This window comes from Cryptomeria japonica, chromosome 3, assembly GCF_030272615.1.
Source record: "Cryptomeria japonica chromosome 3, Sugi_1.0, whole genome shotgun sequence".
Classification (NCBI taxonomy): Eukaryota; Viridiplantae; Streptophyta; class Pinopsida; order Cupressales; family Cupressaceae; genus Cryptomeria; species Cryptomeria japonica.
The window spans coordinates 909,475,410-909,547,498 of NC_081407.1; positions in this window are offsets into that span (position 1 = coordinate 909,475,410).

Consider the following 72,089-nt stretch of genomic DNA (forward strand, 5'->3'; position numbering starts at 1 on the left):
GCAAACAATTGATCTACTCACAGAAATATTTCATGTTCATTTAATCCCTCTCCTGAAGAGAAAAGCCAAAAATATATCTATAAGATTGCCTTACAATCCATGCTCATTTGAACAACCCTAAATTATCCAAATGAAACTAGAAAACTAATGAATGCACACTAGAACACAAAGAAGATTTAGGCTTGAAACTTCGATCTATATATTCATATTCATTCTTGAAAATGTTACATAATTCTAAGTAATCTCTGAGACAACTAGAAAAAACCTAGATATATTTCAACAAATTTTCTTTAAAAATTCTTGTGATCTCCTCTTTTTTTTAGCCCTAGTATCCATTTATAACAATACGGATGCATAAAAGCTTCAGACATTCCTAAGAATAGTCTGTTACAACCGCAATTTCTTTCAAAAAGAATCTACACGTCACTTTCAATCCTGGCAACCTCTTTAGTTTGTTCCTCTACTGCAGCATCTTCTAACTGTTCTGGGACTTCCTCTTCTTGCACTACATACTTTTTGGTCCACTCTTGGAAGACATCATCAGCAGGCCATGAGAAACTAACAATTTTTTTCTTTCAACTTAACTAACCTTTTCCAAGAGTTTCTCACTTTCTTAACATCTGATTCCAAAAAGTTGTAATGTGACTTTATCTTCTCTATTTCTTCAATTGTCTTAACAAACAAGGATGTGTCATTTGTATTAATAATTTTATTCACCCTTAAAGACAAGTTATCTCCTAGCTCATCAAGCCATACTTGTTTGTCCTTCAACTAATTCGGATTAACAAAACCCCCATGAAATAGTTCAAACTTATACTCAGTATATTCCTTCCTGTACAAGTTGGCTTTTCTCTCCACACCAACCCTTCTTTCTATTAGCCTGGTCATTCATTTTGCTAACTCACATGTGGATTTAATAATGGCATCAGATCCTACCTCATCATAGGATGCACACATAAGTTCTAGATCCACTTCTCTAGGCATCCACTTATTCAAAATTGGCTCCAGTGTAGCCTTGTCTTCATTCAATTCACTCAAAATATCCAAAATTCTTTTCATGTTAGTGTGCACAATAGGAGCTCCAACTGTATCAATAAAACTCAAAACTATGGCCTTTACCTTTTCTTCATATTTGTTTGCAAACAGGGCTTGAGCTTGTTTTAACTTTTCCAATTCATGTTGGATGGTCTCAGCTGGTTGAAAACTAGAGGTCATGGGAGAAGGGGGAAATTCAACAATAGGACTGGTGGTGGAAGTCTTGCTGGAGAAGATGCAATCATCAGAGTAGAGGATTCACCTCCTTGGTGTTTTCCTACCAATTGTCTTTTTAGTCTAGCAATAATACTATCCCTATTGGCTACCTCCCTTTTGGCTTCATTATAAGCCTTTAGAATTGTTTTAATTTTAACCTAGAGATTAGCTCTCTCCTTAGCTTCTTTCTCAGCCACTGCCACACTAAATTTTGTAGTTTCAAGAACTGTGCTGACAGCTTCCACCACTCTTGTGTCCTGGACTCTTTTAACAATCATCCCTCCAAGGAAATTGGATTCTGAGGTATCCTTCCTTCTTCTACTCTCATCCCTCTTTAAGGACCACGTGACCAAAGCAACATTATCCTTGCTGAATGTCACTCCTTCCATAGGCTTGGTTTCTTTTCTGACTACTTCAAGTACCAAGGCATCTGCTATATCCCATTCAGGGAGGATTAGAACACCAGCCTTTGACACCATTTCTCTCCCCTTTTCAGGAGTAATGGCTTTGAACTCTGCCATCATTTCTTGTTTCACCTCCTCCTCTACTGAAGTTGCATCTTTGTGAGGCTGCTCACTCTTTCTCTTTTCACACCTTGCCTTGAATTTCTCAATGTTTTTCTTCCAAACAAATTGCATGAAGGCCCCTGTTGTGACAAAATTACTATTAGTGAGGAACTCCTCATTGGCTTGCTTGACAATAGGGTCTAGCTCTTTACCTTTGAACTCATCTACAATTAAGTTCATCACGACACTAGGTGGCTCTTCTGGCATCCCCTCTTGTGTTTCCTCATATGTGTAGGCAATCTCCCTGAGACTTCCTAATTGTAACAATTGTTTGGCCACTGCCTGTTCATCTCCTATATGGATAGGGGATTGGGATGGAGAATACAAAGGTTCACTTGTTTGCACTTCTTTCCCCACCCTTTGCCTCTTAGGGGAGTCTTGGATGTCAATGACATCTTCTATTATTCTCTTCCCTCTTGAAATAGAGGGCTCACCTGTTAATGGCATCAACAAAATATATTTTGGCTTCTTATGCATTACATAATTACCTAGAGGGATGGCCTTAGCAAAGGTAGGCTTACTTAGCACCAACCTAGCCTTGTCAGGATTATCTCTTATTATAGCTTCCCTCTTTGCCTTCAAAGTTTGCATTAGGTCTTCAAAATAAAGAATTAGGAATTTAATCTTTTCCTCAAAGGGATTAAAGCTAAATAGAGGATCATAACTACTATCCAATTGATGAATAAAATCAAGAGCCCTTTTATTTGCCACCCACTTTCTTTCCTCAATTCCTGCTCATTCAAATTGAATTTGTTTCTAATCAGATCCTTAGGGAAATGAAATTGGTGTGGCCTATCTTTACATACTGCTCTCTTCTTGAACATGCCATTGAAAAAATCCTTAGGGTAAGCAAACCTTGATACTGCAGTAGACAACCTATATGGTTGAAAGAAATCATCAAAGTATTTCCAACCACCCTTAGTGATTACAAATTGATGAGCCATGGTGATAGTTGGGAAAATGGTCCCTTTTCCTCTATTTGTTAGCTTTGCCTCTTGCACACCCTCAATTTTCCTTAGGACCTCTACAATTCCTATCGTCAATGGGACTTGATAGGGCAATAAATGTGGAGTGCCTCTAAAACCATAAACTCTGAAAACTGTAGAGACAAGGTATAAGTGTATGTCACCCCAATTTTGCACAATCTTGACATCTTCAAGAAATTCCTTAGGCCTAAGGAATTCTAAAAGAGGTTCGGGGATCCTAGGGTTATCTGAGCATAAGAGAATCCTAATCTTAGATGCAAAGCATCTATCAAACTTTAGGTAGATGGTATCCTCTCTATCCCAAGACAAAATGGTGTTCCATAATTGTACAGGCATCTCTTCACCATCCTTTTCCTTAACTAGATCCATTTCACTAGCAAAGTAATCAACACCTTTAAATAAAAACATATGCATGAGAAGGGAGTACCATCCAAAAGGTTTGTCTACCTTACCATTTTTTATGCCTATCAATCTTGCATGGATCACATCAGTGAGATGAGGTGCATAATCAAATGTTACTGCCAGAGAGGGGTTCAAAATTTGTGCTATCATTAGCATATAGTGAGTTGCCATGGTGGTTTCAACATCTTCCCCAAAAATATGACAAAGTGGCCAATACATCCCTTTAGCCCTCAGAGTAAACAAATTTAGAGACAAGGGTTCCATGGTACTAGGGCCCACAATAGTTAGCCCTCCTATTTTGAAAAAAAATTCCTTTAAAGGGTCACTCCTGAGATGATCTCTCTGCACATTGTAAACCTAGGCCAGTGTATCAAAATTTATGGGCTCTAAATAATTAAACACCTCACTAAGCTTAAACACTTTCCTAAACTCATCATCATTAATCTCAATTAAGGCTCCCCCATTCACATTTCTCACACATTTAGCAATCGGGTCACAATTACTTGCAATTTGGGTCAATAGATCTACATCCATAAAAACCCCAGGGACTATGAGCTTTCCCATGTCTAATTCCCATATATTGTTCATCAGAGAAGAGGAATGTCTTTGACCAAAACCCTCCTTGAAAATTCTCAGCCTAGATATCCCTATCTGTGAATCCCTTAACCAATTGCCTTTGTTATACAGACCATCTCCAGTTCTTAGACGGGGGCTTTGGGTACCAATTCTTTAATTTTGGTTGCGACATTTGTAGATATTGTTAATTTCTCCAAAAAATCATCACATATTGCTATGTCCTGGTAATTCCATTTCCCTATGAAATCCCTTCTTGGTGTCATCCCAAAATTGCAGTTTCTCAATTAAAATTTGGACAAACTTCTGAGAAAACAAGCATGCAGTGATACCAATTCAAGTTATAACAATCAAATAGTATGCAAAAACTTACTAATTCCTTGAAGAAACTCGCTCTGTACACCAGCTCCTCTACAAAACTCTTCAAAATGATGTCGATGTTCAGTTGATGTGAGCTTAATACAGCAACTAAGCATTGAATTGAGACATTAAAACCGCATGCTTCGGCAATAAACTCATAATTGAATTAGCAATTGAATTCTAAAAATGGCTCCAACGGACCATAAAATTTTCTAAGTGTTTCAGCTTTTGCTATTTCGTAGAGGTTAAAATCCTCGCACCTTATCATTGCAAAACAATGATGTCCTTTGGATCTTGAGAAACCTGCATGCCTTTTACCTTACCTGAGTCGAGCTACTTAAAACCGGACCCCACTTTCTTTTTGCTACTTCACGAAGGCTAAACCTCACGTATTTCTGTCATGCGAAATAGTGCCATCTATCAGATCTTCTACTATCCACTCGACCTTTACTCTACACGATAACTACTTGTCTTTTCACCAACCATAGGAAGTCATTACCGCTAATGGTTTTCACTACTTTGTGAAGTTTAAAGGCCCTGCATCTTCAATATATGAAACAACGCCCATCGTTGGATCCCTCTTAAGATGTGTCACCTTTAACATCTTTAATCCTTTGAAGTGGGCCCCCTGCATGGAATTTGCTTGCCTTATTGAGCGCTGATAGATAATTCCTATGTGTCAGTCATTTATTTGTTCAAGAACTTCATTAGGCTCCACATCTGGACTGCCATGTATTCTACTTTACCATAAATTTAACACCATCACTGCTTAACCAAAGAGGGCCCTACACTATCCTTAAGAGCCACATGTCCAGCTAATGAGTCACCCCTTTGCCCTAGCTGGACATCCAACTACATTGCCATATCACTGGCAATGTAATTGCCACCTCATTTCACTGCTTCGTGAAAGGTAAACTTCGGGCTACTTTCAGCTACGAATCCACGCACATCATCGGATCAACTCCAAGTTGATTGGCCTTTAAACTACAAACTTCTTACCTGCCAGACACACCTATCCTTTCGCTATTTTGCGAAGGATAAAACACATGATCTTTTGCCTAGCAAAACAATGCAAGTCATCTGATCTTCGCAAGATGCACCCTTCTTACCTTTTAAGCAATCTTTCTGTCGGGCCCACTACCCTTTCGCCATTTCGAGTAAGGTAAACATCAGACACCTTTGTTGGGCAAAACAACGTCGACCATCAGATCTTCTTGAAGATGAACGGTCTTTAATCAGAGGATTCACTTAACTTTTGGTGCCCGCCAAGCTTTCACTACTTCGCAAAGGATAAACCTCATGCATATTTCCTTCACGAGACTGCGCACACCATTAGATCTGCTGGAAATTACACAGTCTTTATAGAGCCTGACAAGGAAATGAAAACTTAGGAAAAGGGCATAAGAAATAAAACATTTAACCGAGACCTACCTAAGGAAAGACATAAAGGGGGGACCCTTTCACGATGGACCGACCCTTCCACTTAAGTGGAAAAAGTAACTTCGAAAAAGAACACAGGGACTCCAAGACATAGAAAGGGGTTAAACTTCAAAAACCCTAAACCCTTAGACCCACAAACTCAAAGGGAACAAATAGTTCTAAGCACAATTTTGCAGACCTTAGCCAACTATGGAACAAAATCATCCAAGTTCAAAATAGTGATAACACTCCCAAAATAGATCAATACAAATTTTTGTACCAAAAATAGAAACAAAAAATACATCTCTCCCCAAAGTACAATGTCTTTCCATAGATATCTCGCCCCCTTTGACATCAAATGCCAAAGTAGTTAAGAATTAAAACATAACATAATATACACTTAACTACTTCCCCCAAGTATTATCTCTCCTTCATCAAGACCAAAAAAATATTTTTCAGTTAGTCCCTGTCGATTTGATGCCAATCTTCATCATTCAAGTCTCTGTTAGTGGGGAAATTACCCCAAGCTTCTCTCTGAGATATTCAAATGTTTCCTTAGGCAAAGGCTTTGTAAAAATATCTGCAATTTTCTCTTTAGTATTCACATAAACCAATCTCGCTTCATTTATTTCAACATTCTCTTTCAAAAAATTGTACTTAATAGAAACATACTTTGTTTTAGAGTGAAATACTGGATTCTTTGATATATAAATTGTTGTTGAATTATCACAATGAATAATTATCGGTTCTTTGTATTTTATCTTGATATGCTTCAACATTTGCTTGATCCATAATACCTTAGTGCAATTAGTTGTTGCTGCAATATATTCTACTTCTATCGTAGATAATGATGTACAAGTCTACTTCTTGCTAATCCATGAAATTAACCTTCTACCAAGAAAGAATGCACCGCAAGTGGTACTCTTTCTGTCATCTACATCTCCTACCCAATTTGCATCTGTATATGTGTTGACAAATGCACACTCCAATGAGAAATTGTAGGTGATTGAAGGTTTTGTCATTGATGGCAACCTTGCAATCATATGATACCGGCACCGGCAACAACAAACTCTACACCGACACACAGGACACTAACAGTGAAAGGAAGGATACCGACACCCAGGGCAACAAGAATTTTGTTGATAATATAATTTGTAATTATTTGTAAAATTATTGTAAGCCGACATGGCGAGTTGTAATATGACTCATATATGTATGAGATCATTATAGAACATTTAGCAAGAGTATATAGGTGAAATTATGCAGACCTAATATGCGAATTATAGGTTAAGGGTTTATGTATGAAGCAGAGCTAAAACCGGTACTGGATCTGGCATAGCAGATGCTAATTTGAGGTAGTACAAGACATTGGATTTGCATAATCCATTTTTTGTAAGTTAGTGTGACTTCCTTTGTAATTGAGCAGTGAGCTCTAGGCACTTGGCCTTCCTGCATGTGCAGGCCCCTCTTGTAAAAGTAATATTCCCTTATTGGCTAGTATGTGAATCTTGTGGGTCACAAATCCCACCGAAGTTTTTCCCACACTGGGTTTCCTTGTTAAATTACTGTGTTATGGTGTTCTTTTCATGTGGCTATTGTTATTCCTGTTTACTGCATTAGTTTTGGTTTACCAACACTTAGTATTGATATGCTTTACATGTTTTAAATCAAGTAAATTCTATAACCGGTTAGATACTAATTCACCCCCCCTCTCAGTATCTTTGGGAATCCAAACAATTGGTATCTTAGTATCTATTTTCAGAAGCCTAACAGCTTGAGGAAGATCTTGACACTAGTAGAGATGGAAAACTTGAAGAAACAATTGGAAACAACTCTTTTAGACTATGATGCAAAAAGGTTGAAAAATATCAAACTTGAAGATGATCTAAAAGCTGCTCAGGATATTATTTAAGTGCTTCAATAAAATCTTACCATTGCAAGAAATAAGAGAAGAGAACTTTGTGAAAAGATGAAAAATGAGAATGATGAAAAGGAAACTCTTAATGATATGGTAAACAAACTAAGACAAGAAAACAATACAACAAAGAATGAGATGCAGGATATGACTATGAGATTTTGTAAATAAATTGATAGGAAGAAAAATGAAGAAGACTTGACTAGAAGACTGAATGATGCTGTAAATGAAAACACAAGACTTAGTCATGAAAATGATATGTTAAAGACAGATCTGATGCATACACAAAATGACCCAAATGAACTCATGAGAGAGAAAGGAATCTTGGAAAGAGAACTGGCTACTGCAAATCAACACAAGGAGAAATTCAAGAAAAGCTCAGAAGAACTTGGTGACATGCTAAAGAATCAAAAACCTAATGGTGACACTAATGGCCTTGGCTTTGAAGTTGGTGAAAGCTCTGGTACTGCAAACACACATGATCATAGCAAACCAGTAAGGCAACCAAATGCTTACAAATTTAATGGAAAATGCTTTAACTGTAACAAGTATGGTCATAGAGCAAATCAGTGTAGATCTAGAAATTATCAAAGTACTAATACACCCACTGGTCAATGTTCTAAATGCAACAAAGTTGGTCATAATTCAGAAAATTGCAGAATGAATGTAAGATGTTATGTTTGTGGAAGATTTGGACATTTATCTAATCAATGCAGAACACATACCGACATAGGATATGGAAAAGATATTTAGAAAAAACAATGTGACTTGTTATACCTATAACAAGATTGGACATATTGCTAAATTTTGTAGAAGCAAGTCATCACCAGCAAATAACAAAGGTCCTAGTTTGAAAGGTAAAGAAAAAGTTGAAGAGGTAAAGCAAGAATTCTCAAAATAATGGATATACTCCTCCACCAACAGAACAAAGTAACACTCCACTGGTAGGAGACTCCTTATCTAACTAAAGAAAAATCCTTTTGGGGGTTTAACAACTAAGTGAAAAAACATGCTATTATTCCCTCGGTTGATGGTGAGAAGTTGAAATTACTTCTATACCGCCAGATGAGTTAAGTAATGACTTAACCGGCAAGCATTAAATGTGGTAGATGATGAAAATAGCATTATAAAGAAAGTATTTTGGCTCCATTTTTCATTCACCGAGCATTCAAATCTTCGAGAGTGCAAAAATTCCTGACCGAAGGCATTCCAAGCGAAGAAGCGAAGCAATCTATCAAATCATTCATCCTTAAGGTAGATCAAGGTATTTATAACCATGGCATCTTCATCCACTCCTGAATTTATTGCAAACCCTACTGTTGTTGAATTTTTTAAGCGACCTAGACCCGTTTTTCAGCTAGTTCCCGAAATTGCTAAGAAAGATGACAGCATAGGTGCATTCTCTCAAATCCCTAAAGGAGTAGCATATGCTGAAGACTCTAGAATGCACATACATTATCACATTGATGAACTAGGTGATGATGAAATTAAAAATATGTATAGGACTATAATCTGTGATGAATCTGGAAATGTCAAACCTGAACACAAGATAGTAGAAACCATAGGTTTCACAAAAATTCTTAGTATCCCATATTTCCCCAAGGATGTCATAAGGATTGTGTTAAGCAGGGTACATGGTGAATTTTTCTAGGTAGACTCTATTCACAAGATCACAAAAGAAGCAGTAAAAGGAGTAACAGGGTTACCCTCCACTAGCAATAGACCTGACAAAACTAAGAAGGTCTCAAATGACTTAGTGACAAACCTAACCGGTGCAACATTTGATAAGAGATCACTTAGGGTAAATGATGTAAAGGATGTAAATATCATATTTATCAGTATGATCTTAGGTTACAAGGCTACACATGCAAATAGGTTAAACTCAGTTTCTAGCCTGTGTATTAAAAGTGCCTATGATATGGTAAATGATAATGCAAGGACAAACATATGTGAATGGCTTAAAGATGAGATAATAGACAATCTAGGAAAGATCAAAAGGGAAAAGAAAGGGACATTTAGATTTGGAAACCTACTTGTTTGTCTGATGCTATACATAACCAAACAAGTACCTGATATTGGTGCCAAAGATTTTGGATTCGATATACCGGTAGGAAAACAACTATCAGAATTACTGAACAATATGGGAGAGAATAGGGAGAAAGCCATAAATGAGCATTTTCAAGCACTAAAGGCTTGAATGAAAACAAGAGTAAGGTTATCACAAGCTATTATGAACAAGTACCAAAAGGAAATCTATTTTATGATAAAGAAAGATGAAATTTGGATGGAGGCAGTTATTCCTAGAATCATCTGGGTAACTGAAATGGGGTATGAAACTAATGACAACATAATAGAAACTTATGAAAAAGCCCTCCTAGAAGCTCGTAAGGAACCTGAAGAAAAAGTATTTGGTAGTGTTGAAACTATAGAAAGCCAAATTCAATCAAGGAAAAAGGTTAAAAAGATTGAGGCAACTGTTAGAAAAGGAACCCAGCAAGGAAAAGCTATTAAAGAAGATGTGCTAAAATGAACTGGTATTATTGAAAGTGAGTTAGAAGCACTTCAACTAAAAACTCACCTTTCACTAGTTGGAACTTCTTCAGAAAGTGACATACCTGCTATATTTAAGAGAGTTGAAAGGAAAAGAAAACCTTCACTAGCACCTTCTCCTACACCAAAGAGGACAAGACATAAGCAACAGGCAGTGAGGCCCCCAACAAAGAAATTAACTCCAAAGAAAAAGAAGATGACTCCTAAGAAGAAGACACAACAAACTATTGCTCCCATTGATAGAATTCTCAGTGAAATTACAAATGATGGAAAGTTGAAGAACATCAACAAATTATATGACACACTATCCACTAATGACAAAGAGAGAGTAGAGAACAATGTAATCTTACACCTAGATATTTTCAAGAAATTTTTGATGCAAGTTGTTGATGAAATACCAGCAGATCTATATAATAGACTAGAAGCTAGAAGAGTAGCTATTACTGAGCTAGATAAGAAAATAAAGATTGAAAAACTACTTGCAGTGCACCCTGTTAACTCACCTGAGGAGATAGATCAATTTATCTTTGAGGCTAACCGATCAGTATTCTCAACTACTCACCGACGTGTAGCACTAATGGCAGGAAGAGTGAATGAGGTAACAAAGGAAACAATAGATGCATGGGACATATTTTTGGTAGAAAAAGAGAAATAGGGAGAGTATCAAAAACCTAAAACCTTCAAGGTATATCAAAGGGACAGGGACAAAGGAAAAGGTAAGGTAGGTGGACGTCCCGGTATAAAGGTAATAGACAACTTACCCCCACTGCCTCTAGATACTCCACCGGTAGACACTACTGACAATCAACCAGCAACTGAGAGTATGGACACACCATATGAGGATACAAATCCTAATTCTAAGGTGTTATACACAATGAACATCGACACTCAAGAAGTCAATATTGTGGTGGATAAGGAATCAACTGAGCAATCAGATGTGGCAATAGAGCCACAGGTAGGAAATATTGCAGTAGAAAACATTGGAATTGGGGAACTAAAACAAACTGAAGGATCAAGTGAACCCTTAGACACTGGAAAGGCAAAGACCATAGATGTGCATACTGATGCATCCATTGAGTCACCGACAACAGACGACATAGAGGAAAAACCGACAGTGGACAAAATAGAGAAATAGGTAGAGCAATAGGATCCTTCACAGGTACAAAAAGAGGCAGTGCCACTGGCCCAAAATGGAAAGCCTAAAATTTTGTTTGTAGAAATGCGAACTCAAACAGATCCTCCAAAGAGAGAGGAAAGGAAAGCTATAACTACAACTGGTGGATTACAGATTGTAAAAACTATTGGACAAACATCTGGTATAGCCATGATAGAGTTCAGACCTACTAATGTAACTAAGGTCTTATAAGATTCAATAAAGAAAATAATAGAGTGCAATGCACAAGCCTATAAGGCTATAAATAACACTTTACCAATTTTGAAGATGATAGCTCCAAAGTGTAACATAGAGAGCATAGATTCTTTGAGAAAATTAGACACATTGTCTAAGTATATGACTGGTAACTTAATAACACTGGACAAAATAAATGAGGATACATTTAAGGAGAGATTGATAAAGGAAAAAGAAAAATTCTTTGAGGATATAGTAAGAAAAGTAAGGAAGAGATGGACACTCTTTTACCAGAACTTGGTGAAATCATTTTTGACTTCAAGAAATTATACAGAGACACTTGCAAAATGGATGTATTAACAAAGGATCTTGACAAAGAAATTAGAAAAGCACAGGGTAAGATTAATAATACTGCTGATAATCTGATTGGAACATCAGACTCATTTTTGGAACTAGAGAAGAAAATTGTAGAGCAGGAAGAGAAAATAAGGAAAGTGGAAAATGAAAAACAAAAAATAAAAGAAAAAGCAAAGGACCTAAAATGCAGACTTGGTCCAAGACTAGAGTATCTTATTTCTTTGAGAAAAGAAATATCTAAGGCACTGGTTCTTGGACTAAAGATACCAGAAGAGCAAATGCACATACTCACTGGTACATTGCAGAGAACCCAAGAGGCTATAAAAGACAGTAAAACATTCAGCAATGACTTAAATTTAATTTTGATAGATATTTTTCAGATTGCAACCCACCAGTTACAAAAATCTAGGTAGGACTCCACTGACAGCGAATGACAACCTTTGTCATTGATGTAAAAGGGGGAGTAGAGGCAATGAGAAAAATGATCAGAAGAGGACACCATCAGCTTAGAGAGAGCTCATATTTTTTTTGGTAACACAATTTTGATAAAACAATTTTTGGCAAACCTTTTTGGATATCAGTTTTGGACACTTGTTGATTTTTCTCATGAGTGTTTCCATCAATGCCAAAGGGGGAGATTGTTGGCAAATGCACACTCCAATGAGAAATTGTAGGTGATTGAAGGTTTTGTCATTGATGGAAACCTTGCAATCATATGATACCAGCACCGGCAACGACAAACTCTACACTAGCACATAGGACACCGATAGTGAAAGGAAGGATACCGGCACCCAGGCCGACAAGAATTTTGTTGATAATATATTTTGTAATTAGTTGTAAAATCATTGTAAGCTGACATGGCAAGTTGTAATATGACTTATATATGTATGAGATCATTGTAGAACATTTAGCAAGAGTATATAGATGAAATTATGCAGACCTAATATGCGAATTATAGGTTAAGGGTTTATGTATGAAGCAGAGCTAAAACCGATACTAGATCTGGCATAGCAAATGCTAATTTGAGGCAGTACAAGACATTCAATTTGCATAATCCATTTTTTGTAAGTCAGTGTGACTTCCTTTGTAATTGAGTAGTGAGTTCTAGGCACTTGGCCTTCCTGCATGTGCAGACTCCTCTTGTAAAATTAATATTCCCTTATTGGCTAGTAAGTGAATATTGTGGGTCACAAATCCTACTGAGGTTTTTCCCACATCGGGTTTCCTCATTAAATTAATGTGTTATGGTGTGATTTTCATGTGGTTGTTGTTATTCCTGTTTATTGCATTATTTATGGCTTATCGGTACTCAGTATTGATATGCTTTACATGTTCTAAATCAAGTAAATTCTATAACCAGTTAGATACTGATTCAACCCCCCCTCTTAGTATCTTTGGGAATCCTAACAATATGCACATAACTCAAAGTTGTCATTCTTAGGATATCATAAACCAAGATTTGATGTGCCTTGTAGGTACTGAAAAATCCTTTTTACTACACTTTCATGATTTTATTTAGGATTGCTTTGAAATCTAGAAACAATACACACTGCATTCATTATATCAGGTCTAGTTTGTGTCAAATATAGTAATCCTACAATCATATATTTGTACCTTGTCAGATTTATAGGAGCTAAATCATCCTTTAATGTCAATTTATCTATTGTAGTCATAGGAGTGCTTACCGGTTCGGAGTTTTCCATACCAAATTTCTTCAAAAGTTCCTTCAAGTATTTTGTTTGACATATGAATATACCTTTATCTATTTGAGAAATTGGCAAACCTAGAAAAAAATTTACCTCTCCAATCATAGACATTTCAAACTCTTCCTACATCTTGTTAGCAAAGTCTTTACATAACACTTCTTCACCTCCAAAAATGATATCATCCACAAATACATCAATAACCAAAATCTCATCATAAGTGATTTTGTAATACAAATTGTTGTCAACATTACCTTTTGTGTAACCAAGCTTTAAAAGATATCTATCTAGTCTAGCATACCAAGATCTGGGAACTTGTTTCAATTCATATAAAGCTTTCCTTAACCTGCAAACCATATACTTATCATCTGTTAATGAAAATCCATCAGGCTATTCAATGTAAACTTCCTCTTCAAGATCTCCATTCAAAAAATGCACATTTTACATCCATCTGATAAACTTTATAGTTCTCGTGAGTTACAAATGCAATAAATAGTCTAGATGCTTCAATTCTGGCTACCAGTGCAAAGGTTTCATTATAATCAATTCTTTCTTTTTGTGAATAACCTTTACAAATAAATCTTTCTTTGTTTCTGATTACTTCACCATCCTCATTAAGTTTATTTTTAAATACCCATTTAGTTCCAATTACATTTTTGTCTTTAGGCCGGGGAACTAATGTCCAAGTATTATTCTTTTCAATCTGTTCTAATTCTTCTTCCATTGCTTTTATCCAATATTTATCTTGACATGCTTCAACAATTGATGCTGGTTCAACTTGAGAAATTAAGCATACCTCTTTATTTTCTAGTCTTCCACTTATCATAACACCTTGATTTTTATTTCCAATTATCTGGTTTTTTGAATGATTCAATCTTACATACCTAGGTTTATTCTGATTTCCACTTACAGGCTATTGTTCTTCAGTCACAGTTGAGTTTTCTGATGATGTCAGTGTGACTGGTTCTTCATTTTTTAGTAGTGCAATCTGTGTTGGTTCATTTATAATCATTTCTACTGTTAGTTCTACAGATCTTGATTCTCCTTTATAATGTTCATCTATCTTCACATTAGTACTCTCAATGATTTTCTACAATCTTTTATTATAACATCTATATGTCTTGCTTCTAGTTGAATAACCAAGAAATATTCCTTCATCACTTGTAGGATCAAAGTTTGCCAATAGACTAATCTCTCCTAATATAGCATTTTCTTCCAAATATTCTGAAGTATTTAAGAGTAGGAGTATGATCAAACCATACTTCATAAGGGGTCTTACCAGTTTCAGTTTTGATGTGAAATTTGTTGAAAGTATAGACTGTAATATTTAGTGCTTCTCTCTGGTACACATGAGGTTGATTTGCTTCCATCATCATGGTTCTTGTTGCATCCAGTATAGTTTTGTTCTTCCTTTCTACAACTCCATTCTGCTAGGGTGTTTGGGATGCTGATTGTTGTCTTTTAATTCCATTCTCCTCACAGAATGCATTGAATTCCCCAGATGTAAATTCTCCTCCTTGATCAGATCTTAAACATTTGATTTTCTTGTCAGTTTCATTCTCTACCATTGCCTTGTATATCTTGAATCTTCCAAAAGCTTCTAATTTCTCCCTGAGAAAGGTAACCCAATATATTCTAGAATAATCATCAATAATTAGCATAAAGTATCTATCTCCCTAAAGACTTCTTGTTCTTGCTGGACCACATAAATTAGTGTGAATTAAATCAAGAATATTATTGGCTTTCTCATAAATTGTCTTAAATGTTGTTCTAACTTGATTTCCCATTTGATATTCCTTACATACCGGATTATGAGGTTTCACAATCTTACGTAAATCCCTTACTACCTTAGTTGAACTGATCTTTACAATGAAATCAAAATTCACATGATAGAGTATTTTATGCCATAACCAACTTTCATCAATGTGTGCAATCAAACATGTCTTATCACTGGTATTCAAATGAAAGATATTACCTTTAGTCTGATTACCGGTTGCAATCTCCAATCCAGTTATGTTCATGATTTTGTATTTTTCATTCTTGAATTGTAATTGAAATCCTTTTTCCACTAACTGACCAACACTTAGAAGATTATTCTTTAAAGCTTCAACATAATAAACATTATCAGTATTGTGTTTACTATCCAAGAATATAGTGCCTCTTCCTTTGATTAAACAAGCTTTGTCATCTCCAAATCTTACTAGACCTCCATGAATTTTCTGTAATGATAAGAATTTTCTTTTATCACTAGTCATATGATGCGAGCATCCACTATCAATGATCCATTCATCCTTTTCTTCAATTTTTGTTACTAATGCCTGCTCTACCGGTTTGACAATAGGTGTCAGTTGATCTTCTTTTATTGCAAAAAATGCCCATCCACTATCTATTGGATCTTCATCGGAATCATCAGTAACAACTTCATCTGCATAGTAACATGACTTATCTCTGTTTTTCTTAAATCTATACCTCTGATATTCAGGGTTAGGTTTATATGTTCTTTTTGCTTCCTCTCTTAGTCTTGCATGTCTATCAGGACACCTAGATGCCATATGACCAACTTTATTGCAATTAAAACATTTAAAAGGTGCTTTACCTTCATACTTACTTCTTGTTGGACCTTTAGGCATCTTCCTTGCAAATAGTGCTTCAAGTTCTTCAAGTTCTTTTGCATAAAGTTCTTTCCAATTAGATTTGTCAGATGATGATGATGATGTTGATGATGATGCTTTGAAAGCTATATCAATTTTGACTATAGCAACAGGACCAAACTCTTCAAGCTCAAATACTGAAAGTTTTCCAACCAAAGTATCTCTAGAAACTGATGTATTAGGCATTATTCTCAACTCATTAATAGCAATCACTTTCATTTTGTAAGTCAGTGGAAAAGCTCTTAAAACTTTAGAAACAATTTCATCTTCACTTCAAGATCCTCCACAATATTGTATTCCTAAAACAATTTCATTAACTCTTTCCATAAATGCAAAAATTATTTCATCTTCTTCCATTTTTAAATTTCCATATCTGACCCAGTAACATTCCAATTTTGCAATCTTGATAGTGGTATCTCCTTTATTCAATGTTTCCAGTTTATCCCAAATAGCTTTTGCAGTAGATCTGTTTGATAATCCCATGATTTTCTAATTTGATAATATGCTCAGAAGTGACTCTCTTGCTTTGCAATCATTCTCCAAGTATTTACCTAATGTCAGTGGATAAGGGTTATTCTGAGTAGGAACAACATAGCCATTCTTTGTAACATCCCATATATCTCTTCCAATGTAGTTCAAATGTGTTTCCATTTTGATCTTCCATATACCATAGTTAGTTCCATCTAGTTTAGGATTGTCCTTCCCAAAAATATTTGTTGTCATAGGATCTCCTCAAAATGTTAGGCTTTTGCAAAAAGAGGACTAGGCTCTGATACCAATTGTTAGGAACCGAGAAGGACAATTGAGAGGGGGCGGTGAATAAGTTGTCAATAAATTACAACCCAAAACCAATTAATTAAACTTAAAACTTAGTGTCGGTAAAACAAACTTAATGTCAGTAAAACAGATTAATAGTTATAGCAGTACCGGTATAACTTAATGCATGAAACATAAACATAAACAAAATCCACAACACATGATACAAATATTTTGACGTGGAAACCCTATAAGGGGAAAAACCACGGTAAGAAACCTTACTAGTGCAGAGAGTAAGTGAATACAATAATGAGGTTTGCACATGCAAAAAGGCCAACCACCTAGAGCTCACTACTCAGTCACAAAATAGGAGTCACACTGACTACACTTGGATGATTAAATACAATAACAATGTACTACTTCAATATAGCATCTGCAATGTTGGATTCAGTACCATTTTAAGCTCTGACCATAAGTACCAAACACCTTCATAACCTTTCCTTCAACCTTCAGATAATATCTGCGTGATTCACACAAGGATCTACTCATTCTCACTCTACAATGATCTTCAATATTTGCACACACTCATAATATGATTTTCAATAAGATCTTACAATTATTTATACAAAACCCTAGGACCTTATCATAAGGTTGGCTCACTAAAGATATTATATTTAAATTAATTACAAATAAGTCTTGATGTGATACAACATGTTGGCTCAATACATTTACACATTGCCCAATCAATAAACCATTTCCAAAATGTGTCGTGCTGATATGGACCATGATATCTTGTACTGGTCCATAACCTAGACTTATCTGCCGGTAAAGGCAAATATATGAACTCAATTAGAACAATAAGAAAAATACCAATTCCAAACATCTAATCCATGTGTTCAACATAACCAAATGATCTCCATATCATAACAAGTCATCATCAACTTTCTGAGCTACCAGTGAAACATATTCCCTACCGGTGGAGCATATACCATTGACTGTATGTAAGCCAATATCCATGTCAGGTCCACAATATTCCAGTTCAACAATAAACCAATATAACTAGAGTAGCAAATCAACAATGTAAAACTCCAAAAAGATAAGTGTTGTTACAAATGACAAAACCAATGCAACACATGATGAAGTCATCCATACTACCAATATAGTAAACCGACAGGAAAAAGGAACTGGTAGAGTGGTTGGTTAGTGATCCTATCTAGACTAACTTGAAGAGCCAACTTAATAGTTGGTTGATGTGGATGCCACATGGAGTCAAGGTAGTCAACTCACAAAGGTTGGTGAAGTGTCGTATAGAGATAGGTATCTCTACAGGTATGCATTGAATATGGATCCCATGATTTGTGGATTGGATCAGAAGTGTGTAGCTCGAGGAAGAATGAATAGTAGAGAAGAATCAGGGAGTTTTTGGTGCCTGGATCAAAGCAAGAAGATCAGATTGTTATAAGACCTTGAGAAGGAAACAAAAGAGGCATTAATGATGGTTTGACAGATGCAGGTCGAGGTAAAGGATCATTTTTCATATATTTGAAAGATGTATATTAGAAGGTGTGACAATGGCAAAGATGAACAATTGGCTATCAGAGAGATCAGATCAAGCAAGATCTGATTGGATTTGGCTTTCCTAGAGGATGGTGAGGAAACCCTAACCGCCTAGATTTTGAATTGGGCTTTGGTAGGAAAACTTGGCTATAAATATGAAAGCCAAAGACATAGTTAAAGTGTTGTTGTATAGAAGAATATTGTGCTACTATGAAGCATGATAGAAAACCTGGCTATAAATATGAAAGCCAAAGACATAGTTAAAGTGTTGTTGTATAGAAGAATATTGTGCTACTGTGAAGCATGATATTGTGCTACTACGAAGGATGATACTTCTGCATGTAAGAGAAAATCAACCAAGTGCTTAACAAGCATCTAAGAAGTGAGTGAGAGTGAGGGAGAACCTAGTTAAAGCATTCAACTAGTAGGAGAGAAGAACTATTAGTGTTTATACTGATAGAGAAAAAGTGAAGGCGGCTGCAAAGAAGGTAGATAGAGAACCAACAAATTGTTCTATCGGTGAAGAGCAGAGAGTAGGGTGTAGATCCAGCAAAGAAGAAGAAGAGGAGAGGTCTACCGGTAGAGTTTACTGGCAATTATGCAGCATAAGAGAGCAATAGAAGAGTGAGTCAGTATAGTAGAGAAGGTATCTAACTGGAAGAGTAAGATACATGAAATGGTTGCAAGCTTCACTTGTAACAAGATAACTACTATTGTATTTGATGATTATTTTGTGAACATTGAATTGTAGCTCAGTGTAAGGGTTGGTGCTCCTTGGGTAGGTTCCCTAAAGTTAGGGGCTGTAGATCCTTTGGGTTGTAGCCCATAAAGTCAAGGGTTGGTGCTCCTTGGGTTGGTGCCCTAAATCAGGGGTTGTTGCTCCTTAGGTTGGTTCCCTAAACATTGTAAAAGTTTTCATTGTGAGGCTAGATTGGAGCAGTAGACTCCAACAGCATTTCTCACTGAGGTTTTTCCCATCTTAGGTTTTCCTTGTATATGTTGGTGTTATGTGATGTCCCCTTGTGTGATTACATTTGTGTTGGTCTCCCCACTAACTGGTAAGTCTGCATTGAGTTAGATCCATTATCCGACATGCTCACATAGGATAGGCAAAGGGAAAAGTTTGAGAACAACTGATTCACCCCCTCCCCCTCTCAGTGGTGCATTGTGTCTAACAATGTATACATCTTTTAGAGGTAGAGAAGAAGTGTGAGAAGAAGAAATTGTTATGTGCTTAACTAAAACTGTAACTAGGCATTAGTCTTCATTTCATGATCTTCTGGATGTAATATGAATATGTTTGTAAGACAGTGAGTATTCCCCAAGGTTGTAACCCTTGTTTTTTTTTAGTAGTGAGCTCTAGGAAGTGTGTCTGAATGCATGTTCATTCCCTATTAGAATATTTCATATACTTCTAACAGAGTATCATCATATTGTGAGTAGGTTTCCACTGTGGTTTTTCCTTGACTGGTTTTTCCACATCAAAATCCTTGGTGTTATGTGTGTTCTTGATGTGTTGTTGGTTCATGCTTTCATTCTTAATTATCAGATTTAAGAATAAGTTTAATTTGTGTAAGTTTGTGAGACAACTAATTCATCCCCCCTCTTAGTTGTCTGTTGGTTATCAAAATTTCATCAATTGGTATCAGAGCAGGTTCCTCTAGAGAATTTTAACCACTTGAGGTGATCCAAGCACTAATACATTTGGACTAGATTTCTTATTGAGGTTTCTGATGAAGAAGGTATATTATGGCCAAATTTGATTTTGTTTTGAAAAAATGCTCACATTAATCATAATTCCAATGGCAATTTCCCATTTGGTTTCGACAAAGAAGGCATTAGCAATGAGAATTTTCTTTTTTTCAAAAAAGTGCTTGAGTTCGTCGTAATTCCAACAACAATGGACATTACTTGAAAAAAAGAAGAGGGGAATTCATTTGTGCATTGCAATCCCGCGTAGGCGTCCATGGTGACTTCAACCCCCAAGAACATCAAACTCACTTCGAAGGAATTGGTGGTATTTCTTGCAATCCAACGCAAGAGGTAGATTCAAATTGCCCTAGTTTTTAATTTCATGTTGCAAAAAATATACATGTGGTGGTTAATTTCCCTAGTTTAATCTCATAAAACCATAGAACTGTGATTGAGGAGTGAGCATTCAATTTTGTAGCAGCAATCCCTTCCTCCCGTATATGCGCATGTTGATTGTTCACATGATATCAAATCTCTTTGCAACATTGTATCAAACAATTCATGATCCTTGTCCATGTTTCCATATTTTTCATTCATGTCAAGCAGGGCATTTGCAAGTACAACACCTAACAAAATTCCTCTATCCATTATGCTTTGATGGATGTCCATACCCTGTTCCAAAGTTCCCATTTTTGCATAGGCAGGGAGGATGCTAGCAAAGGTTGTGGAATTTGGCTTTATGCCTTCCAATTTCATTTTCTTGAAAGTGTCTAAAGCCTTTTCAACAGATCCATTTTGTGCATATCCAACAATCATTGCATTCCATGAGACAACATTTCTTTCAGGCATTCTATCAAATAGTTCACGTGTCTTGTCTATGCTTCCACATTTTACATACATGTCTACCAGGGCAGTTGCAACTACAACATCTGACAAAATTCCTCTATCCTTTATGCTATGATGAATGTCCATATCATGTTCCAAATCTCTCATTTTGGCATAGGCGGGGAGGATAGTAGCAATGGTCGCGGAATTTGGCTTTACACTTGCCAATTGTATTTGCTTGAAAGTTTCTAAAGCCTTCTCAATAAATCCATTTTGTGCATATCTAGCAATCATTGCAGTCCACGAAACCACATTTCTTTGAGGCAATCCGTCAAATAGCTCCCGTGCCTTGTCTATGCTTCCACATTTTGCATACATGCTAACAGAGCAGTTGCAACTACATCTGACAAAATTCCTCTATCTTTTATGCTTTGATGGATGTCCATACCCTGTTCCAATGCTCCCATTTTGGCATAGGCTAGGAGTACTCTAGCAAACATAACTAAAGAAATGCAATGATCAGCTCTAAAGACATCAAACCACTACTAACAAAACTGAGAGTCTAAAATATGATAGGGAATAGTGTGAGCTGTCCTGAAATAAAATATTTTATTTTCAATTTCAACTAAAACATAATTACTCATCCATTTAATGTTATTAATAAGTGTTTAATTTATGAAAGAGATAAATGGTTGGCCACAAGTACATGAGTTACTAAATGCACACAAATAAGAGAATTTGATATTCAAAACTATCTACAATGAATTCAATTCTTGTCCATTAGTAATTTATGTTTGCAATAAGCATCTTTCTTAGGTTTTCGTAATCTTTATTCATAGTTATGTGCATATTTCACATTCTATAGGATATCAATTCTATGGCTAAACACTAGCATGATGTTTGTGTTGTGGTATAGATGCGTGGAAACATAATTATGAGATCGTTATGTTATAGAGATCATAAATCTAGATATCGTATATTAGTTCTAGCTCTTCTTGGATTGAGTCTAAAGTTGACATACAATCATAAAGCCATTATTAGCAGATCTATCCATTTCTAGTAAAGACAATTGAGAAAGTCATTTTTATATTGAGAGTTTCTTATCTGTTTACCTATTGATCATTATTAAGCCATAATATTTAGGTCTATTTATCTCTCTTGAAAAACCTCTATAAGTGTCCTAGATTGTCCCTACTACTCACTCTTCAATGAAATAGTGGAGTTCTAAATATTTGTTGCACAAGATGGTGTTGAACGTATCAACAAGGCTAGCATGGAAGGCATGTTCAAGCTTCCACTTGTACAACTTACAACAAATGATTTGTTGATAGAAGAAATTCTTGAAATAGGGATACAATCGAAAGGCAAGTAAGTACATACAAACCTCCTTAGTTGAAAGTAAAATCTATGTATAAAAAGAGTACATTGAATCCCAATCCATAAACACAATAGAGATACTGACGGAGACTTAATTGGATGTAGCATGTCGCACCAAAGTTGTTAGAGTATGCTAAGCTAGTACTTAATGTTTCCTAAAGCCACATTAGTATTTTACCTAGATCATTATCTACCAAAACTAACTATAGTAATCCTATTGAGGATTCATTTCATGGTGCTAGATCTTCATTTAGTTCCACTTCTTGTTGGAGAAAAGAACAGTTATTTATTGAGGTAGATGAATATCCCATAACAAAGGACAAGACCCTTTCTAGAATATAACAAATTCTACTCCAACAAAAGATCATGGGGGTTTCACTAGAGATATTGAATAAGAGATAGACTTCTACTGTTGCATTAAAAGCATTGGCATGTTCTTCATTTATTGATGTAAACTCTGTGTGACGCCACCACAACCAACAAAGGTGTAAAAAGTTGTTTGCAATGCATGGATTTTTAGGATTGTCCTTTGAGAAAACATAATTAAAGTATGGAAGTAGGATCTACCAGCTCTTGAGGGAATCTTGATGAAAACTAACTATAAAATATTTGGGCGAGCTTATATGCAAAAACTCTTGCTTCCTGATGTGTTTATGTATAGAAATAAGTACGAATTAAGTGGTAAAGGGGCTTCTAGAAACAAGAGGGATAGAGAGGCAGTGGAAGTGAAAACTTCTGGTGTTGTGTCTGCTCCATCTCAGAATGGGAATGGTGAAGGTGTTGTAAGAGGAGCTAAGAAGGGTGCTGGAATAAGTGGGGGTGTTTACATTCCCCCATTTAAGCTGGCTCAAATGATGAAAGATGTGGAAGACAAGAGCAGTGTGGAAGACCAACGCATGACATGGGATGCCCTTCAGAAGAGTATCAATGGGTTAGTAAACAAGGTATATGCATCTAACATCAAGAACATCATTCCAAAGTTGTTTGTAGAGAATCTCATCCATGCAAGGGGTCTATTTTGTAGGTCTTGTATGAAATCCCAAATGGCATCCCCTGTATTTATAGATGTTTTTTTTGCGTTGGATGCTGTGGTAAATACAAGATTTCCTGAAGTTGGCAATCTGCTTTTGTGAAGAATTATTTTGTAGCTTAAGAGGGCATACAAATGCAATGAAAAGCACATGTTGATAGCAACAACCAAATTCATAGCTCATTTAGTGAATCAACAAGTTGCACATGAGATCATTGCCCTGGAACTTCTCACCCTTTTACTAGAGAACCCCACAGATGATAGTGTAGAAGTTGTTGTTGGGTTCGTGAAAGAATGTGGTTCTTTGTTGCAAGACCTTTCACCCAAAGGTCTCTATGGGATTTTTGAAAGATTTAGAGGTATTCTCCATGAGGGGGAAATTGACAAACGAGTACAGTTTTTAATTGAAGGCCTTTTTGCAATTCGCAAAGCTAAGTTCAAGGGTCATTTAGTTGTGCATCCAGATTAGTTAACACATGAAGTTTTCCTAGAAGATGAACTTGATCAAGAAATTGGTTTGGATGTTTTCAAGCCAGATCCTAATTTCTTAGAGCATGAGGTAGCCTATGAAAAACTGAAGAAAGATATCCTTGGAGACGCTTCTTCAGATGAAGCAGAAGGGGAGAATGATTCAGGTGATGATGATGATGATGATGATGATGATGATGATGATGATGAAGAGGAATCTGAGGAAGCACAGAGAATATAGGATGAGACAGAGACAAACTTGGTCAATTTAAGATATATAATTTATTTGACAATCATGTCAAGTGTTGATTTTGAGGAAGTTGGTCATAAGATACTAAAGATCAAGCTTGAACCTGGTCAAGAGACAACATACCTTCATTATTATGGTCTTCTTGGGAAAAGATTATGTATGATCAATAAAATTTGTGAGGAATTTTTTTATAAGTGTTTTGTACAATAGTATTCTATGATACACAGTTGGAAACAAATAAACTACATAATGTTGCAAAGTTTTTGGCCCACTTACTTGGCATAGATGCTCTTCCATGGCATTTTATTGCTTATATACGTCTGACAGAGGAAGATGCTACTTCCTCTTCCCATATATTTATAAAGATTCTCTTGTAGGAGTTGGTAGAGCAGCTTGGTATATTGTTGCTTAATGAAAGGTTGAATGATCCAACAATGCAAGAGTATTTTGATTCAATTTCTCCAAAGGACAATCCCAAAAATTCATGGTTTGCTATCAATTTATTTACTTCTATTGGTCTTGGTGGTATCACTGAGAGTTTATGTGAGTATTTGAAGAATATGCCAAGGCTTGTAATGTAGTAGCAAAAGTCTATTCCCGAGTCAGATGAATCTACCTCTAATGATGATTCTTCTAGTTCATCAAGTTCATCAATTTCTGATACATCAGACTTAGATTCTAAGAGTGAAACTGACAGTGAGAGAAGTAAGGAGTCACCAAGAAAGAAAAATAATTTAAAGAATGACAATGAGTATGAAAAAACAAGAAGAAAGAAAAGGGTGAGGGCATCTAACTTGGAGGATGGAAGTGACTGTGAAAAAATCAAAAGGAAAAAGAAAAGGAATTAAAAATCTTTCTAGTCAGTTATTCAAGGCTCCAGTAGACACTATTTTACTGGACTGTGACAAACAAAATAATCACTCCCAAGTGCTTTGGTTTTATAACAGATGATTATAAGATGCTATGATGTTGTCTTATGTATTTTAATAGCCACAAGTTTTAGAGTTCTGTACTTGACAGGTAATGGATAAACAGTGTTAGGAGGAGAAAATATTGAAGGCCAAGTGCAAATTGTGATAATACTAGATCAATGAATCCTATTATTTATTGAGTATTTCTTGTTTTTCATGTTGTGTGATGTACCATAAGAAAACTAGAAATCTAAATTCAATAAGATTCTTTGTTCAATGATGATAATTTCTATTTTCTTGCCTGTGAAGAAAGACCACATCAGACAATATCAACAAACAACAAAATAAGGAGACAATTGCTAGATTGTGGTCTAACTTGAAAAGAAATGGTGATGGAAAATGTTATTGTCTGTGCAAAATTTGCAAGGGGTTAAAGACTAGAAGACTTCTAATCAAAACAATGAAGAAACATTGTAGGCTACATGGTCACATTGAAGTTGGACATGATTATCATCCATTGGTAAGTTTTTCATTATATCGTTTTGACAATTTATATACATAATAAATCACGTGATGATGAGATCATGATCATGGTTTATTTATGTTAATCAATTTTATATAGGTTGAGCATCCCAGAGCACATGGTATGGATCAACACAACCCTGAGAATATGGTTTTTGAAGTGGACGAACATGGAGGTGTGAATATCAAAGCTGAAGATAATGATCCCATGGAAGATGATGATCATGAGCCAGAAAACACAATTGAAGATGATGGTACAAATACATTGATCCATGACTCATTTAGTACTTGTGCAGCTGATCATGGTGATGAAGATGACCTTGATGTTGTTCATGATGTCCCTCTACTTGAGAAGGCATTTGAGACCCTTTACGAAGGCTTGCAGACAACTCTTCTCTTTGTTGTATTGTTGTTGGTGAACTTGAAGGTTATGAATGGTTTATCCAACATAAAAATGTCACGTATGTTAAGGTATGTCATATATTTCATAATAAAATGTGAATCATTTTGTACCATTAATATTCTTTATTATAACAAATTATATTTTTTTGTTGTAGATTGATAGGCAAGTTTTTGTTACCACCATCAAATATTCTACCTCGCTCATACCAAGAATTATGTCATTATGAAAGATATTGGAATGGAGTATCAAGCAATAGATGCTTATCCCAATGATCATATTATATATCACAAACAACATGAATTTTGAACTGAATTCCCTGAATGTCATATCAGTAGATATCGAACAGATCAAATAACAAAAAGGGTTCCTCGCAAGGTTCTTCGCTATATTCCCATTATTCCACGTATGCAACAATTATTCAAGTGCAATAGCTTGGCACAATTTATGGATTACCATGCACACAATATAAGTCAAGATGACATTATTTGAATGCTTGCAAATGGTTCAACATTTATGGACATGGAGGAAAAGTGGCCACACTTTAAAGAAGAACCTTGTAATCTCAGGCTTTCATTGGCAGTGGACAGTGTCAATCCATTTGGAGAGATGAGATCTGTTTACTCAATGTAGCCTGTTTTTGTTATCAACAATAACATTCCTCCATGGATGTCAATAAAGAGGGAGCACATAATGTTGGCAATGATTGTTCCAGGTATTTTATCATTTAAATATAATTGTCTAAATTTAATTATAAACATTGCAGTAAAATGGTCATAATAATTATGTAATGTTTTTGTTCATTTGATTAGGTAAGTACCAAGTTAAAGATATGAATGTATGTATCAAGCCTCTTATCAACGAGTTGCTAGAGTTATGGAATGGTATCACTATGTATCATGTCTCTAGACCAATAGGACAAAGACAATTTCAATTTCATGTGATGCTTCTATGGACAATACACGATGCCTCGGGGCTAACACATTTTTGTGGTATGTTATAGTGTTTAAGTTGTGCATGAACATTATAATTCAAAAAATTATCATATTTAATCCAATTATACATTATCTTGTAGGTCTTTAAACAAAGGGAAAATTTTCATGTCCTGTTTGTGGTCCAAAGATGAAATCTCGTCATTCAAAAAGTTTAGGAAAGTAGGTGTTTGATGAGTATAGGAACTTTCTCCACAAAAATCATAAATATCGAAATATTGAAAAACATCTTTTCAATGGGAAAGAAGAGAATACATCAAAGCCACGAAGAATGACACCTCACCTATGGAAGTTGGAATATAATAGAATGAATTGTCAAGGTAATGCCATTCCGTCTATTGGTTTGTCATAAAACATCTTTTCTATTTTGTTTTGTTTACTGATGATGTGATTGATGATCATGAAGGTCATGGAGGCATAAATGACCACCTTCCTAAGGGACTAAAAAGTTATCCCTGACAATTTAGTAGGTTTCCCTACTACGAGCGGTTGCAAATTGTTCATTTGTTTGATAGTATGCATATTGGAAAGAATATAATAGAGACAGTATGGAAAATATTGGATGGAAGGCATGACAAAGAAAAAATTGTCAAAATATGTATTGACATTCAGGATTCCAATCATGCAATGATAAATGTCATTCAATCAAATAGCCATGGAGATCAGATTAATATAAGTGAGCTTCCTTGGTTATTAACGGACCAGCAAAGCAATGCTATAAAAGAAGTCATACGAAAAATTTGATTTCCCACAGGATTTGTTGCGAACATAAACAATCTCATATCAAAGAAAAGTGAATTTGGGCTAGGGATGAAAATGCATGATTGGCATACCTTCATTAAGGTAATTCATGTTCTTATGTTTTTAGTATGTATTTAAGTATTGTGCGTATGTGTACTTTTCATTATGTTACAAAAAAATGAAAAGATAATTTTATAATTGTTGCAGTACGTTCTACCTCTATCTCTCCCAGACGACTTCGACAATAATGTCAAGCAAGTCATATATGATCTTGGAAAATACATGAGGTAAGTAGTGATATTTGTTTAGTTAGTTGTATAGATATTATATTTGCGATTTGTTTTACTTGTTATGTAATATATTTTTTTGCGTCTTGAATACCTTGTAGGTGGTTGTCATGTAAAGAAATCCATAAAGATGATATTAAATATTGGAAGAGATAAATTCCTCATTTAATGTGTGAAATGCAAAAGTGTCTACCTCCATCTTTTTTCAATGCACAAGAACACTACCTCATACACCAAGTTGAGGAGATTGAATTGTGTGGATCTGTACACACTAGGTCAATGTGGATGGTTGAGAGGCACTTGAAATTTTTGAAGGCTTTGGTTTGACAAAGAGCACATCCTAGGGGTTCTACGGTGGAGGGATATATGGTATACTAGACTATGGTGTACATTTTTTAATATCTTCCTAAGTTTGCAGCAAAGATCCACGTGGATCACATTTGGGATCCCAACACCATTAAAAAATTTGAAGGGGAGTACTTGACGGGGAAAGGTAGATTGAGGAAAGTGAGAGGTAATTATAAGATGTTATTGTAGTTAATTAATTCTTAATCTTCAAAATAAATTGATTGTAAGACATCTATTTATTTTTTGTAAAGTTGGTTGAGAGTGGGATGCACTACATTTATATATTGCAAACAATCTTGATTGGATGACGGTGTGGATTGAACGTTGTCAACATTCTGGACACATGTTAACATGGGAAGGTGTGGCTTCATTGGTTAAAGAAGCACATCGTAATGGAGATTCCAATGTTACGCAAAGGGAAATGATTTAGCATATGGTTTAAGAGATAAACATGTACGTATAAATTTATTAATCACCCATATGTTTATCAACTCACAATGCAATAAATTTTACATGTTTGACATATCATAGGTCAAACACCACAGCTCTATGTGTTGCAATGGTCATAAATTTTGCATAAAAAGGTTGGATGACACGAAGAAAACTTGTGATTCTGGCATCACTGCAGTCTTTGAGGTGACAAATATTTCATCAAGAAATGACATTCATCCTCAATAGTCTCAAAATCGATACTATGGCATTTTGGATGATATACTTGAGTGTGACTTTAATTCCTTCAAATTAGTTTTGTTCGTCGTCAAATGGTACTGGCTATGATTGAATAAAAATGATCATGATAGAATTGTTATTGAACATGATAATGGTTTTATAATGCTAAATACAAGGTCATTTGAACCAGCCCTATGTTCTCCCAAGCCAATATGAGCAAGTATTTTATTCAGAGGTTCCACATAGACCAAGTTGGTCATTTGTTGCTAGACATGATCCAAGAGGAAGGCCGATAAATTATAATGTGATGGAAGAAGAAGATATCGAAGAAGAACATACCGAAGAAGTAGAAGATGAAGTGGATGATGATCATGATCGACAGTTTCTCAATGACGATGAAGAAGAACAAGAAGAAGATGATGATGATGGTGATGGTGATGGTGATGGTGATGGTGATGGTGATGGTGATGGTGATGGTGGTGTTGGTGATGGTGATGATGGTGATGGTGATGATGGTGATGATGATGGCAAAGATGTTGATGATGACAACGATGATGATGATGATGATGATGATGATGATGATGATGATGATGATGATGATGATGATGATGTTGGTGATGATGACCTTGATGCTCATGATGATGAAGAATGAAATGTATGAGGTATGGGATTAGTATATTATCTATTTAATATTGACTTCTTGATAGAATTTTTTTTTTACATAATTAATTCACTATGTTTTGAATTCTAATGTCATCACATAATATATCATGATGCACCTTTTAATATGGAGATGGAGATAGGGAGAGTGACTATTTATGTGACAATTTTTAAACTGTGTTTATCTATGGAAATCAGATTGTTTATTAGCTATGTGATGGATGTTGATTTAAAATACATATGTGATGGATCACATGTTTATGATGATGCATGTGACATTTGTTGAACTTTGTGTTTATTTATAGAATGTGGATTGTTTATTACCTATGTGATGGATGGTGATTTATGATACATATGTGATGGATTACATGTTTATGATGACACATGATATGTGATGCTAATTGTGATACTCAATTACATATATGATGACACATCATGTGATGCTTCTGATGCTTATGTAGTTATTTTTTATCAACTTACAAATGTAGTAATGCTTATGATGCTCAATTGATGGTGTTGATTTTAGGTATAGTCCCTGTGTGATGTTGTCACCCTTGGTGGGAACAGGTCATTGACTACAGACATCGTCAACTATTTAGTTGAGGATCTTGCATAGTCTACATTGTATAGGACCCTGAACCCCTTTGACGAGGATCCTGCATAGTCTCATGGATGGACAAGTATAACTAGTCAATACACCCTATAGAAATAGTTTATTTTTTTAAAATTACTTGGTAAACAAATTTCCTTAGTTTTTCAAACCTCGACATTAGCAGAAAATCTAATACAATTATCAACACTTGAGGCCCCGGTTGGAGTTATTCCAATTTTTATACCAAAATCAACTTTAGGGCTGACTTCTTCATCAACATTACCCTCATTTGCAAAACTTCTCTCTCATTACCAATTAACTCTCTCATTTCATGGAGTGCAGGTACCCCCAAATAGGTATTTGTTAGATCTGTCATCATCGAGTGAGGAAAAAGCAATAATATAAAATGAAAGTGACACATGTAGTAGGTATACAATAGGGAGATCAACAAGAGGTCAAAAGATTAGAAGAAAATTCAATAAATGCATGAAATTTTTCCTTGCTTAAGGGGGGTCATGTTCTTATGATGATGAGACCAAAGGTGACATTGAGGTGCCACTGAGGTACAAACATCTACAGAAACAATGGGTGCCCAAGGAACTTCCTCCAATAAACACTGATTTTTATGTTAATGATAGGATATATCGCATAGCACCTTTGTTGTTACATGGTTTAGGCTTATTTTCCATGGACGCCATAAAGATATGTTACAATAGAGTTGCAAAATTGATGGAGTTTGTTGGACCTTGTTACAATTAGAAACATTGGATGGAGATTGTTAAATATAAAAAAAGTATGCGTAGGTATGCACTGTCAACAAATTATATACAACAGAAAGATAATGATCAAAGTAAACAAGTGGCTATATACATTGATGGTTAGCCAAAAGCAATAGAGAATATTGTAGGTTTTATAAATAGTACGTGACCTGAGTCAACTAATAAACAACCCAATTGCATATTTGAGGTGTGCGAGGGAAATTGTGTATTTGTATGTGCGATAAAATAGATAAGTGTAGGCAAAGAGCTTCTAATTGATTATAGTTTGAATCGTATAGATACAAACAAAGTTAATATCATTGGGGTGGTATGTACTATATACCATTTAAATTAACCAGCCTCTAATTAATGAATCCAATATACCATTTTATTATGAAGTTTTTTTGCTAAGTCTATTGGTTTAATTTCGCTAACATTTTTTATATTTTTCTTTGTCACATGCCAACATGGATCCATCACATATCACAGACAGAGATGTAGTTTGTGACACTTCTATCGAGCAGGTAAACCTCATTGTAATTGTTAATGATATTCTTGACACAGACAAATGTTCAGGGAAAGGGAAAGGGAGTTGCAGTACCCGAGCACCTTTCTAGGGATGTGGAATCATTATGGTTAAGAGATGATGACCTTGAAGATCCCACAGACCTTATGAAATTCTTTAAAATGCCTCTTATAAAAATTAGAAAAGAGATTGTTGCTTTGGCAGCTGTGCATCCTATCACTGATGAGATATGAGAGAGGGTGGAATTATTGCTTCGGACAACAAAAAACTTGCAAGTAAGCAGTAATGAAAACTTTAATTATAACAAAAGTTCAATAATGGTTTATATTTTATTCTCTTTTATGTCATTAACTAAAATATGTACGTATTATTTTTACAGCAATTTATCCACCCTCATCAAAGTCGTTCCCAAAATCAGTGTGTTGCAAGATCTTCAAGTGATGACGATTTTCCGGTATTATCACTTGCTTGGCTTATCACTCTGAGTACCCAAAACACATCATACTTGATACTGTCAATTTTCAAAATAAAGGTTCATCCTTGTTTACAATTCTTGCACTTTTCATATATTTAATGTTTGATATATTTAATGTATTATTCTTTAGGTGTTGTCAATGTTACTGTGCAAATGTCATCGCCGCCTCATCAAAGGTTACCCTCAACTGTATTGCCGACTGCAATGTCGACAATAGGTAGCATGTAGACATCCTATAGTGCATGTCATATTGCCCCGCCCACTATTGGTAGATCCCTCTTTTGCTCTATCTTTTGTCATGTGTTTATTTCCCTTCAAGCGTTCTTTCTTGAATTCTAATGCCATTTCATAGTGGATTCATTTTTTGTAGGAGGAGATGCACATGAGGATGTGCCAGAGGTGAGTACTGCTGATAACATACCATCATTTCCTTTATCTTCTTGTATTACTAGTATAGGAACATTGCAGGCCACATTGGTGGTGAGCGATGAAGAAATGATTCCATTAAAGATACAAAAGGTTCCAGGTACTTTAAATTATTATTATATATTCTCTAATTGTAATTTACTTTATGATCACTCGTTTTGGACTAATGATCCCATGAATTTTTTGCAGGCAATGATATTTTCTATAAACATCTTAGTGACATTGCATTGCAGATATTTGGGCCCACCATACGTAAAAGGTGGTACATCATATGTGAGCTAACCCTAATCCACTTTTGATTTCATATCATTGCTAGAATAGTTTTCCTTTGATCCATTTCTTGAAGTGTAATAAATGTAGCTTCAGTTCATTTTTGAATCTAACAGGTTTGATTTTTCTTTAAAAGGTGGAATGACCAAGAAAAAAGGCTAAAAGATGAATTGACAAACCAAATGGTTGAGTGGTTTGGAAATGACACCTTTGACAAAACCAAGATCCTTGAAAAAGCTGGCACATATCTAAAGTATGTGAGGGACCAATACAGGACCCATTCAGAGAGGAACCTAAAGTACAAGCATCCCCCCATGATTCTAGAGAGGGAGTGGAAGGACCTAATTTTGGATGCCAAGGAGAAAATTGAAAGGAAAAAAGGAAATACACCATTAGACTCCAGAAGAAGGTACGGGATACTATTAAGAATGTAATTATGTACTAATTAATTACTCTTTATATTTATATAATCTAACATATTTCAAACTTTTTATAGACTGAGTGACACGTCAAAGGCAACCAAGGCAAAGAAAGAAAAGCACGGGCAACACAAACTCGGCTCTAGTGGTTACATGAAACTTGTTGCACGAATTGTAAGTATCTCATGTAAATGAAATATTGCATCAAAATATTAATAAATTGCAAACATTTTTTTTTTATCAAACAATGCAAGCAAAATTCACGGTACCAAGCAAAAATGCAGGGCTCTGAATTCAATAGAGTACCCACAAAAGATGACAATAGAATTGCCTACCAGCAAGGCTATTCAGTCATGGCTGATCGGCTATAAGAATTGAGTGGGCATACACAACATTTGAGTGCATCCATCACATGGGTAAATATGCTAAATGGAAGTTGTTTCAAATTGAATACTTTACCAACAATCTAATTGATGTTGAGTTCCAACATAAAGTGACTATATTTGTTTTAAATAAGCAAGCAATGATAACAATGTGCATGTCATTGGAATGCAGCCTGCTAATAGTAAAACACCACCTACACGTGAAGGTCCGGATGTGCATCCCATTAGTGGAGGTATTCATTTCCTATTCAAATTTATTTATTTAGCTATTAATACAATTAAACATCTTAATTTGTAGGTAGAGTAGTAATTAATGTAACCTTTTTTGTTAATATTTTAGAGCATGTAGTCAGTGGTGAGCAAGTGGAGCACGATTTGGGTACACAACATCAAGAACGTGATGTTCCCCACTCAGGTAAAGAGGACCACTATTATTTCTTTAAACAAATATAATTGCAATTGGTGTTCATCATTAATGTAACCTTTAGTATTTCAACTCCAGATGATCTAGAGGGTGTTCAGCATGTTGAGGTTGAGGCTACGGAAAATGATGTGGCCCCATCAGGTAAAGAGCACAACAATTTCTCTAAATTAATGAAATACTTGTAACAATAATAATTTTTTTTTTATAATTTAACCCATTTCTTTGTTATAGCAGAGGACCCCCCTTTGCTTCAGTGTCCTCATCCTCAGTATAGGACTAGGCATACATCGAGATCAGGAGCAGTTGGCAGAACATCCGCAGAGGGGGGAAATGATGAAGAAACCAATGTTCCACTTAGTCTTTTCATAGCTTCAAAGAAAAAACTAAAAAAGAAATAATTGTAATCTAACTTATTTGATAATGACTGATTTTTATGTGTTAGTGAATGTAATTATGTGCTAATTAATGGTTATGGATGATATGTGTTAATTAATATTGATGAATGTTGCGTGTTAATTAATGTTAATCAATGTTATGTGTTAATGAACGTTATGTGATATTAATGAATGAATGCTATATTTTATTAATGGTATAAAGAATGAATGAATGAATGTTATAAGATGTTAACAAGGAATTTAGAGTGATGTTAGTGGGGGGGGAGGGGCCAAATGAGCTTCCACCTTCACATGGTTGGCCTGTTAAGTAGAGAATATTAAACTATTCTCGAAACCAAGCGAAGCTCAACAAGATAACACACTTTTCAATATTTCATTATGTTGCACAGTTAATCTTATTAAATAATGTATATTGAATCTTAATTGCAGGGTCCAATAGAGCCAACACGAACAACAACACCACAAGTTGTTGGGTATAATGAACTCCCATATTGTCTTGTCTATACACAAACAATATGAGTTGCTTCTAGTGTTGATATCCAAGGTAGGACTGCAAAAGTTATGAATATGCCTCATCCTTGTAATTTTTTTTATTACCTGTAAGTAATGAATATGCCTCATCCTTGTAAGTTTTTTTATTACTTTTAAGTCATGAATATTGCTCTTTAGTTTATTAAAATTAAATGAAAATCTTTAATGAATACACAAAACTAGATACATATGCAAGTGCACCATGGTTGAGATGGTCCAACTCCCTAGTCTCACTCTACGACTAAGATCATGCCATATCTAAATCAAAGACATCTCAAATACATCGTCAGTGGAAAGATAAAAAATGTCATTTTCATACATAAGAAAGACATACACAATTGGGCACAATCACCAAGAGAACGGTAAAAGTGTATTTGAGATTGTAACATGGATGCTTTTAAGGATTGTATCATGGATGCAAAAAATCTCTTCATTAATCCTTGACTCATGATTGATATAATACTTCTTTAGAATTCTCATGTCATTTGTTGCACTTCTTCACTATTTTGGACTGAGTTTCAAATATGTATTTGCCTTGACTTATGACTATACCTAGCTTTGTCCTATCTTTGTAAGATTCCTCTTTGAATTGTGGTTGTAGCTTTGATAATACCTTTTTAATGTTGCACTATTTGTAAGGAGGACAACTCCTAATGCATGTTGCAAATTGTTTTCTAGTGACTGAGACTAACCTTTTTGTACTTGATGTTTTTGACTAGTTGTCATAACCTCTGACTTTGATGCTTGTGCCTTAATAGAACTAGATGTTTCTTGTATGCATACTTGGTCAAGGACTGCATTATGATGCTATAGGGCTACAAAGTAAGACTATTTATTGTATTGAGTTGCACATTTGACATGAGTTGCCCTATGACTGCTATGCCTCTTGAGGTTATAAGGTGTTGTTCTTGTCAAGTTTTGACAATGCTGCAACAATAACGTGTTATTTGTTGTTAAGGTTTGAAAAGATCTTTTAGAAACTTATACCCTTCTCTTTTTCACTCAGTAGACCTGATTACTATCATTTTATTTGGTACTAGGTATGACTGCCTACTTGCTTTACTATAGACTGCAATCTCTCTAGACTGTATTTTCTGAGTGTTGTTCTATACTTGACCATCTATTAGGAAAACATAGCTTGAAATGTCCAAAACAATTAATGAATGACTGCACTATCACCAATCTATCTTGAAGATTTGACTACTCTTTAGATTATGATTATGATTGTCATGATATTTCATGAGATTGCTCTATCCCCATATGAAACCCTTTGTTCCCACAAATCAATGCTTTGAAATTGACTGCAACTTTATAGTGATCACTATCTTTGTATAGTAAGCTTGCTACTTTCTCAACTTTTGATATATTGGAGGCTCCTAGGACGGTTTCTATCTTATAGTCGCAATACCTTGCTATAATTTGCATTTCAAATCACTACTCAATAATCATATGATGTCTTTTTCTTTTGAATTTGACTCTTGAGCTTGCTCTATTTCTTGGCCTTTTGAATAATTTTGGGCCACTATTCATTACTTTTATTACCCTATATGTAAAAGACCTTGCTCACTACTTCCCATACTTGATCTTTATTTGGTTTGTGTCAATCCTACTATTGCAACTTTTCTATTTATGATTGAGATTTGTTTTGGGATTAAAAGCTCTTGATGATTTCACTAAATGACTTTTGCATGACTGTACTTTCTAAGCTATCCTAGGGAACAAAAGAGACCTAGGGATTTGCTCACTTCAAGAAAAAAGAAAATCTAGCAAGACAATCAACCCTTTTAAATAATATGTGGAACCCTTATGGTGAGCAAGAAAGCATTGACAAACTTATAGATGTTGTCATAACACAAAGCTGAAACTATATTATTTTTTATAGATGATTAGATTTCTCCTTTAACCCAACTTTTGCTTGAATCATTACTGTAGGCATATCCAATGCATGATTTAAACAATAAGATACTAAAAATTATAAAATAGGGTTTTGAAAACCCTACCTCCAAATGTGGATATCTATTGTTATGACGATGACAATTTCTCTCTAGAAGCTTTGATGCTAACTTCTATCACACCTAAACTCTGCATGTGGTTTGCATGGTGTTAGCATGAGGTACTTTGTAAATGTCCTTATGTATTCTCTTCATATTTTTATGAAACTCCTTCATCAAAGAGGAACCTCTCATTCAAACTTTGAAGTAACCCTTTGACTATTGCATGTAGTCCTTTTCTTATAAACCTTCCTCCTTGCAGTGATGTGCTAGGACATAAACTGAAGGTGTAGCTTGTGGAACCTATTGAGCATCAAATCTGAATTAAGTAAAATATCTTGATTTGAGAGATTAAATCATAGAAGCCATCTATCTTTGGAATAAATCATCATTTTCATTGATACCGTAATAACCCATAAGTTATCGAACAAGTCTAATAGCATTCTATTGAAATATCCAAAATTCAAATAGTATCGATGAGACCCAGCGATGTCTCATCGATATAAAAAGGGTATCGAAGGAAAGGTAACACCCATGAACTCTAAAAGGGACTCATCAAAATCAATGATTCCACTGAAAGAGGATATCGAAGAAAGAAGAGACGGTTTTAATCGACAAGAAAAGGCTTCTGAGGAAATAATACCATCAGCGTAACATGAAGGAAACTTACCAAAAGAAGCATTCTTATCGAAAGAATGATATCAATGAAACAAAAGCATGCTACATTGATAAAAGATATCAATAAGGATATGAGTTTCGAGGAGGCTAAAAGGCATGTTACTGATATGTGTGGTTTTACCGATGCAACTTTATCGAGGAATATTACTAATGAGCTCATCGATGAAAGATGATAGTGGAAGCAAATCATCAAAATAAAGATGGCCTCGATGAAACAATAGACCCATTCATTGAAGGAGTGTAGTGATGTAGATAGAAAAAGTGTTTCGATGGAAGGATAAAGGAAGTTACTAAAGCCCAAGGTTTCTTCGACATGAAACCCGATGGACATCAGATATATATCGATGAGGAAATAGGTTTTAAGGAGGCTAAAAGGAAAGTCTCCAATATGCGTTGTTTTGCCGATATAACTTTATTGGTGGATGACGACAAGAGAGGATAAATAAAGGCTTCGGTGAGACAATAGATCCATTCATTTACGGGGCATAGTGATATCAATGGAAGAGGTATTTCAGTGGAAAAATAAAGGAGGTCATTGAAGAACAAGGTTTCTTCGACATAAAAACTCGATGGATATCAGATAGGTATCAATGAGGAGATAGCCACAGTGACCGAATACAACATTTTGATGAAGGGAGAAAATACCTAGTCGAAGTAATGTTCAAAACAAAAGTGTTAGTTGATGGTTATATGTTGAAAAGCCATGATGCTTGGTGATAATGTATACTCTCATATAAAGGAGGGAGCTTTTGTAATATGGAGGAAATTTAGAGAAAGGAGTAGATTATAGCCTCAGGCTTACCACTGTACTATTTTGGCAAATATATATAATATAATAAGTTGTTTTTCCTTTGCATATGTGAACTTTTAGTAGTGGGGAAAGAAGGAGGAAACAAAGACTGTTCCAGATTCTCTTCTATCATAGTCATGCAAATGTTGCATTCGAGGGGTATTTCCTTCCTCGTTTCCTCTCACATCAGGTATGTATCTATTTCATATCCGACTGAAATGAAGAGGTTAATCGTGTATCACTAATTGACTGTGGAAATATTAGTCATTAAAAGAAAAAGTAAAATGAATTGAAAAGAATCTTTCTCTGATAGCTGTGAACATACTATCATGCCTAACTGTGATTATTCTATCTTGCATAGCCATGTAAATTCCACCTTGAGTAGTCAATGTATAGCTATTGCATGTTCATGATCTTTCTTGTTAAGATAAATTGTAGATCCTAAATGATTTACTCATTCATTATCAAGTCTTGAACTTAAGGAAGATAAATTTATTCACAGATATAAATCATGATGATATTCTGTTACTTTTCAATGAATACATTGTCTTACCTTATTCATAAGAAAATTGAATACTGCATTCATATCTTGTGCATAGTATGGTTGAGTAGCAACCTCGAAGAATTCACTATAGAATATGATTGCTAGCCCACGAGGGCATATTACCCGAGTATTGCAGCTATTCTATGTGTATTTGTCTTCCACTCTTAACTCATAGCTCAACAGAATATGGTTCATCTTGGAATCAATGCACATTAGTTATAATCAGATTATAACTAGTCTCCATGGTTGCAAGACCTAAAGAAGGATTCTTATCATCAATTAGATGCATACTTTTGGGAATATACAAAGACAAAAAATATATTAGAACCGTATTTTTTGTTGAGTCATAATATGATATGTTAATTTAGCTAAATAAGGGAACCAAAGTTGTATTAGGTTTAATTCCATGATGACAGTTGAAGCTTGCTAGAGATAGGGGATTTGTAGCAGTTGTCTTGTTAGGTTATGTCACAATCCTATGAAGGTCCTTGTAAACCGTTAATGTCAGTAGACATGAGACTATTATGTAACAAATTGGATCAAATAAACCTAGAAGTTCTGTAACCAATGAATCAACTGACTCAAGTGTATGTTAATTATCTTATGATGGTCATTTATGACCATTATTCTTAGTAGACATTAAGCAGTTTGCTAGATAGTTGGTTAGTAAACCAGTGAGTTAGTTCGCTCAAGTGTATGATATTTATCATATGATGGTCATTAATAACCATTATTGTTAGTACACATTAAGTAGATGGTTGGTAACTAGTGAGTTTGTTGAGCTCAAGAATTGGATGTACAAGTTGAGCAAGGGAGGTGAACACTAACAACGCATTGGTGCTTGCAATGTTAAAACCTTGGCCAAGATGGTGATGCTTTATCTAAGTGATTGTTAGATCACATGAACTAGATACACCTACTAGTCAGATGGGCATAGTAGTTAGGGGTTACCTATAGTGTATGACTGACTATTTGCATGTAGGTTTTGAACACCAAGATCAAATGGCCAGATGTAAAAGAGACCCAATCCTTAGAATGCACCCTCATGAAGGGTTGGGTCTCTTCCAATTGGAAGGGGCATGAGAGACTGGCAAGTCTATGATTGAATGGAGAAGCCCTTGATGATGCTCTCCCTATTCCAAACTATGTCAAGGCTTGATACAAAAAGTTTTAGTTGGAAAGTTAAATGAATTGCAACCTCTAAACTTTTATCTCTTCCCTCAAAAATGAAACTTGCCATTTGAATTCCTTTCTCATATTGATTAGCTTAATAATATTTGTTCAATGTTTTTTATCATTAAAAGATTACCTTCCTTTTAGATAAATTAGTTAGATTCTTATTATGTTAAAGAACATTTAGTTAGTTTTATCCTTCAACTGAAGTAGTTATGTTTTATTTTTAAATGCTCAAATTTTTATCTTAATATAGATCATAATTTATTTTCTTTAAGTATAGAATTAATGGAATATTACATATGGTATCAAAGCAACCAAGTTCGACATTGAACCTCAGGCTTTCCACCTATGAACACTAAGGTAGAAATGATAGTTCTAATACTAAATGTAAGTACAGATCCAATAACCAACAAGATGAGAGGGGGGGTGAATCATACAGACTTAATCTTCCATAAAAACATCAGATTCAACCTCGGTAACATATACTTTAGTAATATAACCAAAATTGTTAAACATGAAAACTCAAAAGCATATAAACATCATAAACCTCATAACACTAGATTTAATGTGGAAACCCAAATAGGGAAAAACCACTATGGGATTTCAGACCCACTAAGAAATATACTCTTCTAGAGTATGCTCGGTTAAAAGCAAATCCTATTAAAGATTACAAACACATTGCTAGATGTGACCCGGTTAAGGGATTTCCCTTAGATCTGTTAGGATCTTCACCTTGTTAGAAGTGACCTTGTTAAAGGATTTCAAACACTCAATCAGAATGTCACCTTGCTAGAGGGTTTTACAAATAAGACTGTTAAGTCCACTCGGTTAAGAGATTTTCTATCACTTTCACAAAATAACAATAATAAAATCTATCTGCAACTTCACATCTAAAATGCTAAAGCAGATTCTTATTTGTTCAATACAATCTAGACATAGAACTAATCTTGTCCATCTGTTGGGCTTCTATACTCTGTTTTTGAAAATAGGTCTTCAAGCTTCAGTGCTCGGTAATCACTATGTAGCATCCCTGTGCATACACTTGCCCACATACATTGTTTATCAATAGTTTCCTATTTATAAATAATTAGCTAACCACTTAATCTCCTTGATCACATTTCCCATGATAAATCATAGCCATCAGATCTTCAAACTTGACCAAGTTCAATACATCTTTTGATCTGAAAATGTTTTACCCTACCTTGGAACTTGCATAAATTTCTTAGAACTTGTGCTATGGTATTGCGGTTCAATCTGAACTGTAGATCTTCCTGCCGATCTTCGATTGCCATAGATTCTTAACAAACTATATTTATGGCATACCAATCATTTAATTAGTTCCAGCTCATCATCTTCCTTCATTAAATAATGCATGCAAACATTTAATGCATTCTGTTACAGCTCGGTTACAACTTGGTAAATACTAAACTTCACTCAGTAGACATTCCGCCTTCATTAACCGATAGCAATAACCTTAAGGTTTACCGACTAGGTTCCTTAGGGTTTACCGACTAGGTTCTTTGCTTGGTAACATAGTATAGTATTAACCTTACAATTTACAACATATGTATGATGTTAAAACAATCTAAACATCATGATCTCATCATTGTCTAACTCAGTAATAATTGCCCATTGAATACCTTATTCATCCCCTTATTCATCATATTCTTTCCTGTGTCTTTTACCGACATCTTTATATTCTTCAAATCATATTTCTCAAGATATGGCAACATCATACTGAATTAGAAAATCAATTTCTTGACATCAATGACAAAATAATAATATCAAGACAATAAACATCCTTAATCAATTATATCCATAATCATCAACAACCTTCTCAATATCCTTTATTGAAATGTCAACAATCCTTCTTTGCCTGTTATAATGCCAAATGCTAACAATCTCCCCCTTTGGCATTGATGGCAAAACCAATTGATTTGACCTTAAAAGATTCGGATTGCTGTGATTTTTTGAAATGTTGAAATGCTCTCTTGTTGTCAACAGATTTTCTCCCCCATACTTTAGACTTCTCCTATTTTCAGTCTTCTTTCCAATCTTCAGTCTTCTCCCCTTTCTCAGTTTTCTCCCCCTTTGACAACAATGCCAAAAAAAAAGAACTAAAACATAATTTCTTCCTGTATGAATTGAATTCCTGCTGTAATGTGTCAATTCAGTCTTGATCAAAGCATTTTGTCTTCAATTTTTGTTCCCTGTATGGTATCCTGTACACCTTTAGAAAACATCCTAAAGTGTGTAAATCAGCATCAACTCCTAAAAGATATTCGTTAGAGTCATCGGATTGATGCTTTCACCGAACTCTGTCAGTGAGTAGAAGATAGGGGTAGGACCCCTAACTTACTTCTAAGATATTCAAAAGTGTCCCTTGGTAGTGGTTTGGTGAAGATATCTGCTATTTGTTCCTTTGTGCTAACATACTCCAACACCACTTTCTTCTCTTGAGCTTCTTCTCTAAGATAATGATATTTGATAGAGATGTGCTTTGTCTTGGAGTGCATAACAGGATTCTTTAAAATGTTAATGGCACTAGTATTGTCATATAATATAGTTACTGGCTTGGTAACTTTCTCATTTATACCTTCCAACAGTTGTTTGATCCATGCAATGTTGGTACAATTCAATGTTGCAGCAACGTATTCAGCTTTTGCTGTTGACTGTGAAACACATCCTTGTTTCTTGCTAAGCCAACTAACTAGTCTTTCTCCTAAAAAGAAAGCTCCTCCACTTGTGCTTTTTCTGTCATCAATGTTGCCTGCCTAATCAGCATCAGTATAAACTTTTAAATCAAACTCATTTCCTTTCTGATATACTAAGCCATAATCTTCAATGCCTTTCAAGTATCTAAAAATTCTTTTGATTGCTCTCATGTGTGTTTCCTTAGGATCTGTAGAGAATCTTGCAACTATACCTACTGCATGTGCTATATCTAGTCTACTGTGAACAACATATTGTAGCTTTCCAATCATGGATCGGTGAAGTGTCTCATCAATAGATGCAGATTCATCATTCTTTGATAATTTACAGTTGGTAGTCATAGGAGTACTTACTGGTTTTGAATCCTCCATTCCAAATTTCTTCAAGATTTCCTTTATGTACTTGGATTGAGTAATAAAAATCTCATTTTTCAGTTGCAGTATCTATAAACCTATAAAATAATTTATCTCACCAATTAATGACATCTCAAATTATTTGCTCATTTCATTTCCAAAGTTCTTGCATAAAGAGTCATTTCCACAAAATATAATATCATCAACAAATATGGCTGAGATCAGTATTCCATTTTCATCATTCTTCATGTACATATTGTTGTTCTCACTTGGCCTTATAAAACCAATCTTAATCAAATAAGAGTGCAATCTTTCATGCCATGCTCTAGGTGCTTGTTTCAAACCATATAAAGCTTTGTTCAATTGACATACCTAATCTTTATTCTTGTCTTCAACAAATCCTTTAGGTTGTTCAATAAAAACTTCTTCTTCTAATATTCCATTCAGAAATGTAGATTTGACATCCATTTGATATACCTTGAAGTTTTTGAAAAAAGCATATGCCAACAATGTTCTTACTCCTTCAAGTCTAGCAACAGGTGCAAAAGTTTCACCATAATCAATTCCTTCTTCTTGAGCATAACCTTTGCAAACTAGTCTTGCTTTGTTTCAAATGACCTCTCCTTTTTCATTTAGCTTGTTTCTAAAAATCCACTTTGTACCGATTACATTTTTGTCCTTCGGTCTTGGAATTAGTGTCCATGTGTCATTCTTCTTGATTTGATCAATCTCTTCTGTTATAGCATTTATCCAATCTTCACTGTTAAATGCCTCTTTCACTATTCTCGGTTCAAATTCAGATATCAAACATGTGTTCTGTCTCAGTTTGTTCCTTGTCATCACTGGATCATCCTTATCTCCTATAATCTAACTTGGTGCATGATGTCTTCTGACATACTTGGCTAATACAGGCTTGGTAGGCTCTTTATGATCTTCTTCATCACTCGGTAACTGGATATTTTCTTCATTTTCTTCAATAGTCTTCTTGGTAAGACTTGTCGGTTGAACATAGACAAATTAATCATAGTCTTCTGGTTCCATGGAATTTCCTTCATCATTTCTTTCTGCAAATTCATCAATTTTCACATTTGCACTTTCTACTATTTTGTTAGATGATTTGATCAGACATTTAAATGCTTTACTTCTAGAAGAATAACCTAGAAATGTTCCTTCTTCACTTTTCTGATCAAACTTGCCATTTCTATCATCTTTGTGAACATAGCATCTACTTCCAAAGATTTTAAAATAATTTACATTAGGTTTCTTATCATACCAGATTTCATATGGTGTTTTCAAAGTACATTTCTTCAATTGTACTCGGTTCAGGGTGTAAACTATTGTGCTTATTGCTTCTCTCCAAAATGTTTGTGGCACTTTCTTTTCAATCATTACTGTTCTAGCACAATCCATAATAGATCTCTTTCTTCTCTCAGCTATTCCATTCTACTGTGGAGTTCTCGGTGCAGAGACTTGTCTTTTAATACCATGATCATTGCAGAATAAGTTGAATTCATCAAATGTGAACTCTCCTCCTCTATCTGATCTAAGACATTTCAGTTGTCTTCCTGTTTCATTTTCAACTCTTGCCTTGTACCATTTAAACATTTAAAAAGCTTCTGATTTTTCTTTTAAAAACATTACTAACATCATCCTTGAATAGTTATCCACAAATAATATGAAATATTTATAACCATAATAACTTTGAACTTTCATAGGACCACAAAGATCAGTGTGCACAAGATCTAAAATTCCCTTAGAAGTGTAAGACTTACTTGTAAAGCTTGATCTTGTCATCTTACCCATCTGACATCCTTGGCACATAGCATTCTCAGGTTTTTCAAGACTCGATAGACCTCTTACTCGATGCTTCTTACTTATTTTGATCAGATTATCAAAATTTACATGACAAAACCTTTTATTCCATAACCAGGTATCATCTATCTTTGCATACAAACACTTGTTACAAGTTGAGTCAAGGTGAAATGTGTTACCTTTTGTTTGTGTCCCAGTAGTAGCTAACTTTCCATTCTTGTCATGAACTTTGACAATTCCTTTCTGAAATTCTATTTGGTAACCTATGTTGTTTAGTTGTGCGACACTCAACAAATTGTATTTCAAACCTTCAACCCTAAAAACATCATTACATTTAGCATTGTCAAGAAGTGTTATAGATCCTTTACCTTTCACCGGACATGGTGCATCATTACCAAATCTAACATAGCCTCCATAATAATCTTCTAATATAACAAAATTGTGTTTATCTCCTATCATATGATGTGAGCATCCACTATCTATGATCCAAGAATCATTAGTATTTATGTGAGATATTAGGGCTTTTTCTTCATACCTTACTTCATCTGATCCATCTTTGATAGCCACATAAACTACTTCCTCTGTATCAGTTTCATCTGATTTATCATCATTGGATTCCTCATCAGCTATTAAGCATGTCTTTCTATCTCTTCTTCTGAAGTCTCGGTGTCCTCTGTAATGATTATCTTTCTGTCTGTCATCTTGATAATCTCTCTTTTCAGTAGAATCATTGTCAGGACAGTTAGAAGCTATATGTCCTTTTTTATCACAATTGAAACATTTCAAAGGTAGTTTTCCTTTATACTTACCTTTGCCTCTCGATAACCTTCTGGCTAATAGTGCTTCAAACTCTTCCTACTTTCTGATTTCCTCATACAGTTTGTGTACTTCTTCCATGTTCTTACGAAATCTTTCACTTTCTCCACTGTGATCTCCTTCAGAGTACTTATACTTTTTTTCATTGTAATCATTAGATTCATCAAGATGAAAAGAACTAAATGCAAATTCAACTTTATTTACCGAAGATCCACTGTTATCAAAGTTACTTAACTCAAATGCATGTAGCTTACCATTAGTAACATCTAAAGAAACTAGCATATTAGGTAGAGACCTCAATTCATTGATTGCAGAGACTCGGATTGCATAAGCTAGTAGAAGTGTTCTTAACAACTTACTTGTTATATCCTTTTCTTCAATAGTTCCACCTGCTCCTTTGATTTGATTGACAATCTCCTTTAGTCTTGTACTGTACTAAGTTATGTTCTCACCTTCATTCATCCTCATAGATTCAAGTTGTCCTCTTAGACTATCTACTTTTTCTCTTTGAACTTGTTCATCTCCTCCATACACTGATATGAGCTTATCCCACATAGCCTTTGCATCATTGCAGCCTTCTAGGTCATTAAACTCTAAATCGGTCAATGCAGATGTTATTTCAATCATTGCTTGAATATGTTCTTGCTTTGCCTTTATCACTTCCATTGTCAATGGATAGGTGCTCAATGTAACAAAATCATTCTCTAGATAGTATACAACATATTCTCCAACTCCTGATAGATGCAGCTTCATCCTTTTCTGCCATGTAGAGAAACTTGACTTGTTCAGCTTCGGTGCATCCCTCTTATACATCTTTGGATCTTTAACTGAAGTGCCTTTAAAATTTTCTTTTGGAGTCCAAAGCTCTAATACCAATTGATAGTTCTAATACTAAATGTAAGTACAGATCTAATAACCAACAAGATGAGGGGAGGGGGTGAATCATACAAACTTAATCTTTCATAAAAACATCAGATTCAACCTCGGTAACATATACTTTAGTAATATAACCAAAACTGTTAAACATGCAAACTCAAAAGCATATAAACATCATAAACCTCATAACACTAGATTTAACGTGGAAACCAGAATAGGAAAAAACCACTATGGGATTTCAGACGCACTAAGAAATATACTCTTCTAGAGTATGCTCGGTTAAAAGCAAATCCTATTAAAGATTACAAACACATTGCTAGATGTGACCCAGTTAAGAGATTTCCCTCAGATCTGTTAGGATCTTCACCTTGTTAGAAGTGACCTTGTTAAAGGATTTCAAACACTCAATCAGAATGTTACCTTGCTAGAGGGTTTTACAAATAAGACTATTAAGTCCACTTGGTTAAGAGATTTTCTGTCACTTTCACAAAATAATAGTAATAAAAATCTATCTGCAACTTCACATCTAAAATGCTAAAGCAGATTCTTATTTGTTCAATACAATCTAGACAAAGAACTAATCTTGTCCATCTGCTAGACTTCTATACTCTGTTTTTCAAAACAAGTCTTCAAGCTTCAGTGCTCGGTAATCACTATGTAGAATCCCTATGTATACACTTGCCCGCATACATTGTTTATCAACAGTTTCCTATTTATAAACAATTAGCTAACCGCTTAATCTCCTTGATCATATTTCCCATGATCAATCATAGCCATCAGATCTTCAAACTTGACTAGGTTCAATGCATCTTTCAATCTGAACAATGTTTTACCCTGCTTGGAACTTGCATACATTTCTTGGAACTTGTGCTAGGGTATTGTGGTTCAATCTGAACTGTAGATCTTCCTGCCGATCTTCCTTTGCCATAGATTCTTAACAAACTATATTTACGGCATACCAATCATTTAATCAGTTCCAACTCATTAGCTTCCTTCATTAAATAATGCATGTAAATGTTTAATGCATTCTGTTACAACTCAGTTACAACTTGGTAAATACTAAACTTCACTCGGAGGACATTTCGCCTTCATTAACCGATAGCGATAACCTTAGGGTTTACAAACTAGGTTCTTTTCTTGGTAACATAGTATAGTATTAACCTTACAATTTACAACATATGTATGATGTTAAAACAAACTAAACATCATGATCTCATTATTGTCTGACTCGATAATAGTTGCCCATTGAATACCTTATTCATCCCCTTATTCATCATATTCTTTCCTGTGTCTTTTACCGACATCTTTATATTCTTCAAATCATATTTCTCAAGAAATGGAAACATCATACTGAATTAGAAAATCAATTTCTTGACATCAATGACAAAATAATAATATCAAGACAATAAACATCCTTAATCAATTATATCCATAATCATCAACAACCTTCTCAATATCCTTTATTGAAATGTCAACAATCCTTCATTATCTATTACAATGCCAAATGCTAACAAGAAAATTGAAATGAAGCATTTTAGTGAATCTTGGAAGTGGATTCAAACCATTGCAGATTATTGCATTTTTCTATAGGCAGTTGCTTGTGATATTATCTAAAGGAGATAAGGTTACTTGTGTTCTTCGAGTAAAACTCTGTGTTTCATAATGCAGATTTGAATAAAAGATTTCCTTGCGAGTTGTAATTGCTCCTCGTATTTCTTCCTTGGATGGTCTCTTAAGGTTAGAGTTAAATTCATTCAAGAAATTTACAATAAAGACATCGAAGTAGAGCTCATAAGAAACAATAATTGACAGACTCATCGAGAGGGGGTGGGTTTAAAAATTGTCTCATAAGTTTACACAATAAGTCCTAAAGAAATATAAAGACTCTGTAGCCCAAACAACAAAGAAAGGCACTAGTCATCAAGAAAGACACTACACAACAAATAAAAAGCTTAATGAATCTAAGGAAAGCTGAACTCTGTTGTCTAACTACCAGAGATAGCAAGAAACTCTCCAACCAAAGCAGGGGAGACAAAACCAACAATCTCTGCTTAGGGAGGAGCTCTAGACCCCAAATCTGAAGAAAGAAACAGAGCTAAAGTAAGTGAATTGGATAACAACAAGAATGTAAAGTGCACCCCTGATTTGCTAACCAAAATGCTTAAAATTAAATGAAAATCTTTAATGAATACACAAAACTATATACATATGTAGGCACACCATGGTTGAGATGGTCCAACTCCCTAGTCTCACTCTACGACTAAGCTCATGCCATATCTAAATCAAAGACATCTCAAATACATTGTCAGTGGAAAGCTACAAAATGCCATTTTCATACATAAGCAAGACATACACAATTGGGCACAATCACCAAGAGAACAAAGTGTGTTTGAGATCATTGTCCTAATTGTGGTGTGGTCACGAAGAGGTTGACAAATTTATGGTGATCTCTTCGTGACCACACCACAATTAGGACAATGATCTCAAACACACTTTTTACCATTCTCTTGGTGATTGTTCCCAATTGTGTATGTCTTACTTATGTATGAAAATGGCATTTTGCAGCTTTCCACCGATAATGTATTTGAGATGTCTTTGATTTAGATATGGCATGAGCTTAGTCATAGAGTAAGACTAGGGAGTTGGACCATCTCAACCATGGTGTGCCTGATCATATTAGCTTGAAACCATGTGCCTCACATTAGCCTCAAACCTATGCCCTTACTGGTAGGTGGTGGGGATAGAATATCATTCGTTGTACACATCAATGACTAGATAATAATTTATTTATTTTTATAAAAATTATCATCATCAAAATTACGACGAATAGCAAGCTTTCGACTGATGATGTAATTAGCGGACATACAACATTCTCATCGGTGAAATGTTCTAGAGTCATCGCACTTCCGACTCAACCCACACAAACATCCAGTGAGTATGTTGTACGTGTGATGATACTTCGTATTAGGATAGTTTTCGATGTCTCTGAATGGACCGATGACACAAGCATCGGATAAACAACATCATCATCATTGCGAAGTTCCAAATCACCATCGGTTTTGCGACAAAATCTATTGATTCCGATGACTTATTTGACTGTCGGCAGAGTCCATTGAATTTTCGTATTTACAATGGGCATGGCATCATCAACAAATCTGATGCTGAGTTTTCGACAGTTGATTTTGTCGGCACTCTGACGAAAATTAGCCGCAAATCTGACAAATGACCGTCGAAAATCAGCTCTGAATGTACTAGTGAGGATGGCAACTTACTTACAAGAAGGATAGTCTAAGATTTGATGGAAATGTTGGCAATTGACTCTCATTTGATTGGTCTAAATATGTTGTCATTGATGGTAACATGCTTCGCCCTCATATTTTGGTTTGGTTGTTTACCGACGGATACTTCACTAGCACCAACACTGACACTGACAAGTAGCTTCACTGGTTGGAAGGAATTCTTTGGGTACCGACATTGCAGGCCGACATGACTTCATTAGGTTATCGGTATTGGAGGCCAACATCATTTTGTGGGATCCAACATCAGCAATTGATTTTGATATTTATATATATATATATGTTATTGAGCTGACATGTATATTTATTTTTTAATTATCTTTGTAAGTTGACATAAGGAATGAAGGATTGTAAGGGTATATAGGTAAGTTGATTAGATCATTTTTTGATATAGGAGAATGTGATGATGTTTTGTAATATGAAATATGTAAGAGAGATCATGTATGTTAGGACATTTATGTAAGAGGTTATTTCGGTAAGGGTTTAGGGTTTCAGATCAGAACAAACAGAGCTTAACTAGAACTATATTTAGGCATAGAAGATGCTATAATTGCAGTTCATTCATTTCTTCATATTGTAGTCTAGATTTGTATGTAGTCAGTAAGACTTCTTTTGTGATGAGCAGTGTGCTCTAGGCTGTAAGCCTTCCTGCATGTGCAAGCCCCTAGATTTTGTAATATCTTTTTATATGGCCAGTGGATTGATATTGTGGGGCACAAATCCCACCATGGTTTTTCCTCTTTGAGGTTTTCCACGTATAATTCTTGGTGTTATGGTATTCATTTGTGTGATTGGATTATTGGTTGCTTTACGTCTTTCAATCTTATATGTATTGGTATACTGGTTGGTGAATGCATGTTTTGATAAGGTTAAAATTGATCATTCTAGTAGAACACTGATTCACCCCCCCCCCCCCCTCTTAGTGTTCTTGGATTCCCACAATTGGTATCAGAGCCTTGTGCCTTGGAGGAAGTTTAACAGCTTGAGGAAGATCTTGAGTCTAGAATCCATGGATATGGGTTTGGAGAAGCAACTTGAGGTAGCACTTGAAGATTATGATGCTGAAATGATGAAGAACTTGAAGTTACAAGATGAATTGAATTTCACTGAGGAATCCATTCGTATCCTACACGAAAGGTTGTCATATGTTCAAGCTAGGAGGAAGGGACTATTGCAAAATGAGGATAATGAAGAGAAGGATGCCCTTAATGAGAAATGTTAGAAGCTGATTCAGGAGAACATGGTCATGAGGAATGAAATGGAAGCCTTAACTATGAGGATGTCAAAGGAGATTGAAGACTAGAAGAAGGAAGAAAATATTTCTATATCTCTAAAAGACAAATTTGAAGAATGCTCTTGGTTGGTTCATGAAAATGATATGTTGAGAAATGATTTAGTACAATCCCAGAGTAATGAACAAGAAGTTGAGAGACAAATGATAACTTTGAGAGATGATCTGACTACTGCAAGTGAGTACAAGGACAAATTCAAGGTTATTTCAACACAACCTCATGAGTTATTGAAAAATCAAAGACAAAATGGAGATTCTAGTGGACTTGGATTTGAACAAGGTCAGAGCTCTGGTACTGCAAACAAAGATCAAAACCAAAAGACATCGGTAAGGCAACTTAATGCTTACAAATTTAATGGTAGATGATTTTTTTGTAATAAATTTGGTCACATGGTTAGGCAATGTAGAAATAGAGCAAAATCAGAACTATAACTCTGCTCTCAGTCAATGTTCCAAATGCAATAAGTGTGGTCATAAGATAGAAGATTGTAGAATGAATGTTAAATGTTATGCATGTGGAAAATTTGGACATATGGCTTATTAGTGTAGGACAAACAATTATATCAAGAAATGGGTCAGGAAGTTAGATGATCAATCAACATATGGAAATGCTCTAGTTGCTCAACCGATAGAGGAGGTTGCTCCTACACCGACAGGAAGCTTGTCCGGTAACTAAGGAAGATAACTTAGGGGTAGGAAAAATTCATGAAAATATTGTTTATGCCTTGAGAAGAGGTTCTAGAAGATGTTCCAAACATTGGAAATGCTTATCCAACATGGAGATGTTTGACTGAGATCCGATATCTTTCACTAGAAGTCATTCATATCAATGATTGATTAGAGTTTCTTGGAGGATAAAAGGTTGAATCCACTTCATTTCTGATCACTTTACATTCAGAGCGATTCGGAGTGTGTCTAAGGCAATTTGGTGTGATCGATATCTTCTTGAGCGATTTCACCAGCGATTGGAAGAGTTCTTTAGGGTTTTCACTAGAAACTATTTCATAGGTATTTATCCATGGAAGCGAGATCATCCTCTACACCAACTTTTATTGTAAATCTTGCTATTGTTGAGGTCAAGGATTGTCCTAGGTTGATTTTCAAATGATGTCCACATATAGCCACCTTGGATGATTCAGTTGGCATTTTTTCCCGTGTCTTGGAAGGAGTCGTATATGTTGAAGATGTCAAAGCTTACATTCACTGTCATGTTGAGGATTTGGGAACCAGTGATATTAAGAGTATGTATATGAGCGAGTTAATGGGAGATTCTAGAAAGATTAAGCCTGAGTATTAGCATATTGAGGATCTAGGGTTTACCAGCATTTTGGATATTCATGAATTTGAAGATGAGATTGTCAGATATGTTTTAAGTAGAGTGCATGGAGAATTCATCTGGTTGGATAGACTGTATAAGATCTTGAAGGAGGCCATCAGGGCCATCACTGATTTGCCACATATTGGGAAGCATCTAGAAAAGAAGGTTTCTAATGATCATGTGAACAAAATCATCAGTGCAACATCAAACAAGTGATCAATGAGGGTTAGCACTATCACTGACAGAGATATCAGATTCGAAAGCATGATTATTGGTTACAAGGTAACTCATTCAAACCATCTGAATTGTATTTCTAGCTCTTGCATTCATGCAACACATAAGATGATGAGGGAAAATGAGAAGTTAGATCTCTATGGATGGATGTTAGATGAATTGTTCATTAACCTATGGAAGATCAAATGAGAGAAGAAGAGAATATTCTGATATGGAAATCTTATTATCTATTTGATGTTGTTTTTCATTAATGCATCTCCTAGCTTTGGGAAGAGACAATGGGCATTTGATATCCTAGTAGGAAGACAACTAAAACAATCTATTGTGAGTTTGGGTAGTCAGTGAGATGACAAGGTATGGGGTTACTTTAAGTTATTCTAGAAGGCTATTAATTCAAGGGAGAGGGTTCCAAAGAAAATTATTGAGAAATACTCAATCGAGATATGCTTCATGGTTAAGAAGGATGAAACTTTGATGGAAGTTGTCAAGCCCTAGAAGATATGGATTGAAGAGATGGGTTATGAAGTTTATGCACAGATTCTAGATGCTTATGTATAGTTGTTAATTGATGCACCTATTGATGAAGCTGAGAAATCCTTTGGTACTGCTAAACAGAAGAAGCAAGAGGTTGAAACTAAGTTTAACCGGAAGAAGAGGGAGAAGTAGTAGGTAAAGGCAAGTAAATTTGTTGAACAGGTTTCATGGGACATCAAGGCATTAATTGATGTTGTTCCAAAAATAGGAAGGAAGAGGAAAGAGCCTAAAATGTTTATTGAGCCTATTCCATCAAAATCTGGATTTGATGATGACACACCCTTAGCATTCAAGAGGGTATTAAGGAAGAAAGTTGAAGAGACTAAGGAAGAAATAAGGAAACAACTGGTTAGGAAAGTTACAATCAGGGTACTGACATAGAAATGAGCTCCAAAAGAAACACCTTTTGCTCCATCCAGTACTAGATGAAGAAAGAGGATGGATGATATTAATTTGGCACTTTTTACCGGTAATGTAACTATTATTCCACCCAAGACTTGTGCATAATTGGTTGATGAAATAACTAAGGATGGTATGTTGAAAAATGTACAATTTTATTATGAGCATGTATAATGATGAACAAAGAGAAGTTGAAGGAGCAATTTTATTGTATTTGGATATATATAAGAAAGCCTTGTTAGAATTTGAGAATCAAATATCGGCACAGTTATATTACAATTTAGATGCTAGAAGATTATCAACAATGGAGGAGGACAAGCATATAAAGATTCAAGAGTTGTTATCTATTTGTGCATCCACTACTCTAGAGGAGTTGGATAGGACTCTTGATGTTGTAGACAGGAAAATATTTCATAGCAAGTACATGATAGACAATCTTATGTTACATAGGGTTAATGAGATAGTTAAGGAGACCCACAAGGAATGGGTTCAATTATTTGCTGCAAACCCTAGTTTTTATACTTCATCGAAGGCTAAACCAGATACTATAGACATCCCGATTGAAGGGAAAGGTAAAGGTACAGTGAGTACCTCATCTATAATTTTGAAGGATATTAAGATATTAGATATTGATCCCCTGGTAGAAACTAATGTACAGGCAAATGTTGAGATACTGGTTGAATTAGAGAGTGTAAAGGTTACAAGTGTACAAGTTTACCAATATTGAGTACATTATTCTTCCAGATCTGAATGTACAAGTTGAGGTCATAGTTCATAAGGAGGAACTGATAGTAACTATTATTGCACCAAGTGGTGAAGCCACCAGTGCAAGAGAGGAAGCTATAAAAGTTAAACCATCAGAGGAGAAGAGAGAGCAATCTGGTAGGGAACCGATAGTGATCCCATCATTGTTGTCAATCGACACCTCATAGGTTGAACAAAAAAGCATAACTAAGATGAGTTCTACTAAGCTCATGATGATGCTATTAGGAACTGTAAGGACAACTAAGAGGCGGGGTGAATTAGTTGTCAATAAATTACAACCCAAAACTAATTAATCCAACTTAAAACTTAGTGTTGATAAAAGAAACTTAATGTCAGTAAAACAAATTAATAGTTATAGCAGTACCGGTATAACTTAATGCAAGAAACAGAAAGGAAAACAACATTCACAACACATGACACAAAGATTTTGATGTGGAAACCTTGTAAGAGGAAAAACCATGGTGGGAAACCTTACCCACAATCAAATGATACTATTGCAGATAGTAAGTGTATATAATAATAGGGTCTGCACATGCAGAAAGGCCAACCGCCTAGAGCTCACTACTCAATCACAAAATAGGAGTCACACTGACTACAATTGGATGGTTAAATCCAATAACAATGTACTGCTTCATTATAGCATCTACAATGCTCGATTCAGTACCAGTTTAAGCTCTGACCATGAGTTCCAAACACCTGCATAACCTTTCCTTCAACCTTCAGACAATATCTGCATGATTCACACAATGATCTACTTATTTTCTCTCTTCACAATGATCTTCAATATTTGCACACACTCATAATGATCTTCAAATAAGATCTTACAATTATTTATACAAAACCCTAAGACCTTATGATTAGGTCGACTCCCTAAAGATATTACATTTACAAAAATAAGTCTTGATACGATACAATGTGTTGGCTCAATACATTTACACATTATTTAATCAATAAACCATTTCCAAAACATGTCGTGTTGATCTGGAACATGATATCTTGTATCGGTCCATAACCTAGACCTATCTGCCAGTAAAGACAAATATGTGAACCCGATTAGTCCAATAAGAAAAACACCAAATGTAAACATCCAATCCATGTCTTCGACATAACCAAATGATCTCCAGATGATAACAAGTCATCATCAACTTCTTGAGCTACTGGTGAAACATATATCCTGTCGGTGAAGCATATACCAGTGACTATGCATAAGCCAATATCCATACCAGGACCATAATGTGCTAGTTTTGTTAGGACCCAAAGGCAACTGAGAGGGGGGGGTGAATCAGTTATCTATCAATTTCAACCCAAATATAACTTAATCAAACTTGATACTTAATACTAGTAAAACAAACTTAATGTTGGTTGATAGATTAGCAATTAATATTTATACCGGTGAAACTCAATGCATAAAACAAAAAGAGAAACAACATCCACAACACATAACACAAATATTTGTACATGGAAACCCTGTAAGGGGAAAAACCACAATAGGAAACCTTACCCATAATCAGATGATACTATTATAGATAGTATGTGTATACAAATGGGGTCTGCACATGTAGAAAAGCCAACCACCTAGAGCTCACTGCTCAATCACAAAATAGGAGTCACACTAAGTACAATTGGATGGTTAAATCCAATGATAATGTACTACTCAAAGTAGCATCTCCAATGCTAGATTTAGTACCGGTTAAGCTCTGATAATCACCTTCAAACCTTTCTTGAACATTCTCTATGGTCTGCTTATATGATCTTCAATATTCACACATACCATGTTACAAAACCATATACCATTTACTGTTCTCTTCCTATTACAACTTTTACATCTATCTCACAAATGATATCTTGTATATATACCAAAACCTAAGACCAAATGTGTAGGTCATCTTAATAAGAATATTACAATTAAATCAATTACAAATAAGTCAAGATGTGATGCATCATAATAGCTCAATACATTTACAACAATATCCAATTAATAAATCATCTCCATAATGTGTCATGCTGATCTAGAATAGATAATGCATGTCGGTTCATAACCTAGACCAATTTGTGGGTAATAGCAAATATGTCAACCCGATTAGAGATATAACCAAAATACCAAAACTAAGTATCCAAACCATGTCTTCGACATAAATAAGTGATCTCCAGATGGTAACAAGTCATCCTTAGTGTCAGTGAACAATATAACCTGTCGGTGAACAATAAACCGGTGACTATGCATAAGTCACTGAACTTGTCGATGAACATAATGTGTCGGTTAAACATAACCAAAGGTCTCCAGAAGGATAAGTGTTGACATCAATGACAAAACTAATGCAACACATCCATAATACCAACAATCTCCCCCTTTGGCATTGATGGCAACACAAGATGGAAAAACATTTAAGTGCCAAGAAAGAATGCTAAAAACCAAAAACCAACAATCTCCAAAATAGATCAATACCAGAAATCAAAATACAAATGGAAAGAGTATATATCTCTCCCCCTTTGACATCAAATGCCAAAGTAATACAAATACCAGATCATACAACCAATATAATAACCAATTGTTATAACCAACTACTCCCCCTGAGAAGTAGCTCTCCTCCATCAAAGCCAGAAAAAAGGTTTCTTTGTTAATTTTGTTGGTTTGATGCCAATCATCAATTATCTAAGTCTCTACTGGTGAGGGTATTATCCCAAGCTCCTCTCTGAGATATTCAAAAGTTTCCTTAGGAAAAGGCTTAGTAAAGATATTTGTAATCTTCTCTTTAGTATTCACATAAACCAATCTCACTTCTTTTGCTTCAACATTCTCTTTCAGAAAATTATTTTTGATAGAAACATGTTTAGTTTTAGAGTGAAATACTGGATTCTTTGATATATCAATTGCTACCAAATTATCACAATAAATGATTATAGGTTCTTTGCATTTTACCTTTATGTCCTTCAACATTTTCTTAATCCACAATACCTAAGTACAATTAGTTGTTGCTGCAACATATTCTAATTCTGCTATTGATAATGATGTACAACTATGTTTCTTGCTCAACCATGAAATCAATTTGCTACCAAGAAAGAATGGCCCACAGTGGTTCTCTTTCTATCATATACATCTCCTACCCAATTTGCATTGGTGTATGCACATAAATCAAAATTTTCATCTTTATGATACCATAAACCAAGATTTGTTGTGCCTTGTAGATACCGAAAAATCCTTTTCACTGCTGATTCATGATTTTATTTAGGATTACTCTGAAATATTGAAACAATACATACTACATTCATTATATCAGGTCTTGTTTATGTCAAATACAGTAAACCTCCAATCATAGATTTGTATTTTGTCAGATTAACAAGAGTTGAATCATCCTTCAATGTCAATTTATTAGTTGTAGTCATAGGAGTACTTACCGGTTTAGAGTTTTCTATACCAAATTTCTTTAGTAGTTCCTTCAAGTACTTTGTTTGACATATGAATATACCTTTATTAGTGTGTGAAATCTGTAATCCTAAAAAGAATTTTATCTCCCCAATCATAGACAATTCAAATTTTTCCTGCATCTTATTAGCAAAGTCTTTACACAACCCATCTTCTCCTCCAAAAATGATATCATCAACACAAACTTCAATACCCAAGATGTCTTCGTTAGTCACTTTGAAATATAAGTTGTTGTCAGCATTACCTTTAGTGTAACTGAGTTTCAAAAGATATTTGTCCAATCTAGCATACCAAGCTCTAGGAGCTTGCTTCAGTCCATACAAAGATTTCCTTAATCTGCAAACCATATCTTTATCATTTGTCAATAAAAATCCATCAGGTTGTTCAAAGTAAACTTCCTCTTCAAGATAACCATTTAGAAATGCATATTTTACATCCATTTGATATACTTTATATTTCTTGTTGTTGACATTTTGACACTAAGTTGTCATTGATGTCACCGGTGGAGATTAAGCATGGAGGATGGTTGCTTGTTTATGAAGAAGAGTCAAAATGTTAAGATGTGCAACCGGTACAGGATGCTATACCGGTCAACAAAAGCAGAACATTCTACTGGCAAAGGGTTTTACTGGTATGTGTTTGCTGGACTGACTGCATATTGGTAGGCCATGTCTTGATCAGTGTGATGTCGTGTGAAGCTAAGGTGGGAAGTAGGGTGTGGTTGGTGAAGTTTCATCCATAGGGTTGATAAAATAGATATTCGTCATTAATGAAGGAACCACAAATCAAGGGATTGCATCAACTTGATTGCAGCTCAAGGAAGAAGGAATTATAGAGGAAGATCAGGGGATTAGTTGGCGCCTGGATCAAAGAAAGAAGATCGGATTGAAAGAATACCTCGAGAAGTAAACAACAGAGGTATTAATAGAATTTTGACATGTGTAAATCTATATAATGGATCATGTTTCTCTTGTCTAGAAAATGTGTCTTAAAAGGCGCGACAATTATGAATATGAATAGATGGACGTCAAGGTGATCAGATTGTGTAGGATCTGATTGGATTTGGTTTTCCTCATAGATGGTGAGGAAACCCTAATTGTTGAAACTTTGAATTGATTTTTGGTGGGAAATCATCTGATAAGAAATGGGAGCTATGGATGGAAAAAAAATGATGTTGTTGTGAATATTTTGCAGAAGAGAAAAGTGAGAGTGAGCAAGGAGAAAACTTGAGAATGGGTTCTAATCAAGTTACAATGTGAGTGGACAAGAAAACCGATGAGGGGATTCTACCAGTAGTATTATAGTCAGACAGTTGAGCCTAACCGGTAAGGTGTGGCAGAACATGTAGCATCCTAGTGTGCCTCAGTGTATTGAGAGACTATGTGTGAAAGGGAGAGAAAGATAATAAAGAGTGAATTGATTCAAGAGTTGCAAAATTCATTTGTAGAAAGAAGCCTTAATTGTATTCAAATAGTATTTCAATATACATCACCAAGTTGAAGCTTGGTGCAGGGGTTGATGCTCCTTTGGTTGGTGCCCAAAATCTTTGTAAATTTGTGTTTTTCCTGTGAGGCTAGATTGGAGTAGTAGTCTTCAACAAATTTTCTCGTCGAGGCTTTTCCCTTATTAGGTTTTCCTCATAAATCTGGTGTTGTGAGTTACTTGTGTGTGTATGGTCACTTTGGCTTTCTTTTTTGTATTATCGATTTGATTGTTTAAGTGATTACATACATAATTGATATTCTCAAGTTAGATCAGAAAACAAGGAAACTTAGGAACCACTGATTCACCCCCCTCTTAGTGGTACTCTGTGTTCAATAGTTGGTATCAAAGCCAAGTTCCCAGTTATCTCTAAACCTTGGGTAGATTCTGGACTATTAGCACAATGGCAAGAAGTGAGTATGCTTCCTCAAAAATCCCCATGTTTGATGGATCTAACCTTGCCTTCTGGAGCAAAAGAATGTAGACATATATTTCATCTCTTGGCTTTGATGTATGGATGTTAGTAAAGAATGGGTATGTCATTCCTTTTACTCCTCCCATTGATCCTGATGCAAAGAAGGAGTATGAAAATAATACAAAGGCTAAACATCCCATCTTGAGTGGACTATCTGATAATGAATTTGTCAAAGTCATGCACTGTGTTTCAGCAAAGGAGACATGGGACAAATTGTAGATGTTGTTTGAGGGAGATTCAAAGGTCAAGGAAGCCAAGCTACAAACTCTAAGGAGCCAACTTGAGAGCATCAAAATGAAAGATGATGAAAAAATTGTAGATTACCTTCATATATTTGATGAAACTATGAATACTATTAGAGGACTTGGTGAAGAGATTGTAGATGAAATTCTTGTCAAAAAGATACTTAGATCTCTAACTCCCAAATATGATACTAAGGTGTTAGCCATAGAAGAAGCCAAGGATTTGAAGACTGTTACTATGGATGAACTATTTGGTTCCTTGACAGGCTATGAGATGAGAACAACTGACGAGACTTCTTCAAGAAAAGAAGCTACTTTTAACACCACCAAAAAGGGGAAAAGAAGCTATTACCCATAAAGAATCCAGTGAAGACTTTGATGCTGAAGTAGAAAACTTTGTCAAGAATCTCAAAAGAGGATAAGGCCGATACAAAGGAAAGCTACCACTTAAATGCTTTAACTATGGGAAAGTAGGATACTTTGCTGCAAGTTGTCCTCACAAAGAAACTGGTAGAGATGAGTCAAGAGAGTTCAGAAGATCTATCGACAAAGATAGAGAAAGGAATGACTACCAACAAGGAAGGAGAGACTACTAGAACCAAAACAACTTATATACCTTTGAGGATGACACAACAGATGGCGAGGATGCATCAGAAGATGATGACCATGAGAACCATAGAAAAGTAAATCTTTTCATGGCATTTGATAGACTTGCTGTTGAAGATGAGTAACAAGAGGATGTTGAGGCTAAAGTGGATTTAGAAAGTGAACTTATCAATGCACTTGAAGAATTAATCAAAACAAGAAGAGAACTCAAGAGAGTTAAGCTTGTTGCAGTAGATGAACAAGATCTCTTGAAGCAGTCTCTAGAAGAGTCTGGTCAAATCATATCTGACTTGAAGTTGTTGCTGGAAGAAACTAAGAGGATTGGTGAAGCTATAGCCCTTGATTTGACAAAGAAAGAAAAGGAGCATCAAGAGCTGGAAGCAGAAATAATAAAGCTCAGAAAGGAGCTTGAAGAAAGAAAGGAAGAAATAAAAATAAGAAGCAAGTATGAAGGCAACACTGAGGCTTTGGATAAGATGTTAAGCAAACAAAAGCAATCCAAAGACATAGGTGGCTTAGGCTTTGAATTTGGTCAAGGTTCAACCCACAAAAGTAAATCCGACAAAGAGATAATGTTCACTTCTTCAATTGGAGGTGAAGAAAAGAAGACATTCACTGTAGGCAAGGAAACTGTCAAAAAGACACATGTAGATGCTATTGGAAATTGAGATCCAAACTAGTATACAGAAATGAACCAGAGGTCACATTTCATGCACAAGTTTTCAGATCCAAGGAGGAATGATAGGATTGACCGAGAAGGATTCACCATATTCAAAAACATGAATGGAAGACCCCCAATGAGGCAGTTCCATTCAGGACCAAGACAACATGACTGGTATGTATCAAATTTTAATGGTTATTGTTACCGATGTAATAAATTTGGGCACAAAATAGCTTACTGTAGGTTAAACAATAAGCCTTCTAGGAATTTTGAAAGTATAAATTCATTTAATGCACTCCAAGATATGAATGTTGTTTGCTATCAATGCAATGGATATGGACATAAGAGTTTTGATTTTAGGAAGAACCAACCGATATCCTACAATAGCTTTAAGGGTGCTTTCTTTATTGAAAACATAAAATGATATAAATGTCAAGAATTTGGACACAGCCAAATTGTGCAAAAACAAGAAGAACGAGCAAGTGAAGGAAAATCCTAATCAATAACCGGTATCTGAACCTGAGCAAAATACAACAACAAACAAGAAGAAGGAAATCAAACCGATTTGGGCTGAGAAAGAAAAAGAAAAGGAAGAATCAAGTCTCATAGTGCAGACTGCCTTGCATGTTGAAAGGAAAAATCTATGGGTGGTAGATAGTGGTTGCTCAAACCATATGACTGGTGACAAAAGAAAATTCATTAAACTTGAAGATTGGAATGGTGGATCGGTAAAGTTTGGAGACAATTCCTCCATCAAAATAAAGGGAAAATGGAACACTATGCATTGATGGAAAACTGAATGCACATGATGTATATTATGTGGAATGCCTCAAACATAATTTGGTGAGTGTGAGTTAGATGTGTGATAAAGGTTACAAATTTACCTTTGACTCAATCGGTTGTCAAATAAAGAAAGACAGTACCAATAAAGTTGTGGCATAAGGAAAGAGAACTAATGGAAATGTTTATAATCTGAAGGAATGCTATGATTCCCAATTTATGTTAGGACAAGTAGATAAAAGTTGGTTGTGGCACAGAAGATTAGGCCACATAAATTCTGATAACTTAGTTGCAATAAGAAAAAAGGGGTGTGTGAGGAATATCCCACCCATCATCAAGCTGATAAACACATTTTGTGATGAATGTGTAAAAGGAAAGAAAACAAGAGTAAGTTTTAGGACAAAGGAGCACAACACCTCAAAGCCACTTGAAATTGTGCATATAGATCTGTGTGGTCCAACTAGAACAAGAGCACTTGTCGGTGAAAGATACTTTATGCTCTTCATTGATGACTACTCAAGGATGACATGGGTCACCTTTCTAAAAGATAAATCACAAGAATTTGAAAGATTCAAGATCTTTCAAAAGATGATGGAAAAGGAAAGTGGGTACAAATTAAAATGTCTAAGATCAGATAGGGGTGGAGAGTTCACATCAAATGAATTTGAAGATTATTGTGAAAAACATGGAATTAGAAGGAAATACTCTGCTACTAGAATACCATAGCAAAATGGTGTGGTAGAAAGGAAGAATAGGACAATCAAGGAGATGGCCAAAACTATGTTGAATCAGGCCAGTCTATCAAATACCTATTGGAAAGAAGTTGTTCATACTACTGCATACACCTTGAATTGAGTTCAGTTAAGAACAAACAGTAAGATGACCCCTTATGAATTATGGTATGACCGGAAGCCATCAATGAAATATTTTAAAGTTTTTGGAAGCAAGTGCTTCATTAAGAAAGATATGGATGGTTTGGGAAGCTTTGACTCTAGAAGTGATGAAGGGATCTTCCTTGGTTACTCATCTAATAGAAAAACCTACAAATACTACAATAAAAGACTAAGAAGAATTGTTGAAAGTGTGCATGTAAGAGTTGATGAGGATATGCACAAAGGATGTCAACCACACATTAACTGGTATGATGACTCCGATGATGAAAATAATGAATTTCAGTCTGACACTGAACCAGAGGCAACACTTCAGAAGGTTCCCAACCGGTATGTATAGTTGAATCATCTCGAAGAGAAAATTTTGAGAAATAAGAGTGATGGTGTGCAAACTAGAAGAAGACTTGCTCGAAATGATGAACAAGTCAACCTATGCCTCATGACTAAAGTTGAACCCAAAAATTTCATTGAGGCTAGCAAGAGACAAGAATGGATCGATGCCATGGAAGAAGAAATGCACCAGATTGAGAAGAACAAAACTTGGGAATTAGTCCCTAGACCGGAAGACAAGAACATCATTAGCACAAAGTGGGTCTAACGGAACAAAATGAATGAAGAAGGTAAGGTTGTGAGGCATAAAGCTAGACTAGTGTGCAAAGGATACTCTCAGGTAGAAGGGATTGACTTTGAAGAAACATTTGCACCGATGGCTAGATTAGAAGCAATTAGGATGTTTCTAGCTTACTATGCCTACAACGGCTACAAAGTGTACCAAATGGATGTAAAATCTTCTTTTCTAAATGGTAATTTAGAAGAAGAAGTATACATGGAGCAACCGAAAGGATTTTTGTTGCTTGATGATGAGACATTTGTATGTCAGTTAAAGAAAGCTTTGTATGGTTTAAAGCAATCCCCCAGAGCATGGTACTCAAGATTGGATCTATATATGAAGGAGCGGGCATTCAAAAAGGGAAGTGCTGACAGCAATTTGTACATAAGGAAAGATAGGAATCACATGATTATTGTGGTTGTGTATGTAGATGACATCATATTTGGTGGCACCAAGTATACTCTCTGTAAAGAGTTTTCTTATTAGATGCAATCAAAATTTGAGATGTCAATGCTTGGTGAATTGACTTACTTCCTTGGCTTGCAGATACTATAGAAAGATAAAGGAATATTTATCTCACAAGTCAAGTATGCAAAGGAGATGCTGAAGAAATTCCAACTGGAAGATTGCAAACCAGTAAGTACTCCCATGGTGACTGGAAGAAAATTGAGTAAGAATGATGAATCACTAGTAGCAGATCAGACTTTGTACAGATCCATGATTGGCAGTCTACTATATCTAACTACTTCAAGACTAGATATTGTTCAGGTAGTATGCATGGTGGATAGATTTCAAGCTGCACCAAAGAAGTCACACATGAATTTTGTTAGCATAATTTTTAGGTATCTACAAGGAACGCTTAGCTATGGTTTGTGGTATCCTAAACAAGGATTTTTTTTTTGAAAGCATACACTAATGTCGATTGGGTAGGATGTGTTGATCATAGAAAGAGCACAGCCGGTGGTGCATTCTTTCTAGGTGACCGGTTGGTCTCATGGCATAGCAAGAAGTAGGACTCAGTCTCCCTATCTACTACTAAAGCTGAGTACATTGCCACTGCTACATGTTTCTCTTAGGTTCTTTGGATGAAGAATACTCTCAAAGATATCCAAGTGGACATCACTGATCCCATTCTCATTCGGTGTGACAATTCGAGTGCAATCACCATAGCAAAGAATCTCGTCATGCATTCCAAAACAAAACACATTGCAATCAAATACCACTTCCTTGGAGAGAAGGTTGAAGGACAAGAGGTAAGAATGGACTATGTTCCTACTGGTGAACAAGTAGTAGACATTTTCACCAAACCACTACCGATAAGCACATTTGAGTACCTTCGACACAAGTTGGGAGTAGTATCATTTGCCTAGGAAAGCTTATGTGGCTTAGGGGGAGCATGGTATGGATAAAAGGGGGACTGCGCAAGTACCCTTTGTCATTATGTCAAAGGGGAAGAAAAATGTATCGGTATGGAGTGGACTGTGAGAAGTTGGCATCAATGCCAAAGGGGGAAATTGTTGGCATTTTGGCACTAAGTTGTCATTGATGTCACTAGTGGAGATTGAATATGGAGGATGGTTGCTTGTTTATGATGAAGAGGCAAAATGTTAAGATGTGCAACTGGTACAAGATGCTATACCGGTCAACAGAAGAAGAACACTCTACTGGCAAAGGGTTTTACCTGTATGTGTTTATCGGACTAACTGCGTATTGGTAGGCCATGTCTTGATTGGTTTGATGTCATGTGAAGCTGAGGTTGCAAGTAGGGTGTGGTTGGTGAAGCTTCATCCATAGGGTTGATGAAACAGATATTCGCCATTAATGAAGGAACCAAAAATCAAGGGATTGCATCAGAATAATTGGGGCTTGAGGAAGAAGGAATGACAAATGAAGATTAGGGGAGTAGTTGGCACCTGGATCAAAGCAAGAAGATTAGATTGAAAGAATACCTCGAGAAGAAAACATCAGAGGTATTAATAGCATTTTAACAAATGTAAATCTATATAATGGATCATGTTTCTCTTTGTTTGGAAAACATGTCTTAAAAGGCGTGGAAATGACAGAGATGAACAGATGGACATCAAGGTGATAAAATCATGCAGGATTTGATTGGATTTGGTTTGCCTTGTAGATGGTGAGGAAACCCTAACCATCAAAACTTTGAATTGATTTTTGGCAGGAAATCATCTGATAAGAAATGGGAGCTATGGACAGAAAAAAAATTAAAAAAATGATGATGTTGTGAAGATTGTGAAGAAGAGAAAAGTGAGAGTGAGCAAGGAGAAAACTTGAGAAGGGGTTCCAATGAAGTTATAGTGTGAGTGAGAAAGCAAACCGGTGAGAGGATTATATTGGCAATATCATAGTTAGGCAGTTGAGCCTAATCGGTAAGATGTGGCAGAGCAAGCAACATCCTAGTGTGACACAGTGTATTGAGAGACTGTGTGTGAAAGGGAGAGAAAGATAACAAAGAGTTAATTGATTCAAGAGTTCATTGGTTGGTTCTCCTTGGGTTGGTGCCCAAAATTTTTGTAAATCTGTGTTTTACCTATGAGGCTGGATTGGAACAATAGTCTTCAGCATCTTTTCTCGCCAAGGTTTTTCCCATATTGGGTTTTCCTCGCAAATTTGGTGTTGTGAGTTACTTGTGTGTGTATGGTCACTTTGGCTTTCTTTCTTGTATTGCCGATTTGATTGTTTAAGTGATTAGGTACATAATTGATATGCTCAAGTTAGATCAGAAAAGAAGAAAACTTAGGAACCATTGATTCACCCCCCTCTCAGTGGTACTCTGTGTTCAACACTTGTGAGCTAAAAATGCAAGAAATAATCTGATTGCCTCAATTCTAGCTACCGGTACAAAGGTTTCATTGTAATCAAGGGTAAAAGTACAAAGCTGTGTCACTCTTTTATAAAGGAAATGACCAATGTTGATTCATTTTTTTAAATTAAATCAATAGAAAGTGAAATATATGTTTTGAATTTTGAAATGATGTAAACTAATCAAATTTATATTCTTATGTCTATTTTAAGTTTGTAATTTTAACAAAAATTTAAAAAATTATTTGAATATAATTTTTTATAAAGTAAACACTATAATTTAATTGCTGAAAAATGTTGAAATTGAAGTTACACAAGCCACCACACTTTATTTTGTAAAATTTACTTTTTTTTCTTGAATTTTTTTTTTGTATATTGATCACTTGAAACTTTAGTGCATGGATATATTGTTTACTATTTTTTATAATTATATATTTTTCAATAAATTTGAAAAGTAGCGTACGCTAAAATATAACTGTTTCCAATTCCCACCACCTTTTTTCTTAATTATTTATCCAAATCAGAAAAGAATTATATCATCTTGACATAGATTCTTTTCTCTACTGCATCATATTTTTTTTATTTTTTTTTAATGAATTTTAGTATTTTTCCTCAACAAGATAATCAACCTTATATTTTAGTGTTGATAACCTACTTTCAATGAAAATAAAATATAAAAAATAAAAAACTAACTAAAATATTAAAAGATATATATTTTGGAAAATTCACTTATAGATCTATAAAAGGGTATTTTTACATTACAAAAAAAATATTATTTAGAAGAGTAGGAGTTCTTTTTACATCAAGTTTTATTTTTTTTGTAATTAAACCAAAAGTAGTATAAAATATACATTTAGTAGACACTTCCAATTGAAAAAGTTGTGGCCCATATATAACTTAGCTATAATGAATCTATATAGACAATATGTTTGACTAAAATTATTTTTTAGTTAGATTACTTAAATTCACTTGTGCTGATAAGTTAGCCTGAAACATGACATAATTTTGTGCTTTAAATTCCTTCTTTCTGTGAATATCCTTTACACACTAATCTTGCATTGTTTCTGATTACCTTACCATCTTCATTGAGTTTATTTCTGAATACCCATTTAGTTCCAATTACATTTTTGTCTTTGGGCTGAGGTGTTGGCAACATAGCTTTATAACAGACAATGAAAGATTGTTGGCATTTCAATAAGGATATTGAGAAGGTTGTTGATGATTATGGATATAACTAATTAAAGATGTTTACTGTCTTGATATTATTATTTTGTCATTGATGTCAAGAAATTGATTTTCTAATTGAGTATGATGTTGCCATATCTTGAGAAGTATGATATGAAGATTATAAAGATGTCGGTAAAAGACACAGGAAAGAATATGATGAATAAAGGGAAGAATAAGGTATTCAATGGGCAACTAGTACCGAGTCAGACAATGATGAGATCATGATGTTTTAGATTGTTTTAACATCATACATATGTTGCAAAATGTAAACGTTAATACTATACTATGTTATCAAGCAAAGAACCTAGTCAGTAAACCCTAAGGTTATCACTATTGGTTAATGAAGGCAGAATGTCTACCGAGTGAAGTTTAGTATTCACCGAGTTGTTACCGAGTTGTAACCGAGCTATAACAGAATGCATTAAATGTTTACATGCTATATTTAATGAAGGAAGCTGATGAGCTGGAACTGATCAATGATTGGGGAGCCGTGAATGAAGTTTGTTAATGAATCTAAGGCAATGAAAAGTCGGCATGAAGATCTATAGCTTAGATTGAACCGCAATACCTTGGCACAAGTTCCAAGACTAATATGCAAGTTCCAAGGCGGGGTAAAATGTTTTCAGATTGGAAGATGCATTGAACCTGGACAAGATTGAAGATCTAATGGCTATGATTGATCATGGGAAATGTGATCAAGGAGATTAAGCGGTTACCTAATTGTTTATAAATAAGAAACTGTTGATAAACAATCTATGCAGGCAAGTGTATGCACAGGGATGCTACATAGTGATTACTGAGCACAAAAGCTTGAAGACCTATTTAAATAACAGAGTATAGAAGCCTAGCAGATAAAAAAGATTAGTTCTATGTCTAGATTGTATTGAACAAATAGGAATCTGCTTTAGCATTTTTAGATGTGAAGTTGCAGATAGATTTTATTACTGTTATTTTGTGAAAGTGATAGAAAATCTCTTAACCGAGTGGACTTAATAGTCTTATTTGTAAAACCCTCTAGCAAGGTGACATTCTGATTGAGTGTTTGAAATCCTTTAACAAGGTCACTTCTAACAAAGTGAAGATCCTAACAGATCTGAGGGAAATCCCTTAACCGGGTTAGATCTAGCAATGTGTTTGTAATCTTTAACAAGATTTACTTTTAACTGAGCATACTCTAGAAGAGTATATTTCTTAGTGGGTCCAAAATCCCACAGTGGTTTTTCCCTATTTGGGTTTCCACATTAAATCTGGTGTTATGAGGTTTATGATGTTCATATGCTTTTGAGTTTGCATGTTTGATAGTTTTGGTTATATTACTAAAAGATATGTTACCGAGGTTGAATCTAATGTTTTTAGGGATGATTAAGTTAGTATGATTCACCCACCCCCCCCTCATCTTGTTGGCTATTGGATCTGTACTTATATTAAGTATTAGAACTATCAATTGGTATCAGAGCTTTGGACTCCAGAAGGAAAGTTTAAAGGCACTTGAGTTAAAGATCCAAGATGTATAAGAGGGATGCACCGAAGCTGAACAAGTCAAGTTTCTCTACATGGCAGAAAAGGATGAAGCTACATCTATCAGGAGTTGGAGAATATGTTGTATACTATCTGGAGAATGATTTTGTCACATCGAGCACCTATCCATTGACTATGGAAGAGATAAAGGTAAAGCAAGAACATATTCAAGTAATGATTGAAATAACATCTACATTGACCGATTCAGAGTTTAATGATCTAGAAGGTTGCAATGATACAAAGGCAATGTGGGATAAGCTCATATCAGTATATGGAGGAGATGAACATGTTTAAAGAGCAAAAGTAGATAGTCTAAGAGAACAACTTGAATCTATGAGGATGAATGAAGGTGAGAACATAACTCAGTACAACACAAGACTAAAGGAGATTGTTAATCAAATCAAAGGAGCAGGTGGAACTATTGAAGAAAAGGATATAACAAGTAAGTTGTTAAGAACCCTTCTACCAGCTTATGTAATCCGAGTCTTTGCAATCAATGAATTGAGGTCTATACCTAATATGCCAGTTTCTTTAGATGCTACTATTGGTAAGCTACATGCATTTGAGTTAAGTAATTTTGATAACAGTGGATCTTTGGTAAATAAAGTTGAATCTGCATTTAGTTCTTTTCATCTTGATGAATCTAATAATTTCAATGAAAGAAAGTATAAGTACTCTGAAGGAGATCACAGTGGAGCAAGTGAAAGATTTTGTAAGAACATGGAGGGAGTACACAAACTATATGAGGAAATCAGAAAGCAAGAAGAGTTTGAAGCACTATTAGCCAAAAGGTTACCAAGAGGCAAAGGTAAGTATAAAGGAAAACTACCTTTGAAATGTTTCAATTGTGATAAGATAGGACATATGGCTTCTAACTATCCTGACAAAGATTCTACTGAAAAGAGAGATTACTAAGATGACAGACAAAAAGATAACTGTCACAGAGGACACCAAGACTTTAGAAGAAGAGATAGAAAGACATGCCTAATAGCTGATGAGGAATCCAATGATGATAAATCAGATGATACAAATATAGAGGAAGTAGTTTATGTGGCTATCAAAGATGGATTAGATGAAGAAAGGTATGAAGAAAAAGCCCTAATATCTCACATAAACACTAATGATTCTTGGATTATAGATAGTGGATGCTCACATCATATGACAGGAGATAAACACAAGTTTGTTATGTTAGAAGATTATGATGGAGGCTATGTTAGATTTGGTAATGATGCACCAAGTTTGGTGAGAGGTAAAGGATCTATAACACTTCTTGATAATGTAAGATGCAATGAGTTTTATTCGGTTGAAGGTTTGAAATAGAATTTGTTGAGTGTAGCACAACTAAACAACAAAGGTTACCGAATAGAATTTCAGAAGGGAATTGTCAAAGTTCATGACAAGAATGGAAAGTTAGCTGCTACCGGGACACAAACAAAAGGTAACAAATTTCACCTTGACTCAACTCGGAATAAGTGTTTGCATGCAAAGTTAGGTGATACCTGGTTATGGCATAAAATGTTTTGTCATGTCAATTTTGATAATCTTATCAAAATAAGTAAGAAGCACAGAGTAAGAGGTCTCCTGAGTCTTGAAAAACCTGAGAATGCTATGTGTCGAGGATGCCAGATGGGTAAGATGACAAGATCAAGCTTTACAAGTAAGTCTTACACTTCTAAGGGAATTTTAGATCTAGTGCACACTGATCTTTATGGTCCTATGAAAGTTCAAAGTTATTATGGTGATAAATATTTCATTTTATTTGTGGATGACTATTCAAGGATGATGTCAGTAATGTTTTTAAAAGAAAAATCAGAAGCTTTTCAAATGTTTAAATGGTACAAGGCAAGAGTTGAAAATGAAACATGAAGACAACTGAAATGTCTTAGATCAGATAGAGGAGGAGAGTTCACATCTGATGAGTTCAACTTATTCTGCAATGATCATGGTATTAAAAGACAAGTCTCTGCACCAAGAACTCCATAGCAGAATGGAATAGTTGAGAGAAGAAACGGATCTATTGTGGATTGTGCTAGAACACTGATGATTGAAAAGAAGGTGCCACAAACATTTTGGAGAGAAGCAATAAGCACAACAGTTTACACCTTGAACCGAGTTCAATTGAACAAAGGTACTTTGAAGACACCATATGAAATCTGGTATGATATGAAACCTAATGTAAGTTATTTTAAAATCTTTGGAAGTAGATGCTATGTTCATAAAGATGATAGAAATGGCAAATTTGATCAGAAAAGTGAAGAAGGAACGTTTCTAGGTTATTCTTCTAGAAGCAAAGCATTTAAATGTCTGATCAAATCATCTAACAAAATAGTAGAAAGTGCAAATGTGAAAATTGATGAATTTGCAGAAAGAAATGATGACAGAAATTCCAAAGAACTAGAAGACTATGATGAATTTGTCTATGTTCAACTGAGAAGTCCTACCAAGAAGACTATTGAAGAAAATGAAGAGAATATCCAGTTACCGAGTGATGAAGAAGATCATACAGAGCCTACCGAGCCTATATTAGCCAAGTATGTCAGGAGACATCATGCACCAAGTCAGATTATAAGAGATAAGGATGATCCAGTGATGACAAGGAACAAACTAAGACAGAACACATGTTTGATATTTCAATTTGAACCAAGAATAGTGAAAGAGGCATTTAATAGTGAAAATTGATCAAATCAAGAAGAATGACACATGGACACTAATCCCAAGACCGAAGGACAAAAATGTAAACGGTATAAAGTGGATTTTCAGAAACAAGCTAAATGAAAAAGGAGAGGTCATTCGTAACAAAGCAAGACTAGTTTGCAAAGGTTATGCTCAAGAAGAAGGAATTGATTATGGTGAAAATTTTGCACCTGTTGCTAGACTTGAAGGAGTAAGAACATTGTTGGCCTATATTGCTTTCAAAAATTTCAAGGTATATCAAATGGATGTCAAATCTGCATTTTTAAATGGAATATTAGAAGAAGTTTTCATTGAACAACATGAAGGATTT